This window comes from Lynx canadensis, chromosome D1 (genome assembly GCF_007474595.2).
Source record: "Lynx canadensis isolate LIC74 chromosome D1, mLynCan4.pri.v2, whole genome shotgun sequence".
NCBI lineage: Eukaryota > Metazoa > Chordata > Mammalia > Carnivora > Felidae > Lynx > Lynx canadensis.
The window spans coordinates 74,324,192-74,391,504 of record NC_044312.2 but is presented as its reverse complement, the minus strand read 5'-3'; the positions used below and the strand labels follow the sequence as shown (position 1 = coordinate 74,391,504).

Below are 67,313 nucleotides of genomic sequence, written 5' to 3'. Positions count from 1 at the left end.
GCCTCTTCAGCCCACCCCAGGATGTGGCCAGAGGCTTTTGGTCCTGTCACAAGAAAGAATTCAAAGAGAGACTAGACACAACAGTTGAGTGGTGTAAGAAGGAAAGTTTATTAAAGTGAGACCACACTCTCAAGATGTGAGAACAGGCATGCTCAAGGGAAAGCTATGCACCTGGGGTTTGGGTCTCTATCTTATATTGATAGTTGTTAATTAGGGGTGGGGAATATTTGTTAGTTGGGTAGGGGATTTTGGGAGGAGCAGGATTTTGCATCTTTTCTCCCTTACTTGGTGAGAGTCTCTGGCCATCTTTGTCTTGGGCCTGTCTGGTTTGATCCGGCTTCCTGTGTTGTTTTTTTTTTTAATTTTTTTTTTACATTTATTTATTATTGAGAGACAGAGAGAGACAGAGCATGAGCATGAGAGGTGCCAAGAGATGGGGAGACACAGAATCCAAAGCAGGCTCCAGGTTCTGAGCTGTCAGCAAAGAGCCCAAGGCGGGGCTCGAACTCACAAACCGAGAGATCATGACCTGAGCCGAAGTCGGACGCTCAACCGACTGAGCCACCCAGGCGCCCCTACTTCCTGTTTTTGTATTTGGAGTGCTGCCAGGACAGGTCTCTAACTCCCCCAACCCCACCCCCCAGCTAGTGGGCCATGACTTCCCTTTTGCTGGCTTCCAAGCATCCTGTTAAAACCTAACTGCTTACTCTAACAGGGGTATAGGGATGGCAGTGAGGGGCAAAGAGGATGTAGACCCCTCTTTCCCATTTTGTTGTTCAGGAATTACAGGAGGTCTACCCCATGGGAAAGGATGACAATCAAATGGAACCAACGTGGGAAAGGCGAGTTTCAGCTTTTTGTAACAGGGGAAGGAAATAAGCAAAGATAAAGGGGAATACTCACCACAGAGCCTTCTCACCCAGGGCTCATTGGAAGGCAGTGGTGAATAAGCAGATAGAGTATAGACAGGGTTGAGACTGACCCATAAAAAATTAGTTTATGTCAAGTGAAAGCAGGGACATAAGAACAGGGGTAAAGGAAACAGTGGTTTAGCACATGGGTTAGTGACAGCAGGTTGGGGTTATTTATTGCTTTGGGCTGAGTGTGGGGTGTGTACAGTGGAAGGCTGATGCTTTTGAGCCAGTAAAACTACCCCCCAAAGCCCAAATGGACTGTAAAGAGAAACAATGGGGATGCTATTCTGATCTCCTCCCAAAGGTGATGAGTCTACTATTGACACGAGTTCTAGAGAGAATGGAGGAACAAAGGAGAAGGGTGGGGGAAAGAGTGGTTAGTAGGATAGATAAGGGATACTCCCATTACATGTTCAATATGAAAATTTTATAAATAAAAAATTAGTTTTTTTTAAGCTGACACACAGATTTCAAACTTGGAGATGATAGGCATAATAGGACAGGTCTTTCTACTTTTTGAGATCTCTGATTACTGAAAAGAGGATCCAAGTTTTCTCCCTAGGCCAGGGTGCTTTGTTTATCTATAAATTCATCCTTTATGGAGTCATAGCCAATTTATTCTTTTAAACACACACACCACAGCTCCCAGGAGTGACTCTCTTTTGCTCATTAAGAAACAAACCACCTCCAAACCCCTTTCTGATGGAGAAGCTGTAGAGAATATAAATGGGTCACTCAAGGACCAGAACCACACAATGCCTTGGGCCAGTGCTCTCTCTACTCTAGCTCCTTGCCTCCATAACTTAGCAAATGTTGTTTTTCTGGGAAACTGTACAGCCCTTAAAAATTTTAAAGGTGGTTTATGGTAATTCTAGGTTGGATAATTTGATTTGGGAGAATGCCATCGGACACAGCAATCTCAGCTTCTGGTAGTACAAATCTGGACTTTGCCCCATTCCATTGCTCCATGCTTATCTTTAACAGAATTTCCCATTACAAAACACCAGAATACTTTTCCAGTACAAATTGTGACACTGAGTTCCCATTACAAATCCTAAATCCCAGCTTCCTGGACTTGGAGGCAGCATGGCATTGAAGTCAAGAGCCAAGCCCTGGATTCAGACATATCTAGTATGCTTTCTGGTCTGCCATATACTTATATTGTGGAAGAGCACTTGATGACCTGGAGAAGCATAGATATTGTCTTAAGAGAAAAAGAATGCAGGGGTGCCTGGGTGGCTCAGTCAGCTGGGCGTCTGACTTCGCCTCAAGTCATGATCTCACAGCTTGTGGGTTCGAGCCCTGGGTTGGGCTCTGTGCTGATGGCTCAGAGACTGCAGCCTGCTTCAGATTCTGTGTCTCCCTCTTTTTCTGCTCCTCCCCCACTCACACTCTGTCTCTCTCTCTCTCAAAAAATAAACATTAAAAAACGAGAGAGAGAAAGAGTGCAATAGAATACAATTCCATTTTTCAAATGTTCAAGGACATTTTCCCACAGTGATACACAGCCTAAGAAGTTGCACATCAGACAGTCTCCATGTTTCCAGGTAGTAGGTTTTGTTCGTGTTATTCTAGGTTTTTGAAATTCCCTATGATAACATGTTGTTCATATATTCATTTATCAACTATTCATTGAGTGCCTTCTATGCAACAATCACTAGATTAGTTATTGGGCACAAATTAGGGGTTAAGGGTGGGGGTGAGAAATAACCAGATCCAGGCTATGCCTTTGTGAAAATGAGTCATGTGACAAAGGAGAAAAATGATTGTATTATACATGCATAGAGAGAAGGTTCATACTTATCTAATGGTAAAATCAATAAGATTCCAATAAATAAATGGTAAAGGTTATGGGTACAGAAAATATAATGAAAGAAAAGAGAGGCAAGGTGTCACTAATCCTCATAAGATTTTTGTCTCCCTCAAAGAACAATAAACCCCAGACCCTATTTCCTGAGGATTCCCATCGTGTCTTCCTCAAAATTAATAAATCATAAATGGCTCAGCTGTCAAAAGATCACCTGACCCTTTACTGGTTATTCACCAGGCTATTGATTGCTGCAGTTGAGAGGGCAAGAGAAATGATTTCTCTTCCATCACTTCTACTTAACAAGCTAATCATCAGGAATGTAAAATAACTAACCCTTTTAATTAAAGACATGGACTCCTAATTCTGTTTGGTGTGTGTCCCTTCTTACAAAGCCCACGCATTCTCCTGAAGACAGATCCCTTTCCTCCTAGTTTGGAGTTCCCAATTTGCATTCTCGAGGCACCAGAAAACCCTGATTCAAAACTGTCTGTACTCAGGTCTGGGTCTTTTCCCCCAAGGACTGTTAAGTGGGGCTTATTGAGCCTCTGAAGCCTCCTGGCCTCTACCTGATGGAATGGATAAAGGAAAAGGACACGCAGTGGGACATGGTGGGATTCAGTCATGAGCCACTGTCAGCAACAGTGAGTCAGAGTTCGGAACTGATGTTGTTAACATACAAAAAACCCCCACTACCTCGTGTTTTAAAATATTTCATTCTCAGGGCCCCTGGGTGACTCAGTCAGTTAAGTGTCTGACTTCGGCTCATGTCATGATCTCACAGCTCATGAGTTCGAGCCCCGCGTCGGGCTCTGTGCTGACAGCTCGGAGCCTGGAGCCTGCTTCAGATTCTCTGTCTACCTCTCTCTTGCCCCTCCCCTGTTCACGCTATGTCTCTCTCTCTCTCTCTCTCTCTCTCCTTCAAAAATAAATAAACATTAAAAAGGTTTTTTAATAAAATAAAATATTTTATTCCCTTTCTTTTTAAACATTTGCAAAAGGGAGCAGTGAATTAGAGACAACTCAAAACCCCAAATCTCTTTTGGAACTGGACAGTGTTGGTGAAACTAAGAACTCTTCTGGGGAGGGGAAGTTTTTTAAGTCCTGGTAATCTTTCTTAAGTTTTGTTTAAATTTCAAGTGATGACCTTGGATTCTTTGTTTTGTTTCTTCAATTCCACGTATGATTGAAATCGTATAGTATTTACCTTTCTGTGACTGATGGAGATCAAGGAGTGCACTTGTCATGAGGAGCACCAGGTGTTGTATGGAAGTGTTGAATCACTATATTTACCTGAAACTAATCATTTTACACTGCATGTTAACTATACTGGAATTAGAATTAAAACTTAAAATAAATTATAAATAAATAAATAAATAAATAAATAAATTTCAAGTGTTAATAAGAAGGGCACCTCACACATCATCATTAAACCTTTGGTACCCATCAGGCTATTCAACCCTCTAGATCATGAAGCATGTTTTTCAGTCTTATAAAAGAGAAAAAGTTTTCATCCTAGAGGGACAATATAATGTTATGTCAAAAAGAGGCTCCTTTTCCTTTCTTTGGCAGGAACATCCAACTTGGGAAACTTACCGCTTATGATTGGGCAAAGTCAATTTTTTAGATTTACCGGACAGTCTGTCTCAATCTGATTAGTTAGGAAAATAAGGAGAGCATGTTTAGCTCTCTGTGTCCTAAACATTCTGGAACTCCCTGCTTTCTCTTACCTTCATAGAGATATGATTAATTCTGTTCAGAATTACAGAATATGATAATTCTGTTCAGAATAGCAGAATATGATAATTCTGTTCAATAAACAGAAAGTACTTTCAGGCCCAAGTGATTTGCCTTCCAGTTTTCCTTTAATGAAAGCTGATTCTCTGCCTACGTGGAGACTCCCATTTCTCTTGACACATTGTCTCTTTCCATAATTCCATTAGGATATAGTCTTGCCAGACATGCTTGGTGGGCATACTGCCCAGAGCAGGGCCCCCCACTTTTCGGAAGCCTTCAATCTGATTCAGGAGCTCCAGGCTCACCAGGATTGGGGAGCTCCCAGCAAGGAGAGCCGTCCCCACCAGATCTTGGAAGGGAAACTAGGGCAAGCCACTCAGGAAGAGTGGGGATGACGATGACTTCAGCTGCTGGCATCTGCCCTTCTTGGCATACACACATGTTCACCCCCAGGCCTGGCACGCACACACACACATGTTCACCCCCAGGCCTGGCACGCACACACACACATGTTCACCCCCAGGCCTGGCACGCACACACACACACACACGTTCACCTCCAGGCCTGGCACGCACACACACACATGTTCACCTCCAGTCCTGGCACACTGGGGGGAAAGTCTGGAATTGCTGGTATTTGGACCAGTGAGAAGGGTTTGAGGGTCAGTGAAGAAGTGAGTCTATGGCTCCCTATAGCCCAACTGCCTCTAGCACGTCCCAAATCTGCTTCCCGGCTTCCACCAGAACTGCCCATTTTTCCAACTCTGTGGGAACATTTTTCCAATCCTGTGGGATTGGACTTCCCAACAGGTGGGGAGTTATCAGGGAAGGAAATACCTTGTGTTTCCTCAGGACTTTGCCCCATCGCATCCCCGGCGAGATGTAAGAGCTCCAAATCCTGGCTTTCTTCAATGCATCAGGGTCAACACCCTGCCCTGCCTCTCAACTAGTACTCCTGCCTGGCTGACTCAAGATGCTTCCCCTCCCACGGATGATGTGAGGGGGGACTTTTGTGTTTGTTGTTTTGTTTTGTTTCTATTCTCAACAGTTTGTTTGGGCTCTCTTTTCTGCATGAAACACTTGTAACAGTAATATTTCTGTTTTTAAAATAAAGATTTTAGTATTATTCAGGTATGGCAAGACCAACAGATCAGAGAATGCTGCCATTAACAAAATAGGTTTTTACTCACAGATCCCAAAGAAATGGGGCACCCCATGCCACGGGGTGGGGTTGGCAGCACCCAGTGATGTGCCTAGGTCAGGAGGCAGAGGGAGTGAGGTTCTGAAATGTTGACAAGAGCCTTTATTGTGATTTCCAAGGGAAGGAGCAGCGAAGCAGAGAGAGCAGGCTTAGGGGTGGTAGGTTTTCTTCTTTTTCTAATTTATTAAATGATATGTATACATTTGATAAAAGGCATCAGCAAAACTGAAATCCATTTTGGGAATTTGAGGGGACAGTCTTCATGGTTTCAATTTATTTATATACATTATTCTACTTAATTTCTCTATTTCTTCTCAGATCCACTTTGGAATTCATATTTTCTTAGAAACGTTTATTTTTATTTATTTACTTTTAACATTTTCTCTTTCTTTCCTTCTTTTCTTTTTCTTTTTAGATAAAGAGAGAGAGTGTGTGAGCAGGGGAGAGGGGCAAAGGGAGAAAAAGAAACCAGGCTTCATGCTCAGTGGGGAGCTGGCTCGATCCCACAGCTGTGAGATCATGACCTGAGCCAAAATCAAGAGTAGGACACTCAAAGGACTGAGCCACCCAGGCGCCCCCAGAAATGTTTATTTCATCTATGTTACCAAAGTGATTATCACATATTCTTTTCTTTCTGAGGCATGAATTTTTCTACTACTTCTACATTTCTGTTCAGTTTTTTCTCTTCTCAGGGATTTATATTGACAATTCTATTCCTATTCTACATCTTCTTAAAATTCCTAATAATCTCCATCTCTTTTTCTGTAGCTTCTTGGGAAAGTGCCTGGACTCGTTCTGCCTGCCAAATACTTTACTATTTGGTTGCACTTATCCATTGTTTATCCTTTTAGTAAGGTGTTTATATTAAATATTGTATTTAGAGTCTTCCATTTGATTCTTCTTCAAAATTGTACTTCCTTAACTTCATATTGTCTTTTACCTCTTTTGATGATATTTATTAAATGTATTATAAGTTTTCTTCACATCTCTCCAACCCATTACTTCTGAGAGATCTAGTATTGTATTTTCAGTTGGTTTTCTTTCTTTTACAAAAGCAGCTGTAATGATTGGATGTCTGGTAACTTACCCCTGTGAGCTCATTCTCCCTGGGGCAAGTCAGTTATCCTGCCTAGAATGTATGGGACTGTGTGTGTAGCCCAAATTCTAACATATACAATGTCTAGTGGGTTTAATATGTTGGATGTGGTATCTGGGGAGGGGGATGGAAGTAGGTGGCCCCACGGACAGCAGGTCAACAACACCACCAGCAGAATGGAGCCAAACATTTGCTGCGTGCAAGCAATCTGGCCCTCATTTACCTCCTCCTTCCCAGGCCTGCCCTTCTTAGGGCTTATCCGGTAGTTGTTAATGCATAGACCTCAGGGTATGAAGATGGACTGGAAAGAAAGAAAACAGCCGGAGCTGACATGTGCACCAGCAACTGTTTCTATCCTGGCCTAACTCCATAGGCACTGGAGTGCTATCTCACTCCTTCACATTCCCACCAGCCTCTGCAGAGCTGGGCTGACTCTCCTAATGCTTCTGTCTCATTGTGACAGGGAGCAGAGAGTGACCACCCTCCCCACCCCGGGTAGAAGACACAAAGAGGTCTCCCCCAAGTTTCCCTTCACTGGAAGCCCAGCACTTCCACAGCTGGGCTGCAAATTCGTTGAACAATTCTCCCACTCCCAATAAGAGGTGACTCCAGGATTGAGTGAGGGGAGACTGAATCCCTCCAACTAGAAGCACCCAACCTGGGACCCGGCTGAGGTAATACACTTCCTCATGGGCTCAACCGGCTGAACGGGGCTTTTCAATGCCTCGGTGCTGAGAGCTTAGCATGGGCACACAGACCGGTGGAAGGATCTTCCCGAGACACTTGTTGGGAAAAGCCATCAGTTGGGAACTCAAGAGCTTACACATGAACTCAAAGGGTGTCACATCTGGCACATGGACCATCTGGCCCAGCAGGGACCATCCTGAGGAAATGATCAGTAAAGCAAGCCCTGCCTGGAGGAGCCGTCCCCAACCACACACCTGCCAGCAGCCCCCAGCGCCCAGCCCCCAGCCCGGTGCTCCAATCCTTCCTCTCCACAGCCCCTCCGACTCGGACAGCAGAGCCCTCCTCCTGAGCCCCAGCTTCCAGGCAGACCCGGCCAAGCTGGCTTCCTCACAGTTGCACAACTGGAAGTTGACCTGTGGATGAAGAAAACCACGGGTGTCCGGTAAGTTTTCCTTTGCAGGTCTCCCGGGGCCATGACCTGGAGGGACCTTTCCGGGCACCAGGTCTGGCTTTTCTTGCGTCCCCATGGGACGCCCAACGGGGACGGCACAGTATAAATCCCGGCCACCTCTCCCAGCAGGCAGGGACCGGCAGCTCTGCTCCACTGGGACTCAGGTGAGGGGCGACTCCAAGGACTGATTTGTGGAAAAGAACTGACTGTAAATTCCTTTCAAAATAATCATTCTGTTCTGTATTTGTCCTGTATGAGGTCTGAGCTGGCAGGATGACACACAGTAAATGCTTGTTGATTGATGACAGGCCGCTCCAGGCAGGGACAATCTGGTCCCAACTGCCCTCTTCCTCCATCAATGCCGCCTTGGGGACTCTCAGCCAGCCGGGCAGTCAGGGCGCACGGGGCCAGAATTAGGGCTGCGGCTCTGAGTGGGGACCTGCTTCAGGGTTCCCACGCGGGCTCCTAAGAGTCTCCTGAGAACCACTGGAATTTGCAGCAGTGGCTCCGTGACATGCAACTCCCAAAGGGGGGTGCGCGGGCCCTGTCCTTGCCCCCTGACCTCTCCTTCCTTTCAGCACCATGAAGCTTTTCACGGGCCTCATCTTCTGCTCCTTGGTCCTGGGTGTCAGCAGCGAATGGTATTCGTTCTTTAGCGAGGCTGCTCAAGGTAAGCACTGGAGGGGGGGTGGCATCCGTAGGGCACTGGGACTCACCCCGAGCACATCCAAGGGGGGGACCTACTGCCTTAGGTGTGTTGTCCTAAGTGCTAGAAGGTGCCCGTGTCTGGGGAGCTTTTGATCAAGCGGATTGAAAACCAGAGGATTTGTGTCCATCAGTTACTAGAGAAGGAGCAATCATCATTCCCAGCTGAAGCTTCAGTTTGGATAGTAGAAACAGAGTAAGTCTTGCAATGGCAGAGAATTTTCCGCAGACACATTGCACAAAGTATGATTAAAACTGTTCGTCCTTTCGTCTTTTTTGCCTCTCCCTTCGTTCATCGCTTCCTCCTTTTCTTCCTTCCTCCCTTCCATCCTTCCTTCCATTTCCTACCTGGATCGAACCAGAGACACCTTCAGCTCAGCTCTCACAGATGCTTCCTATCCTCAGTGACACTGCCCCTGTTCCCTACCCCTTCCTAGCATTTTACTTGACCAAAATAAAAAATAAATAAAAATGAGGAACTAATAACATCTACCAAGCTTGCACTAGGCAATTTAGGATGACCAACTATCCTGGTTTGTTTGGGCCTGAGGAGTTTTCTGTGACACTCTCAGGGCTCACTGGGATAGTTCTAGGTGAACGGGGACACTTCTGGTCAAGCTGAGACACGTGGTCACTTACTATGACTTCAGAACACCTCGGGGAGGCAGACATCGTCCTCCACTTGAAGGGGACAAAACAGGTTTAGAGCAGCCGAGTCCATTGTCCAGGGACTAACTGCCAGTCAGCAGGTGGCCAAGAGGAGGTTGGAACCCAGCTGCGCGTGAGGCCCGAGTCCTTGCCAGGCAGCTTCCTAAAGCTGGGTAGCTATCGATCTCAGCTACGGGTCAGAATCACTCAGAGAGCATGAAAACTAGTGATGCCTGAGATCCACCTCCAGAGTCTGAGGTACTTGGGCCGGGTGTGACCTGGTCCCCGGGACTTCAGAGGCTCCCAGGTCATTAGAAGGTGCAGCCAAGTAGGGCTGATGGGCCATGGCTCAACCCCTTGCTTCCTCAAGCTGCCGATATCATCGGTACAGCCTGTTTAGAAGGTTTTCAGGATGCCGTTTATGCCCCTAACACCCAGAGGGACTCGGGACCCAGTTATGTGCCCTCATTCTGCAAGTATCCATCTCCTGGGCCTCAGGGCAGAAGTGCTGTATGCCTGGGCCTTTCCCTGAAGGTGCCTTCTTGTCACCTCCTCACTTACCACGTCCCCTGGACCTTGTCACACGCGGCTTCATTTGACGGCAGTGCTGCCCGACCGAGGGCACTTTTGGGCCCTGGGGACAGTTGGCAATGTCTGGAAACACTTCTGCTTGTGACCCTCAGGGAATATGTTGCTTCCCTCTAGTGCGGAGAGGTCAGGGATGCTGCTATACATCCTACAATATCAGAACGGCCCTGAGCAACAAAGAATTGCCCCAAATTTCAGGGGCGCTCAAGTTGACAAGTCCTGTTCTGTGATACCTCCTTTCTCTCGTTTAAACAGCTCAGGCAGAGCCCTAAGTGAGAGGCAGACATAGACCCACAGGGACAACACAGCTGTGCCCCACCCACACGACTCCCACTAGAGAAAGCTGGAGAAACCACCTAGGATGCAGACTTGTTCTTCTCAGCCTGTGCTATCCAAGGGGACCAGGCAGAAATCTGGAGTCGGTGGCAGATTTGCCATCCCTGATTCTTCTCTGAGGTGTGCCAGAGGCTTTCTGTTCACGTGATATCCCTTTTGCTGTGACCTTTCTCTCAGGGGCTTGGGACATGTGGAGAGCGTACTCTGACATGAGAGAAGCCAATTACATAGATGCAGACAAATACTTCCACGCCCGGGGGAACTATGATGCCGCACAGAGGGGACCTGGGGGCGCTTGGGCGGCCAAAGTGATCAGGTAACACGGGCTCCCGGGGATGCAGGGCTGGGTGAGCTGAGCCTGGCTGCCTTGGACAGCCAGGAGGGGCCAAGCCCTGGAGAAGTCTCCTGTAGACACTGTGGCTCCTCCTTCTCTTGCCCACCCTCCCCTCTGCGCCCAGTGTTGGCCTGAGTGGCTGCTGGAGTCAGAGCAAGGCCAGGAGGAGTGGGTGATTCCCGACCCTCCCCCTATGGGTGCTGTTCACCCAGTAAGGGATCAGCCTGGGCTGAGATGCTCTGTTTCTGGGCCAGGGGGTCAGTGTTTTGGCCCCTCTTTCCTTGGCTCCTGTCAGCAACTCTCCCTTGCAAAGAAGAGAGATGGGGGTTATGGGCAATTGCTCCTCAGCCCCTTAATTAATCTCCTACCTGCCTTCCTGCATTCCAGCGACGCCAGAGAGAATTCTCAGAGAGTCACAGACTTTTTCAGGCACGGAAGCAGCGGCCACGGAGCAGAGGACTCGAAGGCTGACCAGGCCGCCAATGAATGGGGCCGGAGCGGCAAAGACCCCAACCACTTTCGACCTGCTGGCCTGCCTGACAAGTACTGAGCTTCCTCTTTGCTCTGCACTCAGGAGAGGGGTGGGAGCCCTCTGAGGGCAGGGACACTTGGTCATTGAGTTCTCTGTCCACAGAGGCTGATGGAGGGCACCTGACAGGTGTCTAATAAATGCTTAAGGGACTGTTGGAAAGTGTGTGTTATTCTTCGGTGTAAGGACTGTTCATTCGTTCTCAGGGGTGATGGACGGACACCCAGGTGCAGGCCGGGCCTGTGCCACGGTGGTTGGTGTGGGGAGGACCATGTCAGTGTCACACAGGGCAGACGCCCTGCACCTACCCTTCCCGGATCTGACCTGCTGCCCTGTCCAGGCCCTTCTGCTTACCCTGGTGCTCTCTCCAGGTCCCTCCGTGTCCACACCCCTCTCTCCTGCCAATCGTGTCCTGTCTCCTTCTCTGTCCTCAGCTTCCAGTTCCCTTTGATTTGTTCCTCAGTGGTACCTGTCCCTGGGGGCAGGAGACAGAGCCATGGGAGGATGCGACTATGGAATCCTTCTCTGGCCACGGCCACCTTGATCTTCTGTTGCTGCTGCTGTTGTTGTTTTTTACATTTCTGTAAGTTTATTTATTTTTGAGAGAGAGAGAGAGAGAGCAGGAGGAGAGGCAGAGAGAGAGAGAGAGAGAGAGAGAGAGACGAAATGAAGCAGGCTCTAGGCTCTGAGCTGTTGGCTCAGAGCCCTATGCAGGGCTCCCACTGACAAACCGAGAGATCAGAAGGTGAGCAAAGTCAGATGCTTAAGAGACTGAGCCACCCAGATGCCCTTCTCCTGACCATTTTATAATGCGTCCTTCCCATGTGACACTGTATCACATTTCTACACTGCAGTTCCTCGGTTGTAACCTGCCATTAGGAGCTTCCGTAGCAACTGATCAGGGTCGAGTCCAGCCACTGGGTGGTGGAAGCTCCATTTTCCTGGTTGTCCATCCTTCCACTCCAATTCCTGCTCCCTGAGAGGAGGAGGAGAGAGAGCAAGAGAGATGAAATCAAAGCGGGCTCTAGGCTCCAAGCTGTTGGCACAGAGCCCTAAGCAGCACTCCCACTCACACACCGTGAGATCGGGAGGTGAGCAAAAGTCAGACGCTTAACTGACTGAGCCACCCGGGTGCCCTTGTGTTGGTTTCTCAGCAGCGCCTTCAAATCTGATTAAAACCAGTTTCTGTCCATGCCATGTAAGACTTGTGTCCAAAGCGGTTTTTCTCTGCGTCACCTCACTGCCTCACTCAAGCCTAAATGAAGGCATCAATCCACCTCACTTGTGATTCTTCCCTCACAGCTCCTGCACCGTAACCAGTCAAATTGGGGAAATTCTAGTGAAGAGCCAGCAGAAGGAGAAGACCCCTCTTATCAGTTGAGCGGAATCAGGAGACAGAAACCAGTTAGTAACTGGAGTTGGGAAATTATAATGTAAGGAATTCTTAACTGGTACACGGTTCAGTTCTAAGTGGCACAGAACACACAAAGCGGAGATGTAGATTTGTTGGAAATCCTGCAGCCCGTTGGACGGCTGATAAAGACTGCTGGGTGTCCCAAGCCAAAGCTGACAAGCAAGGACTCTCCCACTGAGGTGCCAAGGGTACTTGGCAGGAAACCGCGTGGGCATGCAGCTGAACTGGGACACAGCGGGGGATGTCGCAAACTCACGGGAGGCAGCCCCCATGGGGGCAGGAGGGACAATGCTGCTGATGGCCCAAGGCCAGCCCTGAAGGGCCAGTGCCGTGGATTGAATTGCATCCCCCACGCATCAAATTCCTATGTTGAAGCCTTTACTCCCAATGTGGCTATAAGGAAGTAACTAAGGATAAATAAGTCAGAAGTGTGGAACCTGGTCAGATAGGATTAATGTATTTGTAATATCAGATACCAGAGATCTTGCTCCCTCTTTTCTGCCCTGTGAGGACGCAGCTACAAGGTGTCCGTCCATCTGCCATCCAAGAATAGAGCGCCCACCAAGCACCAAATTAGTTTGCACCTTGATCTTGGACTTCCCAGCTCCCACAAATATGAGAACTACATTTCTGTGGTTTAAGTCACTCAGTCTGTGGTATATGGTTAGGCAGCCCCAACACAGGCAAAGTGCTATAGAACACCCTGGACATCCAGGGAGGCATCCCGGAACTTGTCCAGAAACTTCAGTGGGATACCAACAAAACTGCCTGTGGTGAGTGTCACTGGGTACCCCGCACTTGAGAAGAACAGCCCAGGAGCTAGAAGGAGGCAAAGCTCAGGCCTGGGAGAGTCTTTCTTTCCCGTTCGTCCCTCCCGCGCCCTCTACTGACAACGATTGGCATCGTGCTTGGCTGGCACAGGAGAACTATAACAGGGACCAGCTCCAGTATCACAAACAGGGCAACGGAAGGCAGATATGAAGCTCGAATACATAAATTGATAACTGGAATGCGACTCGTCTCTGAAAAGGGAATTGATGAGAACTCCTAATGGATGAGGGTCAATGACAAATCTCATTCTTGTTAAATAAAAGTGTGGCTAGGAAGCGGTTAGTCCCAAGAGACTTCTGGTGCCCCTCAGAAAGCACTAGGGGCAGTGCAGGTGGAGGAGGTGTGGGAGGCTTGAGGCTTAGTGCGACACGAGTGAGTCTACGTCAAAATGAGGCAGGAGCAGGAGAAAGAGGTGAAGGCCACAGTATGGCCACTGGCTAGTGACAGCAGGCTCCACATGCTGGGGAGATGGGTGTGCAGTGTGTCCAGCCTGAAAGGACCTAATGAGAATATACGTGCTGTTATCACCCCTGTTTTACCTTTATTTACTCCTTCCTCAAGGCTGGTCCTTTCTTCCTGTGGATCTCAGTGTTTATTTTACTTCTCTCTAAAGAGCTTCTAACATTTTTTCAAGGCAGGTGTACGCCAACAACCCCCCTCACCTTTCTTTTTTACATTTTTAAATGTCTGTGTATTATTGAGAGGGAGAGAGCGAGAGAGAGAGAGAGAGAGAGCAAGGGAGAATGAATGGGGGAGGGGCAGAGGGAGAGAGGGACCCAGGATCCAAAGAGGGCTCCGTGCTGACAGCAAATCTCAGACCCGCAAGCCACAAGACCATGACCCGAGCCGAAGTCAGACACTTCACCAACTGAGCCACTCAAGCACCCTGTACCTCACCTTTTTTTTTTTGAGAAAGTCTTTATTTCTCATTCATTTTGTAGGATAATTACACAGCATACAGAATGTATGTTGGTGGTTTTTTTATTCCCTCCAAACACTTCAAATAGTTCACTCCACTCTCTTCTTGCTTGTACACACTAAAGATAAAGTGGAGGGGACAAAAGATGCATCAAAGTCAAGGGGAAGCAGGAGGGGGTGGGGTCAAGCCCACAGGGGTGGTAACCCCGAAGGGAGAAGAAACATCTTGCGCTCTGAGAAGGAAGAAAGCTGACAAGAGGCGGGCAGCACACTTGAGATGGAGGACAGGGACCTCAGGAACTCAGCTGTACCTGCTCCTGCTGTACCCCAACCCCAGGACTCATCATGCTCGACCGTGCTTGTCTGTGGATGTGTCTGTCTTTAGGGCAAGTAGGTAGGAATCCCAAGAGCAAAAACCATGGCTCTCCTCTTGTATGTCGGCCTTGTATCCACAGTACCTGTCATAGCACCTGGCAAATAGGAGTGGACTAATAAATTTCTGTTGAAATGAATGAATGATGTAGAAAAGTAGTGTTCAAAAGTAGCCAGAACCAGGAGGGAGGTTGGGATTGTACAAAGTACAGAGGTTTGCTACAGGGTTTGATGTGCAGAATGTGGCAATGAGGCACTCGGAGGTGACTACAGAAATCTACACCAAAATCTCTGCTAAGATACACAAAGAATGACCAAATTTTACTTTATCACAGAAAATATGTAACTTTCTCTAGGAGTGCTTTGTGCTCTCTCTCACTGAAATGCAAATTAGAAACCTCAAGTGTACATAAATTCTTAGTACGGTTTCTGAGGAGAAGCCTTGGGAGAAAGCAATACATACTTTAAACTTCCAGAGTAACTTGAGGGTCAGGTTAGCAAAGAGCACTCTGTGAGAACAGAGGAGATGAAAAGGCACACTGCATTTCTCTGACTGCAAGACACCATGGATTGAAAGAAGCATTATTTTTTATCAACCACCAAGAAAAAAGTGTTGTTAATTAAGTCACGAGGTAGCATTTTTTCTTATCATTCACCATTCTTATTTTATACCTATTGAAAGAGACCCTTTGGACCTCCATAGGCGCACATTTATATCTTCTCTCACTCTTGTGTATAAGCAAAAAAGGGGAAAAAATACACAAAACGGATTCCTAAAGCAATGACAACTATTTTATGAATGCTGCCTGGTCATCAGTGACTGTAAGACATGTCCTAATTTCAGGAAATTATACTCAAGAAATGCGTATCTTAGAAATAATGAAATATGCCAATACCATTTAAGCCTATACAGGTTTGCTCTCATTATATTGACTAGGAAGAAGTAATAGGCTTTACTTATTGTTAATCACAAAGCGTGCCGGCAGTGTCCCTGAGGTGAAGTTCAGCTCTACACCAGCACCCCCAGCCATGCAGGACCTCCCCCAAGAGGTGCTGGTGTATCCACCATTGGTCCTGACAGTGGCCCATGTTCCAAGCCCCTCTCTAGGAAAGGTGTTGCCTCAGTTGGCCCAGTCACTGCCTTTCCTCTAACCTCAGTGGTCTTCCCGGCAGACCCCCCAGAGCGACCGAGGGCCTCTTCTCCTCCTGCCCAGGCCTTTCCTATATGGTCCAGGGGTGGCCGAGGTGGTGGCGATTGCGCAGGCCTGCAGTGCTACCTATTCATCATGGTGGCTCATTAGATCTGGCCTGCCTCCTGGATGCTTTCCCTGGGATGTGGGGTACATGGAGCCTCTTGGGCCTCAAGGTGTGGGAGGCAGGGAAGAAGTGTCACTCAACAGCCTGCTTTTCAAACTCAGGTGCAAAGGGGGCTCTTTCACAATTCTCTAATTTCCCAGGTTTGCTTTTTGAAATCTGTAACTAGGGGAGGAAAATCCAAGTCTTTTCTGGAAAAAAAAAAAAAAAAAGTGTGCTTTACACACAATTCATGATTTATGGAGTCCTGTCAAACCATGCTGTTAAAAACATGTTTACAAAGCCTCCTGTTAATGACCCACTTGCCCCTTTGCTGAAAGAGCTAGGCAAAGTGACAAGAACTCCAGGCTGGCCAACGGGCCTTGCTCCTGAATGACATAACCTCAGAGGGAGCCGCTCAGCACTGCAGTCTTCCCTTCCTGCCATGCAGGCCTTGACCTAGGAAAGTCCAAACAGTTTAACTCAGAGCCTTCAAAAGCCTCCAACTGTTTGCACTGTCAGCAAAGATGCTTGCAAAACTCATTCATCCACCCATCCCCTTACCCACTACTTCTTGAATGAGCTCCCAGTATGTGGCAGGAACTGAGCTAGGCCCTGGGAACAGAGCAGGCAATGGCACAGAAGACCTCAGTGTTCCCTGGCAGGGATCACTCCCTTGGGAGAGCCATTCTGAAGCTCATGCATGTTTACTAGAATTGAATTAAAATAAAATAAAATAAATTGTATCGTACAATTATTGTATTCTGCCAAGTTCAGGTGGCAGCTGCATAGCAGATGGCTAAGATTCCAAATGCTCACTCTTAGCCGACCAGATTTGAACTTCAGCTTTGTCACTGACTTTGTGGTGGGTAAGCATAGTAACAAGGACCAATGGTCACAGTAAGTCGTTCAGGGTAAAAGCAGAATATAAAATGACGAGTATTATATCCCTGTCTTAGTTTATGTCTTCACATATGTACCTACACTTAGAAAGTAGCCTGGAGGCCAAACGTGGAGGATCTAACGAGGTTCTTCCCGCCCCCTCCCCCAATCCAGGCTGGTGAAATTACTACTGCCTTTTCTTTTTCTCTTTATACTTATTTAATACTTTCCAAGTTCTCTTCAGTAAACACGTTCGTTCAACTAAGTTTTGTTAGCCTGACTATATTCTAGGCATCTTCCTAGGCACTGAGCGTTAATGGTGAAAAAATCAACAGCCCGGTTCCTGTCCTGATTGGGATTCCAGTGTTGAGATCAGGAAGAGCAGCAAATGTCTATGCATCACATAATTTACATGTATGTGTCTGTGTCTCTCATCACATAAACACCCAGCCCCCCGACAACAGCACTAAATGTGCAAACACCTCCGTACACATCAATAGTTCGCCCAAATTAATGAAGATTTTAAGTTACAAATTGATAAATGAGTCAGGGTCCCATGCAAATATATAGAGATTTTTGACTCAATTTTTTCTCCTAAAAAATTTTTTTTAGTATTTATTTTTGAGAGAGAGAGAGAGAGAGAGAGAGAGAGAGAGAGAGAGAATGCAAGCAGGGGAGGGTCAGAGAGAGAAACTGAAGCAGGCTCCAGGCTACTATGAGCTGTCAGCACAGAGCCCGACGTGGGGCTTGAACTCAGGAACCGTGAGATCATGACCTGAGCTAAAGTCGGGTGCTTAACCGACTGAGCCACCCAGGCGCCCCTCCAACAAAGGAATCTTGAGAGACACCCATACTTGAAAGAATATTCCTGTGTCCTGAAAAATTAAACCCAGATCATTAAAACTGCAACTCTGATTGGTAATCTTACTTATTAATGTGTTAATAATGTGTGGACTTGGTAACACTATATTAATTAATCTTCCTGTCTCCAGCAAAGTATAAATGATTATGAATTTTCTGGGCGAAGCCAGAAGGGTTCAATGTATAAAGTGCTTTGTAAGTGTTCAGAATTAATCCAAGCCCTTTTCAGCCTTAAGCATTCCACCCTGACACAACCTGATGAGGTAGACTTTTAGGGCTCCCACGCCCAGTTCCAGTGTTTGGGGGCGTTCTCCACATGCATCAGCAAGCAGTTCTCAGACCCCAACAGGTTGTACAAGAATTCCTCTCAATGCTGACACTCTCTTCCCAAAGATGGCTCAGATCTTACATGTTAAAGACTCAGTCCTATAGGACTACACCCCAGGAAGGATTCAGCCGTATAGGACTACACCCCAGGCTGTTATGTGTGCTTCTCACTGACCCACTGGATCAGAGGTTCCAGTGACTCCTTCTTGGGTACGATTATTTGCTAGAGTGGCTCACAGAACTTGGGGAAAACACTTAGTCACATTTACCAGTTTATTAAAGGATACGAAAAAGGATGAAAATCAACACCCAGATGAGGAGATACATAGGGCAAGGACTGGGAAGATAGCACGGGCTTCCACGCCCCCTCCAGGCCCACCATTTTCCCAATGTTCACCAACCCCAGCAGCCCTGCAAGCCCAGCCCTTTTGGGTTTTTATGGAGGCTTCAATGCATAAGGATTAATGAAATCCTTGGCCATTGGTGACTGATTGAACCCTCCAGCCGTTGACCCCTGCCTGGAGGTCAGGAGGAGGGAATGAAAGATCCATTCCTCTGATCACATGGCTGGTCCTCCTGGTGATCAGCCCCCATCCTTACTGAGGTCCGAAGATCACCTCATTAACTAAAGGCACCACTGTCACTCTCAACACTCAGGAAATTCCAAGGGTTTGGGAGGCAGGCACTGTGAAAGACCAGATAAAAACCACACATATTTTCATCATCTGAATGACCAAATTTTTATTTCTCAAACACGACAGTATCTCAGGTAGGTATCACTGTCTTTCTCATTTTAAATTCATGAAACTGTTCCTCATTCCTTCCTCTGTCCCTGCATGTGTGGGACCTACGCTTCACATGCCATGCTTGGCCACGGTACCTGTGGGGCTTCTTTTTTAACTTTGGTTTTCTGACTCTTCATAGCCTTGGCGTTCTTCTCATCCACTTAAATTAATTGTAACAGAGAAGAGGGAGGTGTCTGAGGCCTCTCGACAGCCTGGTCACACGTGGCCAATAGAGGAGGGGTAGCATCTAATGTATTATGGAAACCAGGTCACTTTTGAGAGTGAAAGGGGTTGTCACTACGTATTAAGCCGGCACATCGGGCCCTAACGGAGACAGTCCCTGCAAGCTGGGACGCAGGGACTCATGGGAGACTTGGGGGTGTCTCTTTAAGGCCTGGAGAGTGTCATACCACCATGCCAGGACGGCTTTCTTTTGCAGGAGACACAAGGGGAAAGAGCCACCTGCCACTATTGTCTATTGTAAGCATGGCCTTGCAGGGAACGGAGTGTCCCTCCAAGAAGCTACAGTACACAAGTAACAAAGGAGGAGAACTTGCAGTGCTTCCCCAGGTCCCTGTGAGGGGCCCCGCTCCGCGTGTAGACGTTGTTGTCCTTGCTCTCTCTGCAATGTTTCTACCAAAGAAAACAATGACTTGAATGATGTCGGAAAGCGGGCAGTGGCTTTCCAGCACGGAATGGCCCCAAAGGGAGTGAAAGACTTGTCAGAGGGGGTGATCACTGGACCAGGATATCTGCCCTGGGGAATGTAGGAGGAGGGGTGTGGGCATCACATGGCCTCCTCTGTGAAGCGGCCCCCCAAGTTCCCTGTCACCAAGGGCTGTGGAAGGTTGATAACTGCCCCTCTCCCCACATGTCTACTCCTAGGACCCAGGGAGCCAAAGCTGCTGAGGGTCCTGGCCTGGGCAGAGCTCATGGACCCCACCTTTCCCAGGTAATGATTTGCATGCAGAATATCTAAATGTCGCTTAGCATTGCCTTGGATAAGAGAACCACAGGGACAGAGAGATCCTTTGACAGTTGTCTGTCTTACAACATTCATCTCATTGTATCTGCAAGAATTACCATAACGCCAGACCCAGAGAGGCATCACTCCCAGAGTGGCAGGCTCCAATCTAAGACAGTGATATCCTCACACCAGTGCAGTCCTTGCCTGATTTGCTTCGTCCTGGGTCAGCCTCCCCTCTGCCGCGTCCTGCTCAGAACTCCTCCTGGCCTGTAACAAATCCAAGGTCCGCATCCTGCTTCTCTGGGTGACTTCGGGAGCACGGGGCCCACCTCCTTCCTGGCTGTGATTCACCATCTTCCCAGCTCTGCGCTGTCCAGCCTCCAGGATTTGCTTGCATCAGCTTGGAGGCCCTAGCATCTCCAGTGTCTGCTCATATACTTCTTCTCCCAGACACAATCGGGGCAGGACCCCTGAGCTGGCGCTCCCTGGCAGGGGCCTTCCTTGCCCTACTACCGTCCTCAGGTGTCCAGCCCTGGAGCCCACTGTAAGAAGGACACTGGATGCAGGTCTGTCCTCTAGGTCCCCCATCATCGCTGCCGCATTACACATCCGTAACTCTCTCATCTCCGGGGAAATCCAATGACCTGAAACTTTCCCTTTCTCGTGAAGGCGCAGTGATGGGTAGGTTGGTGAGTGGACCGTGGCCTCCGCCAGGCTAATAGCGCCTGTGTGCAATTTCTTCCCAGCATAATCTTACTCAACTCCCACAGTGAAGCCCAGTCCTGCTTTTCCAGCTGAAACAGCTGTATCATCACAACCGCCCATCTTGGGCAGCATCCCAGCTTTCTCTGCACCCTTCCTGAATCTTCTCGTCTGGTAACTTAGCAGCTGGTGGGCTATTTCCTGATCATTTCCTTAAAAATGTTTATTATTTATTTTTGAGAGAGGGAGAATGGCAGAGAGAGAGACAAGGAGAGAAGGAATCCCAAGTAGGGTCCATAGTGTCAGTGCAGAGCCCAATGCAGGGCTCAACAAACTCATGAGCCAGGAGATATGACCTGAGCAAAAGTCAGGAGTCAGATGCTTAACAGACACAGTCATCCAGATGCCCTTTTCCTGACCATTTTATAATGCGTCCTTCCCATGTGACACTGTATCACATTTCTACACTGCAGTTCCTCAGTTGTAACGTGCCATTGGGAGCTTCCATAGCAACTGATCAGGGTCAAGTCCACCCACTGGGTGCTGGAAGCTCCATTTTCCTGGTTGTCTGTCCTTCCTCTCCAACTCCTGCTCCCTGGGGTCCCAGCTTTATCCTGAGCCACCCCTTTAATGGAGCCCCTGCTGCTCCTCCATTTGCCTTGTGTTCTCTCATTCTTCAGGCAATCGATTCTCCTTTCTAACTTTGATTACCCTGCCCAGCATTTCTCAGTACACTATTGTGTGGGGAAGAAAACCTTTCTTACCAGGAGTGACACTGGAAACGGGCAGAAATTTCCAAGTTTGCTACACGCCTCAGAGCTGCCAGATTGCACAACCTTGGAAAGTAGACGGGCGTGAAGAAGGAGCCTGATGTTCTGGATGCTGTGTGCTGGCCAAAAGGAATTTCCCAAATCTCAGTGTTTTTGCTTCACACCTGCTTTCCCACCCACTCCCCTAGCAGAGTGTCAGTATATATAATGCCGGCCCCCCTCGCAGGCAGGAGACACGGGCAGCTCAGCCTCACCAGGAGCCTCGGCACGAAGGGACAGCCAAAGGTGAGGTGCTAGACTTGCCTACACTTTCCTTCTTTGCAGATTCTCTTACCCTAGACTTGCCTACACTTTCCTTCTTTGCAGATTCTCTTACCCGAAGGCGTTCTTGGGCTGTGTCCTCACTCTCTGCTTCCTCCCTGAATCTACTCTCCTGCCAATTTGAATTCTCCAGATGTGAATACTTTCTGGGATTGGGATTTGGTCGTGTACTTTCTCTGTGGGAGTTCACGGATGGGTAGAGCAGGCGTTCTGCAAATATGTGTGCAATGTCCCACAATCCTCATTTTACAGATGGGTACACGGTCACGAAATCCCCAAAGGCCTCTTTGGAAACTTTCCGGACAGCGGGTTTCAGGGCTCCTAGGGGACGACTGAAATGGCAAGTGGTTTATATTAGAAGCGCAGCGCGATCTCTCTTGCTGGGATTCCTATGGGGCAAGTGGCAACGCAGAACTGGACCCTCTGTTCTATGTATCGTGTGTCACCTGCGTATATATGTGTGTACACATTGCCTATTTCTTTCTACCTACATTCATACACACATGTGTATATACACGGGTGTATACGTACACATATGTGTGTATTTATGCAGGTATGTGTATAGATAAATAGATATCGGTAACATCTAATAATAAGTAGATGTAGGTAATAGGTAAGATACAGGGGTGGGTCCACGCGCCTCCCCCCGAAAACCCCAAACCAAACCAAACCAAAAGTGTGTCGTCCTTGTGTGTTTCTGTGACTCTGCTGCAGGATGAAGCTTTTCGTGGGCATCCTGTTGTGCTCCCTGGTCCTGGGCGTCAGCAGCCAAAGATGGCTCAGCTTCCTCAAGGAAGCTGGTCAAGGTAAGGACCAAAGGATGGCGGTCCGGGGAAGGCAGCAACTGGCCCCCCACCAGAACTGACCACAGTGGAGGCCACATCCCCACAGGGCAAAGGCCACAAGTGGGAAGAAAAGCAGCACGGTTTGCAAGATAGCAGTTTCCCAGGCTTTTTTGAACAATTGAACCACATCTGGCATTATAACTTTGTGTATATTTAAGGTGAATGCATGTTAATGACACATTCGTTTACTTAATATGATTGGCATTGTGGCTCTAGAGAGCACCTCTATCACGTGACATAATTATCCTTTCCCTTTAGTAGTTGAGATAATTAAGTTCTAGACTGTAGCAAGTTTGCTAATTATGATACGGTATTGATTTGTCTTCATTTTACTGTGCGCTAGATGTCTAGGGCTTATTTTCTACTGGTGGTTTTTCCCCTTAAATGACATGTGTCCTATCCCTCCAGCCCTGGCCCTTCTGGCCAGCATTGCACTGTTCCATGGGGATCCCCAGGACGAAGGTCACATAAGCTTTGGGTTTTAACTTGCAGCAGAGCAGAAGACATCTGGGGTCCAGGGTGCCTGCTCCCCACTCACAAGTGGGACTCCAGTGCCACCTAGTGGGAATCCGGGGACAGCTCATTGCTGTGTCTCAGCCATGAAGTGGGTGCATCAAACCTGTGCTCTTAGTAACTACAACCAACAGTAGCTGAGCTCAGCCTGTCCCAGGCACTGTTCTAAGAGCTTTACATGTATGAATGAATCCTAAACAGTAGAAATAATAAACACATAAAATGAAGATAAGGCATTACATGGATACTACATAAACTATGATTACGCTCGACACTAGGTCTTTCTCTTTTGCCTACTACATTACTTTTTTTTTTTTAATGTTTATTTATTTTTGAGAGAGAGACAGAGTGTGAGCAGGGGAGAACAGAAACAGAGGAGACAGAGAATCCAAAGCAGGTTCCAGGCTCTGAGCTGTCAGCACAGAGCCCGATGCAGGGCTCAAACTCACGAACCGTGAGATCGTGACCTGAGCTGAAGTTGGACATTTAACTGACTGAGCCACCCAGGCACCCCATACATTACTTTTTCAGGGTCTGCATTTTATGTAGCCTGCTCAGATTCCTTCAGTCTGTAACTGTCTGATCTTCCTCTTAGCTTAATCGCTTTACTGTTTTTGTCCCAGCCTTCCGAAGGCCCAGAGAAGTGATAGCATATTGAACACCTACAATCTTCTAGAAGTTATATGTGCATTTTTCTCAGTACATCTGCATAACCACCCTGTGGATGGCAATATACTCCTGCATTTACTGGGAGGACACTGACTTTAGAGGTGGGGGACCAGTTGTACTTTTTCTGCGTCTGATGACCTGTTTTTGTAAATCTCTCTAGGGGAACTCCCCTTTACCACCTGCTGGTTGACTTCTGACAGTTGCCTGGGTGCCAAATATGCCCAGACTTTCAGAAATACTTAGGACCAAGTTGTCTTCAAGCTGCCCACAGGGATGAATTTCTCCCCTTGACCTGGTTGGGAGCCCTCTGGGTCAGCAGCCTCCCTCTGACTTGCCTTTGCTCTCACGCCCCAGTCAGAGGGTTCCCTGCGTCTGTCCAGGTAGAGGTCAGACAAAGCAGGACAAAGCATCCCTTAAAGACCATCCCACCTCTTGTTCACACACATCCCACAGCCAAGCATAAAGTAGCAACAGTACTCAGAATGGAATCAAGCAGAATAAAACTTGCATCAAGGGTGCTTCTCATAACATTCATCCAGGGAAGTGAAACGTAAAAGAACACTCATCCCAGCCAACATCCTCTCCATGGATTTTGTCAAAGACTGAAATCTTAGAATCGGTGGGAGGAAAATGTCTTATTCCTCTATTTTGCCAAGACACGATCACCTTCATCTCATCATTTGCTTTCCTTTCCAGGGGCTAAAGATATGTGGAGAGCCTACTCTGACATGAGAGAAGCCAATTACATAGGTGCAGACAAATACTTCCACGCCCGGGGGAACCATGATGCCGCACAGCGGGGACCTGGGGGCGCTTGGGCGGCCAAAGTGATCAGGTAACACGGGCTCCCGGGGATGCAGGGCTGGGTGAGCTGAGCCTGGCTGCCTTGGACAGCCAGGAGGGGCCAAGCCCTGGAGAAGTCTCCTGTAGACACTGTGGCTCCTCCTTCTCTTGCCCACCCTCCCCTCTGCGCCCAGTGTTGGCCTGAGTGGCTGATGGGGTCAGAGAGAGGCCAGGAGGAATGGGTGATTCCCGACCCTCCCCCTATGGGTGCTGTTCACCCAGTAAGGGATCAGCCTGGGCTGAGATGCTCTGTTTCTGGGCCAGGGGGTCAGTGTTTTGGCCCCTCTTTCCTTGGCTCCTGTTAGCAGCCCTCCCTTGCAAAGAAGAGAGATGGGAGTTATGGGCAATTGCTCCTCAGCCCCCTAATTAATCTCCTACCTGCCTTCCTCCATTCCAGCAATGCCAGAGAGAATACTCAGAGAGTCACAGACTTTTTCAGGCATGGAAGCAGCGGCCATGGAGCAGAGGACTCGAAGGCTGACCAGGCCGCCAATGAATGGGGCCGGAGCGGCAAAGACCCCAACCGCTTTCGACCTGCTGGCCTGCCTAGCAAGTACTGAGCTTCCTCTTTGGTCTGCACTGAGGAGAGGGGCTGAGAGCCCCCTGAGGGCGGGAATAGTTCCTAAGTATAATTACTGAATTCTATATTCCCTCCTACAACATACTTTATAAAAAGCACATAGAAGCATTAATAAATGGTTGTGAAATCCAATTTGTCATTGTCATGTGGAAACATCAAATGACAGCCTTTTGGGTCCCTTTAATGCCATGAAGATGATCAATTTACCTTATCACTTTTTTTCCAAGGAGATAAGGCACTAAAAAACCATAATACTAATTTCGAGTAAAATATATGCCCATAATAGGGAGCATACAATGCAGACTATATATTGACCCTACAGGTCAGGCCCTGGCCAGAGAAAGTTCTGAACCCTTGTTTTCAACAGGCCAGTGCTGCAGCCATCCCCACCCTAGCTTTTGGGTATATCTGCGGATTCTTTTGCTTGACGTGTGATTGGAGGTCATTGCCGGATGGGCCAGAAGTACACACAGCTTAGGATGTATAGAACAGTGCTGCCAACAGAGAATCATCCTGAGTCTTGCTTGACCTCTGCAGTGTCCTATCAGACATGTATTTAGACAGAGTCACATTTACTGTGAATCTGATGAAGCTTCAGCTTCAAAGTCTCTTCACTTCTACAGAACTATTCCAAAACCCATGGAGATGCCCTTGAAAGGATTCATATGGTCAATTACTTTGTAAAATCTGCAGAAGTGAAACATTTTAACTGAAGCAGTTAATGCCTCTGTGTTCACGCCAGCATTCTACCATCACTTTTCCTCTTGTGTTGAGTGGGACTGGAGTGGGCACAGGCATTTTGGGGATCTGACTAAGAAGAAGTTGAATTGGAAGTAGAAGTTGTTTGCATTTAGTGAGACATATTTCTGTGATATTTAAAAAAATGTTTATTTAGAGAGAGAGAAAGAAAGAGAGTGCATGTGTTTGCGTGACTGGGGGGAAGGGCAGAGATTGAGAGAGAGAGAGAATCCCAAGCAAACTTGGTGTTGTCAACATGATGTGGGACTAGGTCTCTCTAACCAGGAGATCATTACCTGAGCTAAAATCAAGAGTCAGATGCTTAACTGACTGAGCCACCCAGGCATCCCTACTTATGTGGTTTTCAGCTACTTCCAAGTATAATTAAAGGCAGAATTATCTTTTTATTTGTCATTATAAAAAATTATCCTACGAAGTCATTGTCATATAAAGAGAAGATCAAAGATAACTCAGAAAACACTATATTAAAAATGTTGTAAGGGTGCCTGGTGGCTCAGTTGGTTAAGTGTCTGACTCTTGGTCTTGGCTCAGATCATGATCTCGTGGTTCATGAGTTCAAGCCCCACATCAGGCTCTGTGCTGATGATGTGGAGCCTGCATGGGATTCTGTTCCTCCTTCTCCCTGCCCCTCCCCTGCTTGCGTATTCTTTCTCTCTCTCAAAAAAAAAAATAAACATACAAAATTTTAATAAAATTGTTGTAAACATGCAAAGCTCAGAGGGTTTTTAGAGCATGGTGCAATAAAGGTGGGTATACATGATTATAAATTTGCCCAAACCCATACAGTGTACAATACCAGGAATGAACCCTAAGGTACACTCTGGGTGATAATGATGTGCCAGTATAGATTCATCAATTGTATCAAATATTCCCGTCTGGTGGGAATGCCGATAATGAGGAAGCTATGCATGAGGTCAGTTTATATGGGAAATTTCTGTACCTTCTGCTCTTAATATTATTATGCACCTAGAACTGCCCTAAAAATAAATCTACTAAAAGAAAGAAAAAGGATTGTAGAAGTGTTTTGGGCTGTTTATTAATATAAAATATTTGGATATTTTTCTGGATTTTGTGATGTTTTATTTATTTAAAAAAAGTTTTTTAACGTTTATTCATGTTTGAGAGACAGAGAGTGAGTGGAGGGGAGGCAGAGAGAGAGGGAGACACAGAATCTGAAGCAGGTTCCAGGCTCTTTGCTGACAGCACAGAGCCCGACACAGGGCTCAAACTCGCAGACTGAGAGATCATGACCTCAGCTGAAGTCGATGCTGAGCCACTCAGGTGCCCCTTTTTTTGTGATGTTTTAAATATTATTTGGCTATTTAAAATTGATCACTTTTTTCCTATTCTAAATAAATATTTCCTATTGTAACTAATTTAATATTTGTAATTTTATATTGTTCTTCCTAAAGGAGGCTCCCCAAATTGCATAATTCAGGCCCCACAAAACCTGGGTCTGCCTTTACCTACACACACAGTGAAAAAAATGTTTGTAATTATTTGAACCTGGGATCCAACTGTATTTTACATGTTAATATAGAGGTTAAAAAAATTTTTTTTAAACGTTTATTTATTATTGAGAGACAGAAAGAGAACAGAGCATGAGCATGGGAGGGACAGAGAGAGGAGTAGACACAGAATCTGAAGGAGGCTCCAGGCTCTGAGCTGTTAGCACAGAGCCGGATGTGGGGCTCGAACTCACAAACCCAGCGAGATCATGACCTGAGCCAAAGTCAGACGCTTAACCGACTGAGCCACCCAGGCACCCCAGCATGGATTATTTTTTGTCCAGTTTTAATATACCTTAGAATTTTCTGGAAGTGCAATTGCTATGTAAGCTGGAACTTCGTTTTGGTAGAAATTCTATCATTCTTTGTGTATGATTTTGAGAAGCACAGTCTGGGGGCGCCTGGGTGGCTCAGTCGCTAAGCGTCCGACTTCGGCTCAGGTCATGATCTCCCAGTTTGTGAGTTCGAGCCCCGCGTCGGGCTCTGGGCTGACAGCTCGGAGCCTGGAGCCTGCTTCAGATTCTATGTCTCCCTCTCTCTCTGCTCCTCCCCTGCTCACGCTCGGTCTCTCTCTCCTTCAAAAATAAATAAAAACATTAAAAAGAAAAAGAGAGAGAAGCCCAGTCTCTGATGGAATAACACCTCTGTCATTCTGCATATCTAACTGGTGGGTTCACAGTGATTTGATGTAGCTGTGCTAACACTGGAGACTTCTATTATGTCTTCTAGTATTTAAAATATTAAAATACGTGTCGTTTTATTTTAAATTAATTCTGTTTCGTTTAGGGAATCATTAATTTAAAAATCTTAAAATACATAATTTTAAATTAATTTTATTTTTCCTTTATGTGAGGGAATGATATTAATATTTTTGAAATTACATGTTGAGGTAGATAATATCATCTATAAACGTCTTTCATCAAAGTAAAGTAGATATGGGAAAATATTTATTGCAGGGTGGGGGTAGTAGCGTTGGGTCTGAGGTTGAATACCATCGAACTAAATAGAAACACGAACTGAAAATACATGGAGTTGTAGTGTTGACGATCTTCCTGGTAACTTATATCTTTCCCAGGATTCCAACCACACCTGGGAGAAGAATGAGCGCCTGATGTCTTTAAGAATGTCAATGGTGCCCAGAGATCAGGGGGTCTACGACAGCTTCGAGATTCATGTCTGTACCAGAGACCGCTGTCCCCCATTGCCTGTCCCTTCCAATCTGGCTAAGAGCTCCTGGGGAGGTGGAATATCTGGTCCGCTGAAACTGGCAAATAACAGTTATGAATATGACCGCGGTTGGGTCCCAGAAAGGGTGGGGTCGTTGGAGATTAAGTCATCTGGGCTCCCAAACCTGTGGGCACAGAGCAGGTACTCAGGCCGGCAGGGCTCCGGGCAGCAGAGGGCGCTGTAGCGGGAGCCGCACCAGGCGTGCCGGGCCCTCTGGCGCCAGCAGGTCTATCGCCTCCTCCGGCGGCTTCCGGCGCGGCTCCTCAGAGCGAGAGGCGGGGAAGTCATGGACCGCAACCCTTCGCCGCCGCTGCCCAGTCGGGATGAGGAGGAGGAGGAGGGTGCTGGGGGAGACTGCATAGGGAGCACGGTCTACAGCAAGCACTGGCTCTTCGGTGTCCTCAGCGGACTCATTCAGGTGTGGAACGTCTCGCCTCGCGTGGGCTCCCTCCCTTTGCCCCAGCCCTTCGTCCACGCCTCTGGCAGCCCCCTCGGGCCCAGGGAGCCGCCATCCCCTCCCCTACCCCGACGACCCTTCTCGGGATCTCGCGCTTAGAGTCCTGGCCGCCTCTGCGGACCCCAAAACTTCGGGAGCCTTTCCCAGCACCTCTCAACACAACGGGAGATAAGTGACAGGGAGACTAGAATGCCTACGGTTAGAATATTTTACTTTTGGGGCGCCTGGGTGGCTCAGTCGGTTAAGCGCCCGACTTCGGCTCAGGTCACGATCTCGCGGTCCGTGAGTTCGAGCCCCGCGTCGGGCTCTGGGCTGATGGCTCGGAGCCTGGAGCCTGCTTCTGATTCTGTGTCTCCCTCTCTCTCTGATCCTCCCCCCTTCATGCTCTGTCTCTCTCTGTCTCAAAAATAAGTAAACTTAAAAAAATAAAATAAAAAATAAAATAAAATATTTTACTTTTACAAATTCTCCGAAAATGTCTGACCACGTACATACATTGCTCGTGTTTTTGCTCTCCATTCCCAGTGTCGTTTCTGAAGCCTAGGGCCCAGTTTATTTCGTGGACGTTTGTTGTAGAAGAATAAATGGTGATTTGGAAGTCCTTCAGCTCTGATACTAATAGCGTGGCTTCGGCACCTGTTTTGGGCAAGTCACCTAACCGTTCAGAGCCTCGGTTTCTTTCTCAATTTCTATAAAGTGGGATGAAAATACCTTTGTTATTGTATATAGCGTTATTGTGTAGGTTAAATAAGATTATCGTGGGCACAGAATGCTCACCGTAGTGTTTGGCTTGTAGAAGCTGTCAGTACATGTGAACTTTCTTCTCCCACGTTTCACTGACTTCTTCCAGTCTCTGTCCTCTCCAGTGCATCTTCTGTCTAGATGCCAGAATAATCGTCCTTAAACAAACCAACTAAAGAAAAAAAAAAACCCAAAATGTTTTTGGGAACTCCTTTTAGTTTCCTTTGCCTGCAGGAGAAAAATGCATATTTCTTAGCTTGCAATACAGCTTTGCAACCTTCCCAGACACATCTGCCCATAACACACTCAACTACTCACCATTCCCCAAACATTGCCAGGCCGTTTTCTTAAATCTGAACTCTTGCACTTTCTTAGGTATGTTCTTTTCCCCCTCTTCACAAACTCCTGTTCTCCCTCAGAGGTTTAGCTTAAAGATTACTTCCTAGGAGAAGTTTGTCCAAACTCTCCAGGCATAGGTCATTGGTCCATTGTTTTGCTTTCACAGCTCTGCCCACAATTTACTTGACTCCCATAGTCTTTTGCTGTGATTATTAGTTTACATGTGTTTTCCTCTCTAGGGCCTAAACTGCTTGAAAGCAAGGGCTTAAATTTATTCATTTGTGTATTTCTTCCCCAGTGCCTCGTAACAGTATTTACTCCACGAATGTTAGATGAACGTTGGTCTACCCAAGGTAGTAATTTTTAAAAATTTTTTTAAAAATGTTTATTTATTTTTGAGACAGAGGGAGACAGAGCACAAGTGGGGGAGGGGCAGAGAGAGAGGGAGACACAGAATCTGAAACAGGCTCCAGGCTCTGAGCTGTCAGCACAGATCCTGATGCGAGGCTGGAACCCATGAACCGTGCGATCGTGACCTGAGCCAAAGTCAGACGCTTAGCTGACTGAGCCACCCAGGTGCCCCAGGTAGTAATTTTTTTTAAACAAGGTTTCTGCAAGAGAAGATACTTTGAGGACAGTGCCTTCGTGACTTGTGAGTGATTATAGGATAATATTACTTGATGAGTACTACGGGCAGCTTTTATCCATGTCTTTTCTTCCTTTGTGTTGAAGATGGTTAGCCCTGAAAACACCAAATCCAGCTCAGACGAGGAGGAGCAGCAGATGGAGCTCGATGAAGAAATGGAGAATGAAATTTGCAGAGTCTGGGATATGTCCATGGATGAGGTATGGGGTTGGAAATGAAACCGAAAAGACTGTTGGGGAAGGAGATGGTGAATGGATTTTTTTTTTTTTTTTTAATTTTTTTTTTTTTTTCAACGTTTATTTATTTTTGGGACAGAGAGAGACAGAGCATGAACGGGGGAGGGGCAGAGAGAGAGGGAGACACAGAATCGGAAACAGGCTCCAGGCTCCGAGCCATCAGCCCAGAGCCTGACGCGGGGCTCGAACTCACGGACCGCGAGATCGTGACCTGGCTGAAGTCGGACGCTTAACCGACTGCGCCACCCAGGCGCCCCATGGATTTTTTTTTTTTTTTAAGTTTCAGTCCTTAAGTCTCTGGGGAAACACTTTAGTGTCTGTAGTCATATGGTACAGGGAATGAGCTGTAAATGCTAAACTTTTGTCTTGGAGGGTAGAAGATCTGAGTTGTCACTAGATTGGGGCTAAATATATAGTTCTCATGAATGCAGGAATGCTTGTAGTCCAGGAAAGTTCTGATATTTATCTATGTAAAGAGAATGCTGACCTTGTGTAGGAGACCACTGATGTACCATAATTAAATTAGAAGGGGACAAGAGGGAACCATGTGTGTATAAATTGCAAAATAACATTTTAACATTTGCATTGTACTCTGTAGCTCAGTGGCATTTTCATATGTATTATTCCATTTGTTTTTCACAATAACCCTGTGATACAGGTAGTACCCTTATCTTACAGGTAAGAAAAGAGGTGAGGGTTGCCTGGGTGACTCAGTTGGTTTAGTGTCTGACACTTCATTTTGGCTCAGGTCATGATCTTGCAGTTTGTGGGATCCGTCCCTAAGCTGGGCTCTGTGCTGACAGCGCAGAGCCTACTTGGGATTCTTTGTCTCCCTCTCTCTCTGCCCGTGTACACATGCTCTAAAAATAAACAAACAGTAAAAAAAAAAAAGAGGCGAAAAGAGATGGACATACATAATCTCTCACTTAATTACTTGGACTTTTCCACTAGCTTCCTGATTAAAATCCTTGTTCTGGTCTTTTTACTTCCCTCTGTCTTCCACATTGCCATGAAAGCTCTCTTTTTCCTAAACACAGATTTAATTGTGTTCTGTCTTAAAAATTATCCATGGCTGTTCGTTATCTTCAGCTGTTTTTTTGATACATTTTTATTGAGGTATAATTGACACCAAAAAAGTGTGTATTCTTGAGGTGTAATTGATTACAGAAATTGTTCATATTTAAAGTGCATAATTTGAAAAATTTTGATGTGTATACATGCATGAAGCCATCACTGTAATTAAGAAAGAGACATATCTAGGGGCGCCTGGGTGGCTCACTTGGTTGAGCGTCCGACCTTGGCTCAGGTCATGATCTCACAGTCTGTGAGTTTGAGCCCCGCTTCGGGCTCTGTGCTGACAGCTCAGAGCCTAGAGTGTGCTTCAGATTCTGTGTCTCCCTCTCTCTGACCATCCGCCGTTCATGCTGTGTCTCTCTCTGTCTCAAAAATAAATAAACATTAAAAAAATTTTTTTTAAATAAAAAAAAAGAGAGAACATATCTCTCACCCCCAAAAGTTTCTTTGTCTGTTTGTAATCCCTTCTTCTTGCCCTTCCCAGCCTCCACCCTCTCCGGGCAACCACTGATAGTCATTCTCACTTCAGAGCAATTTGCATTTTCTGGTGTTACATAAATGGGACCCCTTTTTTTGGAGGGGCTGGCTTTCACTCAGCATCATTGTTTTAAGATTCATGCATTTTGTGTCTTTCAGTAGTTTATTATTTTTTTTATTGCTGAGTGTTATTTCATTTTATGTGATACCATGATTTATTCATTTATTTCTCGGTTGATGGATATTTGAGTTGTTTGTAGTTTACTATAGTTAAAGCTGAATTTTTGTGTATAAGTATGTTATGGACATGTGTTTTCCTTCCTCTCGGCTAAATATCTAGAGTAATATGAGTCGTATGGTAGGTGTATGTTTAACTTTTTAAGAAAGAGTCTGAATTGTGTTTTTTACAGATTGTGTAAAAAAATGTGTATTTTACAAAGTGGTTTTTATATTTTACATTATCGTGGTTTTTATATTTTACATTATCATAAGCAGTGTATGAGATACAGTTCCACTTTCTCCTCTTCCTCACCAACACTTGATGTCAGTCTTGATTTTAGCTATTCTAGTAAGTGTGTAGTGATTCTCATTGTGATTGTGATTTGGATTTCGCTAATTACTAATAATGTTGACAATATTTTCATGTGTTTATCTGCAGTCTGTGTATCTTGGTGCCTGTTTGAATCTTTTGCCCACTCTTTGTGTTGTTTTCTTAGTTGTTTTTATTTTTTTCTAAAAGTTTTATAACTTTAGGTTTTACTGGTAGGTCTGTGATCCATTTTGAGTTAATTTTTGCATGTGATGCAAAGTATGGATTGAAGTTTACTTTCTTTGCATATGGATGACCAGTTGTTCAAGCTCATTTTTTAAAAAGACCGTCCTTTCCCCACTGAATTGCCTTTGTACCTTTGTCAAAAATCAGTTATCTATGTACATGTGATCCTAGTTTTGGATGCATTCTTCTGTTTCATTGATCTGTTTGTCTGTCTTAATTCTGTTTTGATTGTTTTGATTTTTGTTGATTTATAATAAATCTTGAAATCAGGTAGTGTTAATCTTCCAACTTTGTTCTTTCTCAGAGTTGTTGTGGTTGTCCTGGGTCCTTTGTATTTCCATACTAATTTTACTATTTAAAAAAAATTTTTTTTTATGCTCTGGTTTCTCTTCAAATTGCATAAATCTTTCGCCTTTTACTAAAAAAAATTTTTTTTAATGTTTATTTATTTTGAGAGAGAAAGAGAGAGAGAGGGAGAGCACCTGAGTGCACACGCAAGTGTGAGGGAGAGGCAGAGAGAGAGAGAGAGACAGACAGACAGACAGACAGAGACAGAATCTAAAGCAGGCTCCAGGCTCTGAGCTGTCAGCACAGAACCTGACGTGGGGCTTGAACTCAAGAACCATGAGATCATGACCTGAGCCGAATTTGGAGGAGAACTGAGCCATCTAGGCGCCCACCATACTAATTTTAGAATCAGTTTGTCAGTTTCTACAAAATGCCTGCTAGGATTTTGGCTGAGATTGTGTTGAATTTATAGATCATTTGGGGGAAGGATTGATAAATTGAACAGGTATATCTTTCCATTTATTTAGGTTCTCTCTAATTTCAGCAAAGTTTTATAGTTTTTCGTGTATAGGTATGTCACATCTTTTCTCAAATTTATTCCCAAGTATTTCATATTTTTGGATACTGTTGTAAATGGTATTTTTAAAAATTTCAGTATCTGTTCATTGCTGGTATTTAGAAATATGGTTGATTTTGTGTGTCATATCCTGCAGCCGTTTTTCATTTATGAAGAGAAGTTTTACTACTTTTTCAATTTGAATTGCTTTTATTTCTTTTTCTTACATTTACTCTGGCCAGAACCTCCAGTATGAAGTTGACTAGAAGTGGTAAGGGGGGGGGGCATCTTCTTGTTCCTAATATGGTGGCAGAATACCTGGTCTTCCACCACTAAGTATGGTGTAGTTACAGATTAAGAAAGTCCCCTTCTTTCCCTAGTATGCCTAGAGTCTTTACCAGGAATGGATTATGTATTGTGTTACACTTTTGATGAGTCAGTTGAGATGATCACGTAGTTTTTCTTTTTAGTTTGTTAATATGGTGTACTGAGTTGATTGATTTTCAAGGTGCTAAAATCTTGCTTAGAAAGTTTATCTATCTTCATGAGAGATACTCGTTTTCTTGTTATTGTCTGGTTTTGGTACCAAGGTAATGCTGTCCTCATGGAGTGGGAACTTTTCCCTCTTCGTTTTCCAGAAAGAGTTTGTGCAGAATTAATAGTATTTCTTCCTTAAATATTTGGTGGAATTCACCAGTGAAGTCATCTGAGCTTGGAGTTTTCGTTTTTTGTTGTTTGTTTACTTTTAGTTTTGTATATTTACTACTTTTAAAAAAACAAGTTTTTTTTTTTTAAACAACAGTTTCATTAAGATATAACTCACTACCATAAAATTCACCATTTAGTGGTTTTTAGTATATTGTAGGAAAGATTTTAAATTCAATTCCTTTAAATAGGTATAAGGCTATTCAGGTTACTTTGGTAGTTTATGTTCTTCAGGGAATTTATCCATTTTATCTAAGTTGTCAAGTTTATTGGTGTAAAGTTGTTCAAAGTATTATGTTATTGTTATTTAATTATCTGTAGCATCTGTAGTGATGGCACCTCTCTTCATTCCTGATCTTAGTAATTTGTGTCTTCTGTCTTTTTCCCCTCATCATTCTGGCTGGAAGTTTAATTTATTGATTTCCCTAAAGGCTTTGTTTTGTTGATTTTCTCTGTTGCTTTCCTGTCTTCTATTTCATTGATTTCTAATTTGCCCTTTTTTATTTTCCTCTATTTACTCTGGTTTAATTTGTTGTTCTTTTTTAATTTCTCAAGGTGGAAGCTGAGGTCATTTGATTTGAGACCATTCTTCTTTTTTAATAGAGGTGTATAACACTATAAATTTTCCTCTAACTATTGCTTTGGCAGTATCCAACAGATTCTGATATGTTGGGGTTTCCTCTTCATTTAGTTTAGTTCTAACTTTCCTTTAATTCTTCTTCAGCTGCTGAGTTATTTAGCAGTACATTGTCTAGATTTCAAATATTTGGGGGTTTTCAGTTATTTATCTGTTACTGGAGTCAGTGAACACTCTGCGTCTTTTTTTTTTTTTTTTTTAATTTTTTTTTTTTCAACGTTTATTTATTTTTGGGACAGAGAGAGACAGAGCACGAATGGGGGAGGGGCAGAGAGAGAGGGAGACACAGAACCGGAAACAGGCTCCAGGCTCCGAGCCATCAGCCCAGAGCCTGACGCGGGGCTCGAACTCACGGACCGCGAGATCGTGACCTGGCTGAAGTCGGACGCTTAACCGACTGCGCCACCCAGGCGCCCCCCCTGCGTCTTTTTAAAAATGTATTTAGACTTGTTTTATAGCTCAAAATGTGATCTACCTTGGTAAATGTTCCATGTTCACTTAAAACGAATGTGTATTTTTCTGTTGCAGGGTAGAGTGTACTATAAATGTCAGTTGGATCAAGTTGGTTGAGAGTATTGGTCAAGTCTTTTTTTTTCTACTTGCTCTACAATTACTGAGAAGCTATGATTTTTAAAAAATATTTTTTTAAGAGCTAGAACCCATTTTTTAAAATGAAATCTTAATGCGAAATCCTCAAATACATAATAGGTAAAACAGAGCTGCTCTTTGGAAAAGATTGTTGGTGGAAGGGAGGGTCATGTTCTTGGCCTCCTTTTCACCTTCTTAGGATAGCTCTTGAAGCACTGCTAGAGAACTGAGCTGTCCACCAATAACTGGTATAAAGTCCTTCCAGTGTCACAGCCTTATCCCCTACCATTAGTATTTGAGCAGGACCAGAGACTTGCAGATGCTTTCTGCGTTTTCATGTGTTCATGCTCTGTTCATGCCACTGTCTGCCTGGAATGGCCTCCAGCCAGCAAAATCTTTCTCATCTTACATGACCCAGCCTAAATGTCACCTCTCTTTGACACCTCCACAGACACTCCAAACAGAATTCGTCTCTTCTGGGCTCTCATGAAACCTGTTCACTCTGTTTCATAACACTTACCTTGTTATTTGGCCTTTGTGTCCTCTGATAGATTAAGTTCCTTTTCTTAAAAGCTTAATGTCACCTCTTTAGAGGTACTTTTCTCTGATACATCTGAAGTAGTCCCCTCCCATCTTGGCTTCTAGCACATACTATCTTGTTAATCTTATTTGTAGCACTTAGAAATTATGTAGTTCAGTTGTTTATGTGTTTATTGTTTATTTATCTTTCTAGAATAAAAACTCCATGAGACTGGGAACTTATCTAGCTTGTTCACTGTTGTGTCCCCCAGAGCCTCAAATAGTGCCTGTTACTTGTGTTTTTCAGTAAATACTTGGTGAAGAGTGAATGAATGAATTCATGAGTGAGTGAATGAATGAATAGCTGAGAGGTAGCATTGGTGTGCTGGTTAAGAGTATGGCAGTCACACTCATCTGGATTCTGTTCTTCTGGATCTGTTCTACTGATTGTATAATCTTGGGCAGGTTGCTTAACCTTATAAAACCTGTTTATTAGTGGAATGGGGCCAATAATAATGACTACTTTATAGGGTTTTGAGAATTAAATGAGATAGTGTGCAAACCACTTCACTGTACTTGGTGTTTACAACTTGCTCAATAAATGTAAATTGCCATTATTATTATTATTATTATTATTATTGTTGATATTGTTAGGTCACCTAACTCTTTGCTACCCTAGGAATTATTAACTGTCATTAATCAGTCCCTGCATGCCCTAAGAGTTGGCCATGTGACAAACAGCACTTTAAACACTTAGAGTGATGGGGCGCCTGGGTGGCACAGTCGGTTAAGCTTCCGACTTCAGCCAGGTCACGATCTCGCGGTCCGTGAGTTCGAGCCCCGCGTCAGGCTCTGGGCTGATGGCTCGGAGCCTGGAGCCTGTTTCCGATTCTGTGTCTCCCTCTCTCTCTGCCCCTCCCCCGTTCATGCTCTGTCTCTCTCTGTCCCAAAAATAAATAAACGTTGAAAAAAAAAATTAAAAAAAAAAAAAAACACTTAGAGTGGGGAGCATCTGTTGCTGTGACTTTCAGTTTGGAGTGTATCTTTGAAAATACTGTTTTCTCTGACTGTGCTCTCTTAATAATTATAAGATGTCGCTTCCAGTCAACAGTCATGCAGGTTACCTTGGTTTCAGCTGCTATGAAGGATTACTGCCTCTCTCTTTGAGGTGCCTCCAAGTCCCTTTGAAGAGCTTTTTCACCATAGCCTGGGTTTTAAGTTAAGCTATCGCAAATACACACTTCAAGTTTGGTGAAAATCTAAGGCAATAGACCACCAGATACTTAATTTTATTTAAATATTGTGCAACACAGACATCCACAGCAAGCTGATTCAGTCTTGGAACATGCAAGATTGGGTCACATGTCCACTCCAGGTTCATTCACCGGTATGGTGTGTCCCTCTCGGCAGTGTGGCCTGGGCAGACTCTAGGAAGGAGGTATGAAGCTGTAGTAGTTACGTCGTGATCAGAATTATTTTCTGTTGAGAATTTTGAAAACACAAATTCTCATTTGGGGCATGACCCAGTAGGAGTTTTTACCTGTTTCCCCCATTGTGTTTTAAGCTCTTAGAAGACACTAGTTAATGAGTTTTACTCTTTTTCCTTACCTCACCGTCTATCAAGATACCTGGCAATCAGCAAATGTGTTTGAATGAGTTAATGAACATTGCTGGTAGATAGAAAGATCATTAAGGTAAATACATTTAGGGCAGAAAAAGAAGACAATCCCCTGGAATATCACAGTTTAGATTTGTTTATGGATTTTTTCCATTGCCTTGGGACCAGATAGCACAAAGACTCTTGAACGCTACTTTTGCATAATGATATAGTTCCTAACCTATGGCTTTTTTCCTTGAGCCTGAAAGGAGTTACACATAGAATTATTATTTTTTTTTATGTTTGTCTGTACTATGGGATTTAAAAAGGACTATTCAGCATCCAAGTTAATACTCACTTTTTAATTTTCAGGATGTGGCTTTATTTCTCCAAGAATTTAATGCCCCTGACATATTTATGGGAGTATTGGCCAAATCCAGATGTCCTCGATTAAGAGTAAGTATGTACATTTTGAAAGCTTCCTCTTTAGAGCAGTAACAGTAGAAGTGCTAGAAAGTCTTTAGGGACGCCTGGGTGGCTTAGTCAGTTAAGTGTCCAACTTCAGCTCAGGTCATGATTTCACCGTTCGTGGGTTCGAGCCCCGCGTGGGGCTCTGCTGTGCTGACAGCTCAGAGCCTGGAACCTGCTTTGGATTCTGTGTCTCCCTCTCTGTCTGCCCCTCCTATGCATGTGCTCTCTCTCTCTCTCTCAAAAATAAATAAACATTAAAAAAAAAAAATCAGTAAATCAGGAATCAGGTTTAAGAACCAAAAAATTAACTTTGTAAAAAAAAAAAAAAAAAGATAGTCTTTAATTTTCTTACTGGCCTCAAATCAGTCTACAGATTTTTATTGAACATTGCCTGGCACTAGGTAATATGCTGTTTGAAATTATTAGAGTCAAGTCTTTAGATTTCGGTTGGATCAGGGAGATCAGTACTTTCATTTAACAGCTGTGGAAATCAGGCATAACCGAAGTTATGTTGCTAATATGTGGCAGAACAAGGAACATTGCCTGGACCTCCCATTTCTGTTGATTGCTCTTTTTTATAAATAAAATCCTCCATTCTTAAAAACCTTCATTCTTGGGGCGCCTGGGTGGCGCAGTCGGTTAAGCGTCCGACTTCAGCCAGGTCACGATCTCGTGGTCCGTGAGTTCGAGCCCCGCGTCGGGCTCTGGGCTGATGGCTCAGAGCCTGGAGCCTGTTTCCGATTCTGTGTCTCCCTCTCTCTCTGCCCCTCGCCCGTTCATGCTCTGTCTCTCTCTGTCCCAAAAATAAATAAACGTTGAAAAAAAAAAAAAAAAAACCTTCATTCTGAACTCAGCCTCACACTGAGGACTTTTCCATAATCTGAATCTAATTCATCTTTCCAACATAAAATCTACCCTACAGATGGTCCTTCTAATTTAGCAAGGCCTGTCTACTCCTTGTCTCAGCTTACTGTGGTCATCACCATCTCCATGCCTTCCTTTATACGCCGTCCATCCCCTCTCAGTATTCACATCTGTTATCCCAGGGGTTCTTTTCATCTAAGCCTTCCTAAATAAGTAAGCTCTCAGTGGCCATTGCTGCTGGTCAACTCCTCAAAAGAATTATCTGTGCTTCTCCTTTCGTCTTTATGTTGTGTTCTTGTGTCATTTAGGTTGCCATATGCTATGCATATCATGGGTGATTAGGAAGTATTAAGTAATTATACTTATGAATAACTGCTGTTCACTGGGTATTTGGTTTTACTACTCTATGAGATAGGAACTTATCTTCACTTTATAAATAAAAGAACTAAGTCTCTGGTTAATTTTTCCAGGGCCATACAGCTGGGAAAGCTGGGGTGTGAGCCTAGGCCGCTTGACTTCAGTATAACCACTCTATTTCTTTGCCTCTCTTTTTTTGAAAGTATGGAGAATTCTGTAGTATATTTTTACAAATTGAATGCTGAATTCAGATTTTATTTAGGGCAGTGTTTACCTGAATTGGGGCCTAATGAACTGATGAACTATCTTTTTCTTGGGTCATTAATATAATGACCCAAGAATTAATTAATAAAGATTTGACAGTTACATGATTTTCTCCTGGATCATTCTAATTTAAATACATTGACTCATGATTAGTACTTAAAGAAAATAAGCTGATGTCAGTAATGGCACCTTTCAGGAATTAGTCATATCATTATATATGTCTGTGAGTCACACCCTATCTACTGCAGTGGTCCTCTGACTTGGCCATATGTTAGAATCATCTAGAACACAGGCTCCCAAAGTTTGGCATGTCCCAGAACCACTGATTATTAGGCCCACCTTCAGAGTTTCGGATCCATCAAGTTTGTGGTAGAATCGAGGGTTTCTAGTAAGTTCTCAGATGATACTATTGCTCTGGACCAGGGCCCACATTTGAGAAGCTTTGCCCTTGGGACCTTTTAAAAAATCCTGAGTTAGGCCCTACTCAGATCAGTTAAAACAGAATCTCCAAGTGTGAGACTCCACACAGCTTTTAAATTTCCCTCAAGCTGATTCCAGTTAGCAGCCAAAACTGAGAAACTTGGTCTTTGATTGGAAGTTCAGTTATTCTCTCTTTAGTTTGTAAGGGAAATTTATGTTTCTTTGCTGACCCTATTCTCTTTTAATCTTTTCCCAACATTTGACAGCTGTCGTTTTATTGAAACTTTCCCTTCCTGGAGCATTGGTGCCACCTCATTCTTCTAGTCTCTGACCTCTTCAGTCACTTCTCTGTCACTTTTACTGGCTTTTTTCTTTCTTCCTACATAGTGTGGACTTCTTCTAAGGTGTAGACCCAGAACCCTCGTCCTCTTTGAATTCATTTCCTTAGTGAGCTTATCCACACTTTACAATCTTTAAGTTGTGAATCTGTGCCTGTGGGATCAAAGCTGTGACATTCCTTCTGACTTCTGGTGCCACATCTTCAACTTTCTTCAGGCGTTCTCTGCTCGCATGCTGCATTTTCCTGTCCAGAGTCCTGCATGTTGTAACTCAGTGATTAACACACTTACCTGGTCATAAAATTTACGTGTTGTGTTTTGTAAACAGTAGCCTCCTAGACCCTACCCTGGAGATTCTGATTCTGTAGCTCTGAGATGGGACTCAGAAATCTGTATTTTTAACACGCTGCCTGCCCAAATGATTCTTATGTTCCAGTAAGTTTGGAAACACTATCCTAACTAAACTCGTGTCTTTTCCAACACTTCTTTTCCAGTTTTCCTGTCAGGGGGATCAGTATCTCCCACTGGGGAAATGAGAAACTTGAAACCTAAGAGTCATGTTCAACTGCCTTCTCCCTTTGTCTCCCATCAGATTATTTTGCTTTCTACCTTGAGTCTTCTCAGCTTCATCCCTTTCCATGCCTTCCAGCATCACCCTCATGTTGCATCTTGATTACTGAGATGCAGTATGGCATAGTTGATAAACGCTCAGCCTCTGGAACTCTGCTGTTGCCTAGTTGGGGATCCTGACAAGTTGCTTAATTTCTCTGTGCTTTAGTTCCCTTGTCTGAAAAATAGGGATAATAGTACCTGTCTCATAAATTATTATATGAAATTGTATATGGAAAGTGCTTGGAGTAGTACCTGGGCATAGTAAATGCTAAGTAAACATTGGCAGTTATTACTGAGATTATTAACTTCCTTTAACATATTTTCACTATCATGCATTATGCATTTTGCTGCCAAAATAATCTTCCTAAAATAACATTACAGAATGCTGCTCCCCTCCTTGAAGGTTTATGGATCCAGATAGCTTCCTAGATTAAATCTAACCTCTTCCAACATGGCATTCAGGTCCCTTAATCCTGATCCTTTTTACCTGCTGTATTTATTTATCTTGTGCTATTCTTCAATTTTGTGCAACAGCCAGGCTGCTCCCTTGGTATTCAGTGTATGAGCCATGTGCATTACTCCCTCCCTGCCTTTGCTGATCCTTTCCCCCTTGTCTGAATGTCTTTCTTCTTCTTTGCATGTCTGAATCTTACTAATCATTGAACACTCAGTTCATCCATAAGATTTCTTCTTCCATAACTTGTGCCTGCCTTTGATCTTTCTTTTTCTTGTCAAATACTGTAAACTTGTCAAGATTAGGGTACAGGCAGTATATATATTTCTATATGCTACCTCTTCTCCCCCCAAACTTGACTCAGTGAAAGTTTTTTTCAAGTTATTATTTTTGTATGTGTCTTTCATCTTAGAGCCATTGTGACCTGTGACGTTTAATTTGGCAGGAAATCTGTGTGGGAATTTTAGGTAATATGGCCTGTTTCCAAGAGATATGTGTGTCCATCAGCAGTGATAAAAATCTTGGGTAAGTTTTATTATATAAGAATTATGTTTTTACAAAATAAATTAACATTTCATATCTCTTAAGAAATCCTAATACATAGGAGATATAGGAAAATTGTATGAAATGTAGTGCTTCCTTTCTCCTGATGAATAGTATCTAGGAACCTCATATATTGATGGTAGCTAGGAGCTTCCATCAATAAACAGTGTTTATTGGCTGATTGAGGAATTAGGTCTGTTTATTGGTAGTAAAAGGATCTAAACAATCAGCAGACTGGATAAGACCCAGCAGGGCAAAGCTTGGTGATGGGGCACCTGACCAGAGTCTCAAACAAGTTAGGCTTAGGGAATCCAAGGGCCCAGAGAGCCAGTCTGGAAAAACTAGATTTACTGACCATGGTGACCCTGAGAACTCTTAAGATTGGGGAACGGGATTTACCAGTAGACTAGAGAATACAGGGCAGCCTCTGTGATTCAAAGGCTTTCTTACTTTTGCTTGGAGGCTAGTTCTCTTTCCTGTGCAGGAAAGTTTTAGGCAGAGGGTTTTTTAGTGGTGGAAACCCTAGTGGTTACTTTAAGAGGTCTGAGAATACTCTAGAATTATATGCTAAATGTTGTGAGTGTATACATTTTCTAGGCAGAGGGTTCGTGGCTGTTAAATCAGAATTTTAAAGAAATTCATAATAGATAAGTGTTCTGGATGGTTATTGTCAGCTAGGGCTGTGAGGCTTTATCACAGGATTTAAGTACCTGGGTCTCTAAAATAGAGCTGACTACCTCTTCTAGGTGTGGAATGACTTTAAGATCCTTGTTTAAGAGGCTCCTGGGTGGCTCAGTTGGTTAAGCATCTGACCTCGGCTCAGGTCACAATCTCATAATTCGTGAGTTCGAACCCTGCATTGGGCTATGTGCTGACAGCTCAGAGCCTGGATCCTGCTTTGGATTCTGTGTCTCCCTCTCTCAGCCCCTCCCCCGCTTGCTTGCGCTCTCTCTCTCTCTCTCTCTCTCTCAAAAATAAGTAAACATTAAAAAAAAAAAGATCCTAGGTTAAGGTATTTATTCCTCCCTCAGTAATTTAACAATCATTCATGGAGTGAATGACCTTGGATTATATTTGGTTTCTAGTGGTTCCTATCAAAAATCTGAGGACATGTAGGGCACCTTGGTGGCTCAGGCTCAGGTCATGATCTCGTGGTCCATGAATTCAAGCCCTGCATTGGACTCTGTGCTGACGGCTCAGAGCCTGGAGTCTGCTTCGGATCCTGTGTCTCCCTCTCTCTCTGCCCCTCCCCCACTCACACTCTGTCTCTCTCTCAAAAAAAAAAAAAAACTAAGAATGAGTCATGTTAAAAATAATATGAAACAATTTACTTTGGTGATAGGATATAAATTTGTTCAGCCACTTTAGAACAGTTGGGCATTATTTAGTCAAGTTGGAAGATAAGCAACGCAGATGTTGTGACCAAGCAATCCCACTCGTGTATATGGTAGGATAAACCGTGCACATGTACATCAGAGGAGAAGTGTTATAGGAGCATTGCTTGAAGTGGCCCTAAGTGGAATTAATCCATATATCCATCAGTAGTAGGCTAGAAACATAAATTGTTTTATATTCATATGATGGAATGTTCTGCAGCAGTGAATCAAAGAACGATCGCTGTAGGAAAACATGGGTAGATCTTAAAGACATGGTGTTGAACAAAAGAACTAGACTCAAAAGAATATATATAGTATAATTTTTTTCACAAAAAACTTAAAGCCAAAATATATGGAATAATACTATAGAGTAAAGCAAAGAAATAATTGCTGAAAAAGTCCAGAAAGTAGTCATTTCTAAGTGAGAAAGAGAATTGGGATTTGGAAGGGACACACAGGAGCCATGGAGATGAGACACTGTTCTGTTTTCTGTAAACATAAGTGTTTGCTTTGTAATTATTCATTAAGTATAAATTTGTATTTATAGGCCTTCTTTTACATGTACTACACAATGAAAATGTTGAAAAAAATTAAATGAAAACCCTACCTTGATATTTGAAATGAGAGAAATGATGCATATTGGGTTAACTTTTTTGTTTTTATAGACAGGTGTTACTGCACTGTTTGTATGATTCAGACCCTCCTACTCTGCTGGAAACAAGCCGGTATGCTTTCTTCTTTCTATGTATTCTATATGCTCATTCATACAGGAATCTTGGACAATAGAGTTAATTCTTCATTCTTGAATTTCCTTTAATGTTTTTCAAAATAGATACTAAGTTCACATTTATTTTGTAGGTTGTTGCTTACTTGTCTTTCCCAGACAGAAGTGGCCAGTGTCTGGGTTGAAAGAATCCGGGAATATCCAGCTATTTATGATAGTATTTGTTTCATTATGTCAAGTTCAACAAATGGTAAGTCACCATGTAATCTTGGAAAAATTTTTGGTTCTATTTAATTGTTAGGAAGCCATGTGACTATTTCTGGAGGTTGCTTAAAAAAATACATCTAGTGTCAGGTGAAAAAGTATTTCGATTCAAGATATAAAATTTCTTCTTAAGCTGCCAAGATACTGATCAGTCCCACATTTAAAAATGAAGGAAGAGGTCACCTGGGTGGCTCCATCATTAAGCTGAGCTGACTTTGGCTCAGGTCATGATCTCACAGTTTGTGAGTTCGAGCCCCACATCAGGTGAGCTTGAGCCCCACTTAGGATGAGCTCAAGCCCCGCTTTGGGTGAACCCTGCTTCTCTCTCTCTTTCTCTCTCTCTCTCTCTCTCTCCCCCCCCCTTCTCTCTCTCTCTGCTTCTCTCTCTCTCTCTCTCTGTGGCCCTTGTGTGATTCTCTGTCTCCTGCTCACTTGAGCCTTCTCTGTCTCACTCAAAAAACAAAAAAAGGAAGACAAATTTAAACAAAGGAGGTGAATAAATCTCCCTTAATAAGTAATACTTTGGTAAGATTTGGTTTTCTTGGAATAGCTTTAGGAATGTTGGTTAACCTTACTGCTTTTTAATTTTTTTTTTTTTTTAATGTTTATTTGCTTTTGAGAGAAAAAGAGAGAGTGTGAGCAGGGGAGGTGCAGAGAGACAGAGACACAGAATCTGAAGCAGGCTCCAGGCTCTGAACTGTCAGCACAGATCCCATTGGGGGTTTCAAACCCACGAGCTATGAGATCATGACCTGAGCCGAAGTCGGACACTTGACCAACTGAGCCACCCAGGCACCCCTAACCTTACTGCTTTTAAAATTTTGCTTCTCATTTCAATAACTATTTTATCGTCTGCAGTTGACTTGCTGGTGAAAATAGGGGAAGTTGTGGACAAACTTTTTGATTTGGACGAGAAGCTAATGTTGGAATGGATTAGAAATGGGGCTGTTCAGCCTCTGGACCAACCCCAGGAAGATGCTGCAGAGCAGCCAGTGTTTAAAATTGTGCCCTGTGTACTTGAAGCTGCCAAACAAGTACGGTAAGCGAGCTTTTTGTACAAAATGTTTTGGGAAAATCCAATTGCTGGAAATATCCATAGATGTAAGTTTTAGTTTCTTTTTGACAGGATGAATAGCACCCCATCAGTCTTTGTCAGGTTGGATTCACTACTAATATTTGTGGTAACCCTGTGTTTGCTCTTTTTAAGAATCATAATGGTTACGAAGTACCTATTCTAATATTAGTTAGCTATAGGTTATTTTCCAGCATTAATTATGGTTATGGTCTTAAAATCTTCTGCAATTTTGTGTAATTTAAGTCAAATAGGAAAGATTTTCTGGTGTTTTATTTTCCATTAAACATTTAGCGACTTTTTCAGTTAACGTCAGACGTCATTTGTTTTCTTGCTTCTTACGTTTATATGTCAGTCTTAGATAAGTGACTGAATTTTGGGCTCTGATGTCTTGCCAGGAGTGATTACTAGGTGTTGTAGGTCATTGAAACTGTTTCTTGCTAGTCACTAGAAAATTAACTTGTGAATTGATCTGCTTAATGTTCAGTCATATAACGTTGGTGGTTAATAACCCACCTAAAGTCTTTTATGTCCTTTATCCATGTGGATTAAACTTAACATCTTTTCTCCAAACCTGCTTCCTCACTATTCTCAATGTCAAATATCAAAGTAGAGTTTTCATTTAATTTTTTCAACACTTTCATTGTGAAGTATGGTATATATACAAGAAAGCCTATAAAAACAAATTTATACTTAATGAATAATTACGAAGCAAACACTTACGTTTACAGAAAACAGGGCCTCATCTCCGTGGCCCCTGTGTGTCCCTTCCAAATCCCAATTCTCTTTCTCACTTAGAAATGACTACTTTCTGGACTTTTTCAGCAATTATTTCTTTGCTTTACTCTATAGTTTTATTATTCCATATATTTTGGCTCTGAGTTTCTTGTGAAAAAAACTATACTGTATGTATTCTTTTGAGTCTTAGTTCTTTTGTTCAACACCATGTCTTTATGATCTACCCGTGTTTTCTTACAGTCATCGTTCAGGCCACTGTCTCTCAGCTAGACACCTATGGCATTCTCTCACCTGAGTTCCCTACCTCAAGGCTGCTCCTTCCAAGCCTAGACTCTAGAACCATCTTTCCAATACACATACTCATCATCTCACTCGCGTGCTTCAAACTCTTCCATTGTCTTCCTTAGGATGAGGTCCAATTTTTTTTTTTTTTTATAGAGAGAGCATGCAAATGCTTGAGCAAGTTGGGGAGGAGTGGGGGAGAGGCAGGGAGAGGGGTAGAGAGAGAGAAAATCGTAAGCAGGGACCACATTTAGCATGGAGCCTGATGAGGGGCTTGATCAACACCCCTGGGATCATGACCTGAGCTGAAATCAAAAGTCAGATGTTCAACTGACTGAGCCACCCAGGTGGTCCAAGGTCCAGGTTTTTAACAAGCGTGGCTTACAAGGCTCTGCAGTGCCTCCCCATCCTTATTACTTGTTCTGTGTGTTTCAACCATGTGAAGTTTCTTTCATCAAGGGAACCAACCTCTCTTGGCCTTCAAGCCTTTGTGTACCATGTCTCTTTTACCTCAAACATTTCTCCTTCATGTCTGTGCTTAAATATCATTTCTCTCTCTCTTTTTTTTAATGTTTATTTTTTGTTTTTGAGAGAGAGAGAGAGAGAGAGCATGAGCAGGGGAGGGGCAGAGAGAGAGGGATACACAGAATCCGAAGCAGGCTCCAGGCTCTGAGCTGTCAGCACAGAGCCCAACGCAGAGCTCGAACTCCCGAACTGTGAGATCATGACCTGAGTCGAAGTCAGATGCTCAACCAACTGAGCCACCCAGGCGGCCCATAAATATCATTTCTCTTAAGATGCCTTTCTCAACTCTCTAAACTTAGTTAATATTGCTTGCCATGTGGTTCTCTGGTACCTTAGACTTCCTTTAGTGTTACAGTCCTATCATTTTATCATGATCGCTCCTTTAATTATCTTCTTTTCTTTAGACTGTAAACTTTGTGAAGATACAATGTTTTACACGTCTCTGTTTTCCCATCTGCTAACATAGTGCCTGAAAGTAGTAGGTACTTAAATATGAGCCTTCTTTTTTATTGTTCACTATATTTTCACTTAATCATTTGAAGAACTAAGATTGTGAGCTTCCAGGAATCCAAACTGTTGATCACAAAAATTATACTTACGTGCTTTTAGTATTCTCAGCTAAGGGAGCTAGGGGAGTCCTCTGAAGTTTGGAGGACATTGTTACTGTTGATGCTTGCTTGCTGCAGTGGGCCTATCGTTCATTCTATAAAAGTTTCAGTCATTTTTCATCCTGATTATCTAAGTAAACCAGAATGATAAAGTATCACCTCAAAGGTTTCTGCATTGTTGCTTTTGTGGGACAGGGCCAAAAGGAATTTTTACTTCTCATTCTCGAGTGTTGATTATATTCCATAGTATCTCTTTGTTTTTTGACTGTTTTTGCCATTAACATGTAAGCTCTGGTGAGCACCAAGACTTCGCCCTTTTCTTGTTTTATCCTTAGCACCTGGGACAATGACTAGTACAGAGTGATAAGTATTTGTTGAATGAATGAATAATTGCAGTCCCACAGAGTTGTTGATTCAGTGTTTTTGTTTTTTGAATTTAGTTCTGAAAATCCAGAAGGGCTCGATGTTTACATGCATATCTTACAGCTGCTTACCACAGTGGATGATGGAATTCAAGCTATTGGTAAGGTGTTTTATAGGGAAGCACAGGAATTACTCATTGAATTGTTTTGTTTTTATATAACTACTTTTTTTTTTTTATCATTTCTATTAAGTACAGTGTCCTGCTACTGGAAAAGACACTTGGAATTTACTTTTTGACCTGGTCTGCCATGAATTTTGCCAATCTGATGATCCACCCATCATACTTCAAGAACAGAAAACTGTGCTAGCCTCTGTTTATTCAGTGTTGTCTGCCATCTTTGCTTCACAGGCTGAACAGGAGTATCTAAAGATAGAAGAAGGTAAGTATCATTTTCATTCACTAGAGTAAATTCTAGTCTGTTAGATTTTAGAGCCCCGGCTTGGGATTATTGTTCATTTGGTTTGTTTGTTTGTGTTGGTACTTTTATTCCCCTGATTATAAAAATATTACATGCTCACCACAAAAAAAATTGCAAAATTTATAAAAGGAAGCATAGTGCTTATAATCCCACCATCCAGAGATAATTACTATATACTCACATACATATATATTTTTAAGTCCTGCTTTTTAGGCAACTTTTTAAATTTAGAAGTATAATATGAATATTTTCTATGTAAACGAATGGTTTTTCACAGAGTGATTTTTTTTTTTTTTATGACTACAATTAAATTCATGATCCATTTAGAATCTAATCACTTGTTACATGTGAGGTATGGCTTCAGCTTTTTTCCAGATTGCTATTCCGTTATCTCAACATCATTTAGTGAATAATCTGGTTTATCCACACTGATTTGAAATTTTGTCATTTACTGTGTTCTGAGTTTCCCTATATGTTTTATTCCCTTCTATTGCTCTATTCATGTATCAGTAGCTATAGTTTTTAAATTATTAAAACTTTACGTTTTAATGCCAAGTAGGGCTAGTCTCCTTTCATCCTAATTTTTCAGAATGTTTTTGACTATTATTCTTGTTTAACACTGAATTTGACAAGTTACAAAAACAAATCTTTTTTTTAAATTTTTAGTTTTTATTTATTTTTTATTTGATGTTTTTTATTTATTTTTGAGAGAGAGAATGCTCTCTCTCTAAGCCTAAGCACCCAGGCACCCCTAGTTTTATTTTTTATATTCATTAAAAAAATTTTTTTTTCAAAGTTTATTCATTTTTGAGAGAGAGAGAAAGAGTGTGAGCAGTGGAGGGGCAGAGAGAGAGAGAGACACATAATCTGAAGGCTCTAGGCTGTGAGTTGTCAGCACAGAGTCCAACGCGGGGCTTGAACTCATGAACTGTAAGATCATGACCTGAGCCAAAGACAGATGCTTAACTGACCGAGCCACCCAGGTGCCCCTGTATTCAGTTTTTACTGTAGGCTAATTTAAATGATTATTCAGTTTTTGAAGAAATCACAATCTTTTTGAAATTTAACTTAAACATACAATTTAAAAGCTTTGTTTAGGATTTTATTGATAAAGTTGAAAATTCAAATTCTTTTTCTCTATGGCCTCCAAAGGCACTGCATGATAGGACTGTTGCCCAACTGTTGAAATTTGTTTTGTGCCCTCCTTCCCCCTTGCTCACTTGGCTTGAGCCATAATGGCCTTTTAGTTCCTCAGACCGTTTCCTCTTTGGGGCTTTTGCACTTATTGTTTCCTCTACCTGAAATGTTTTCCTGGACTCTTTACCTTGATGCTTCTCTATTAGTTCTCCCCTCAAAGAGCCTCCTCTGCTGGCCGCTTTATTATATTCTCTTTTAATTTTCTTCCTAGAACTCACCCAAAGTTGAAATGATCTGTTTTATTCATTAGTTTATTTGAGAGCCTCTTGAAGGCTATGGCCTGAAAGATCTTGTTTGCCACCATATCTGTAGTACCTGAAATAAAATACCTAGTAACTAGTAAGTTGTACTTAACTTACAGTACTTATAGTACTTACTTACAGTACAGTACTGTCAGTACTTTTTTTTCCTTTTACTTATTTCTTTTTAATTTTGGTAAAATTTTTTATTTTTTAAAATTTACATCCAAATTAGCATATAGTGAAACAATGATTTCAGGAGTAGATTCCTTAATGCCCCTTACCCGTTTAGCTCATCTCCCTCCCACAACCCCTCCAGCATCCCTCAGTTTGTTCTCCATGTTTATGAGTCTCTTCTGTTTTGTCCCCCTCCCTGTTTTTATATTATTTTTGTTTCCCTTTCCTTATGTTCACCTGTTTTGTCTCTTAAAGTCCTCATATGAGTGAAGTCATATGACTTTTGTCTTTCTCTGACTGACTAATTTCACTTACCATAATACTCTCCAGTTCCATCCACGTAGCTGCAAACGGCAAGATTTCATTCTTTTTGATTGCCGAGTAATACTCCATTGTGTATATATACCACATCTTCTTTATCCATTCATCCATCGATGGACATTTGGACTCTTTCCATACTTTGGCTATTGTTGACAGTGCTGCTATAAACATTGGGGTGCATGTGTCCCTTCGAAACAGCACACCTGTATCCTGTGGATAAATGCCTAGTAGTGCAATTGCTGAGTCGCAGGGTAGTTCTATTTTTAGTTTTTTGAGAAACCTCCATACTGTTTTCCAGAGTGGTTGCACTAGCTTACATTCCCACCAACAATGCAAAAGAGATCCTCTTTCTGTGCATCCTCGCCAACATCTGTTGTTGCCTGAGTTTTTAATGTTAGCCATTCTGACAGGTGTAAGGTGGTATTTCATTGTGGTTTTGATTTGTATTTCCCTGATGATGAATGATGTTGAGCATTTTTTCATGTGTCGGTTGGCCATCTGGATGTCTTTGCAGAAGTGTCTATCATGTCGTTAGCCCATTTCTTTACTGGATTATTTGCTTTTTGGGTGTTGAGTTTGATAAGTTCTTTATAGATTTTGGATACCAACCCTTTATCTGATATGTCATTTGCAAATATCTTCTCCCATTCCGTGGGTTGCCTTTTAGTTTTGCTGATTGTTTCCTTCACTGTGCAGAAGCTTTTTATTTTGATGAGTACTCTCAGTACTTTTGAATGAATGAATGAATCAATCAATCAACACAAGGAGGAGAGACCAGATTTAACTGGCTAATTCCATGCCTCTTTTGTACACTAGATCTTCCTCTAATTGACAGCTTGATTCGTGTCTTACAAAACATGGAACATTGTCAGAAGAAGCCAGAGAACTCAGTAGACTCTAACACAGAAGAAACGAAAAAATCTGATTTAACCCAAGATGATTTCCACTTGAAAATCTTAAAGGATATTTCATGTGAATTTCTTTCTAATATTTTTCAGGTTTTAACAAAGGTAGGAAAGAAATATTGATGGTTTCATCAGCAAAAGAAAGTGTGGGTTGCTTAATGCTTCAAACATTATTATTACTGTATTATTTTTTTAATATAAAATTATAATTATGTTATATAAATTTGGGAAAATAGAGAAAAAACATCAGTGTAAGCTTATAATTATAACCCAGGAACTGATGTAGTTTGGTATATTTATATATGTGTTTTTCACATGCTTTTAACCCAGTATATAGAATTTTTATAGACTGCTATTTACACCAAACATTATATTATGAGCTCTTTTCCAATTTTAGTATATATGCTGCTGAAGCAAGCACTGTGAACCCTTTTCCAGACTCTAAATTTACTGACAGACATTTCACCAAAAGCCAGTTTATTTAATACCCAGTTTGCCAAAAAGCCAGTTTTCAAAATTTACTGCAAACTTGTTTTAAGGAGTATTCTTCCTGAATATGCTCAGGATTGTTAGCATATTATTCCTTTGGGCATACTTTCTTTCCAGGTATTTTAGAAAAAATATAAATATAACCATTTAGAATATATTCATATTCATTGAATTTTTTTAAGAAGAATATTTCTTAAAAGAAGTTTCGGTTATTCTGGTAATTTTCTTTTTTTGGAGGGGGGTGTGCGGGGTGTCAACTATCCTGCTTTCTTTTCCAGATTTGGGTTATTAGTTTGGCATAGATTTTCAGAAGTCAGATTACTGGGCTTAGCATTTTTAAAGTGAAGATGACTGAGGCTTAATGACTACATACTACCAAATGCTTTCATATGAAAATGCTGGGTTTACATGATTATTACTATTGGGTATTACAATTTTTATATTAAAGTTCAGTGGGTGAGAAATTATGCCTTATTTTGACTTGCATTTTTTTTATTAGTGAAGGTGAACATGCTTCCATGTATTTGTGTATTATTTGTGTTTCCTACTTTATAGATTTATCTATTTTGATTATTTACATAAACTCCTTGGGCAATAATATGTCTTTTGCATATTCATTGCAAGTATTTTTCCCATTGTTTACTGTCACTTTTATGTGATTTTGTTTTTAGAGGGATTTTTTTTTTAAGTGGCAGGAATGTAGAAGGAAGGTGGACTGAGAATAAACCAGGGATATGTCATGAAAATTCTTATGTATTGTACTTCATGGAATATGGATTTAATCTTGAGGAAACTAAGGAGCTACTGGAGAGTTCGGTTTTAAGGATCAAGTGATATGATCTGTTTTTTAGAAAGATTACTCCAAAAGCAAGAGAGAGGATTAGAACTGGAGACCTACAGACCAACAGGCTCTTATGGGTGGTAACCTTTAAGAGTAATCTGAAAAATATTGAGAGCCTAAACAGTGAAAGTGTGGATGAAGAAGGAAGGATGGGATGAGAGATTTGGTAGAGTAGAATTAAACTCTTAGGAGGATGGGTCAGCAACAAAGAAGGAGGAAAAATCTTGGCTGTATCCCAGGTTACTGCTTTGTGCAGCAGGGTGGATGGGTGGTGGTCTCCTTCCCTAAAATAGGATTACAGTGAAATAGTGTTTGGGTTTACATAAGGGGGGGGATGATGCTGGGTTCAGTTTGGGACATCTGAAATGCCCATAGGATCAGTAGGGAATTATATATACTGATTTATATTTATTAATCAGATAAAGCTTTAGAAATTTTCCTCTTCTGGGGCACTGGGTGGCTTAGTCAGTTTAAGCCTCTGACTTTGGTTCAGGTCACGCTCTCATAGTTCGTGAGTTCGAGCTCGACATCGTGACAGCTCAGAGCCTGGAGTTCTGTGTCTGTCTCTCTCTCTCTCTCTCTCTCTCTCTCTCTCTCTCTGCCCTACCCGCCCCCCCCCACCCCCATCTCTCAAAAAGAAACATTAAAAAAAAATTTAAAGAGGTTTTCCTTTTTTACCAAATCTTTTTTTGTTTGTTTTAGGAGACTGTGGCTCAGGGAGTAAAGGAGGGCCAGTTAAGCAAACAGAAGTGCTCCTGTGCATTTAAAAACCTTCTTCCTTTTTATAGTCCTGTGGTGAGTATGAATAAGCGTATAGGTGGCTGAGTTTTAGAGGATGACTAAATGTTTCTATGTAAGTGCTTGATCTCTGAGACCATTGTCAAAAAAGATCGTGCCTGCAATTCACATGACTTAGTGCCCTTGTCAGATAAATGACTGCTGGGTAATTCACGAGACTAGCCTGAATAGCTATTCTAATTTTAAGAGAATGGAGTCAGCACTGAATTTATTGGACCCCTCACTGTTATGAAGTAAGCATATATATTAAAGATAAGATTCTTAGGTGAGAATGGTCAGTAGGTTTTTATCATTCTTCAAATTATATCACATTTGCTACCATTAGAGGCAATTTCAAAATAGTAACTTTTTTAGGAAAATGAAGTATGGAATGTGGGAGGGAGAGGCCATGTCAGCAAGGAAGAGGATAAAACTCCAGTAGTGGACCCTAAAGGGGAAGCATTGGGGGTATAAATACTAATTTCAAGAATAAAACAAAGTGGTATGAGCTAGTCCCTTCTTTGATGTTTCAGAGAACTGAGAATGACTGTAATAGTCTTTATTGTCATCTGGGGATTTGTCAACATTTGTTTTCCTTTGGACTGTTTAGAAACCACGGGTAGAACATTTTTATAGTCACCAATCAGTATCGTAAACCACCTTTTCTTCTACTTCCATTTATTTGGTTCTTTTGTTTGACTCACAGATAGAAGACTTTCTCAAAATTCTACATGAAGTTGATAAAACTCTTGCTGATGACCTGGAGGAAAGCTTCCCAAGTTTGAAAGTTCAGACTTAATAACTGAATTAAGTTTCCTTTGCCCAATAAATGAACTTTATTTTCTTCACTGACAGTTGGTATTGACATATAGGAGATGTTAGGTAAAGCCTTTTGGACCCTTATTGTCTGGTGCTACACTCATGCTCTTCTCCCTGCCCCAGTCTTATCTCACTTTCATTTGGCATTGGAATCAGGAGTTTCCTCTGCCATCAAATCCCCACCTCCCTTTTATGTATGGTTTTGTGTTTATTTGCCCTCTTCAGGTAAAGAAAACAAAAATACAAGCTTATCACTGAGGTTCTTTTTAGATTGAGGAGTTGGTGAAGATTTTCTTCATACCTCTTAATTTGATTTTTATGTGAGAAATTTGTATTTGTATCCACTAACGTACATTCAGCTGCACTATAGAAAACCCTATTGTAACAACTTAATCTGATAGCTTTTATGTTTCTAATGCAATAAGAAATCCAGAGGTGGGCAGTCTAGACCTGATTTATTTGACTCAGGGATCCTGATTCTTTTTCCTCTCCACGTGGTCTGCTGTGTATGCCTTTGTGTTTGTATTTATTGTCTTGTGGTTAAGGGGGTTATAAGACTAAAGGACAGCCCTCCATGGCCAGAACTGTGTTGCAAGGCCATTCCTAACTGCATGTATTTGAAATCAAGTACATACTTTTTTTTTTTCTAAGATCTGTACGAGAGAGAAAGGCAAGAAGAGAAGGGAGATGTGAAAGGCTTTTTGATAGTCTGTGGTGTTTGCTACAGTATGAAAACACCTCTTAGCCATTCTGTGACTCTTAATTGTGTCATTTACATGCCAGATTGTCACTAGCAATTCAAAGGCAATTTTTAGTTTAGCTTTGTTACAGTTCAGTTTTTCTTCAAAGTTGTAAGTATGAAGATAAAAATGTAACATTTTGATGAAAGTACATTAGCAAAATTCTCTATTTTCAGCATAATTCCAGTGGTTGAATTTCAGAAAATGATTTGCTTGAGTGAATTCACATTTTTAAAATTAAGATAGAGGGAGCTTAAGAACTTCTGATTGGATACAGACTGCTATACATGATTTCCCTCACATACTTTTATCATTCTTTATAGTGCTCCTGAATTAAATATATTCAGAGAATCAGCCAGGTACATTTAGGGAAGCATTCAGTTTGCATTATTTTAGTTACTGAAAATAGAATTTCTAATAAGTTTTCAGAAAATATCAGGAATAACAAAGCCAACTTTTTACCAATCTTCAGGTTTTTTTCTGGGTTATTTATGCTAATGTGACTATTAATCTAGTGTTATTTGTGGGGTGAAGTGAGGTTAGGATCCTCTTACTCTGCCATCTTCCCAGCCTCCTCTGCAAAGCCAGCTCTTTAAACCTCTCTTCTGGTATAGCCCCTTCCCAATTTACTGCAGAATCTTCTTGGCTCTAAAGCATTGGCCTTGTCTCACATTTTGTATTTTTTCCTTAAGTGACTTTTACTGATAAAACACAGGATGTAGTGTTATTGAGAAGAGTTACACCCTTTCCAGTTTGGTGCTCGTTTTATTATTGAAAGTGTCCCTGTTGGAAAGAATTGAACTATAAAATTAAAATCTTACTATTGAAACTGTAACTGGTAGGTTTACTCTGTATGTTCTCATGTCTTCCGTGCTGACCTTATGCTAGGCTGAACGTCACTATATTTAACATGAGATCTCAAAGGCACTGATGAAATCACTCCTGCCTGTGTAAGCAAACTAACGTGAATTTGCTCCTTGGTAAGTTGTGGGTAGAGACTACACCAGGTGGAGCTGTCTCACAAAGTAATCTTTATTTGCAGCAGATAAAGAGATCACAGAATAATTTCCAAAGCTGTGATCCCCAAGAAGGGGTGAGCGGGTTCTTTTTATTTAAGGTTTAGGATGAATATTCATAAGGGGACCTTTATCATTGCAAATAGAGGTGGGTATAAGGTCACACATGTGTACTTAGAAAATATGCCTATATGTGCATTGTGTGTTATGTTATGAAGCTTGGGATCCTTTTTGAGCAAAGATCTTAATGTTATAATGAGGCAGAGGTAACAGCTTATGACCCATCTGCACAGGTGTTGGCTTGGTAGTTGAGCCCAAACTGGTCAAGGCTAGCTGGAACTCATTTCTTTTCCTTTTGTTAGTTTCTAAAAGGTAAAATGAACAGTTCCTGAAGGGTGAGCTCAACGGATCTGGCAGTGGCATCTGCTAGCAGTGCTAGGAATTCCAGGTTATTTCTTAAAGTTTAAGGCTAAAGATACAAATAACCCCACAAGAATAATAGTTCCAAGTTATTAGTCATGTTTTACTCCAGTGCATATGAATTTCACATTTGTTTTAGAGCACATTTTAAAAGGGGAACACAAGGCCCCTGGGTATCTGAGGGAAAGAGTGCCATGCAGAGTGGGTAAGAGAGTGGGTAAGAGTGGCTCCTCTAGGAGCCTAACTGAAATTTGGAATTATATGTATAAATCAGATTGAAACTTTTCCCTATACTTTATTGCAGAGGAGGGGAGAAAGTACAAAATGAACTTGAGTTAGCATGTTAGATGTATTATTCTATTTCTAATTAAATTTGAGTTTGATTTTTGAAGTACTAAACCACTTAAAGACAGAACACATAAGATATCTTCCCCTTCTAACTCTCCCCCCTTTTAAAGATATTTTATCTTCTACAGTTAATGGAGTGTAGCTAAATTGTTTTCTCAGCTGATCCAACTTTCTAGATCAAAGACTTTTTCCACTCTGTCTTTAGCATTTCTCATTGCTTTGGCATTGAATTAGTTACCCTGAATAACTGGAGTAAGTGTAAAAAAGTTTAAAAGGCACCTGTAAGCATATATATATTTGGTTATGAGGCACGTGCAGAAACAAACATATTAAGACATTAGAAAACAACCTCTGTTTGGGATTCAGAAAATCTTAAATGCATTAAATGTTGAACACATTTTCTATTCTTTAGGACTGGGCTGTAGTGGTACTGTGTCTGAGTTATTTGAATAAATTGAAGAAAAGGAATATTGAGGTTATAGATTAATTTGCCCATTTTAATTAGTATTTAAAATCAGTAGCTTTTTTTTTAAGACATAGGTCCATATTAATTTAGGAGTGAACTGTGTATTGTACTTGAGCTTATATTCTTTTGCCACCTTACAACTCCATTCTTTCTGCTCGTGATAGAAGTTTTAAGAAAGAAATAGGTAACGACACATCATGTGTTAGACCAGACTAATAGTTTTCTTTTTATTGCTGGTATGAGATCTAATTTAAGAACTGTTATTAAAAGTCATACTTATAGTGAAATGATATGATGTCTTGGATCTGCTTCAAAATAGTCTGGGGCTAGGGGAATGAAATGGGTTATAAGAGTAGATGAAACAAGATTGACCATGATTTGGAATTGCTGAAGCTGGATGATGATTATACTATTCTATTTCTGTATATAGTTGAGGATTTTCTATTAATTTTTTAAGTATTAACTTAAAAACTAAAACAGTCATTTTACCAGGAAGAAAGGGTTTATTTGGGTAAATAGCAGAGACTTGAAGTTTGGGACATGCAAGCTATAGTGAAGTCATAGGCAAGTCCAACAAACAGAGGAGAGGAAGAGAAGGCTGTTTTATAGAAGAGGAGGAAGTTGGGAGGGGTTTTGAATGAAAGTCCACTGGAGAAAAGTAAAATTCAGGTGATGATAGTTTCTCATTGGCTGACTTGTAGTTGATTTCTTGTAGAAGATTCTATGTGCATTTTTTCCTGTTGGGACCTGTAATTGAGCGTTCTTTCCTGTTGATTCTTCTATTGGGGTCTGTAATTGATGCACAATGGTGGGGCTCCTCCTCCTAGCCTCCTATTCCACTTTAGTGAGGTTTCCCTTTATTAATTTTCACAAAAGCAACTCAATCATACACACAGTTTTAAGCCTGAATTTAATTATGAATGGTGCTTGCTCCTTTTTGTCTAAATAATACTCGAAATATTGTATTAGCATTAAATACTTTTGAATTCAACACAGTTGAAACCAACACAAATACTTGCTTGCATTATCATCATTATGTAACCAATTATGTAAAAATTATTATCTTCATTGTTTTAGCTGACTCAGCAAGGCAACTTTTGTCATGCAGTTAGTGACTACTAACCAGATAGGAACTGATGTCATATATGTTTTACCACCATAGTGGGGTGTGTTTACTAACAAGTTCTTATTGGTGATCTTCAGTGGTGTATTTTGTAGGTAGAGGTGACTACAGGAGAGAGACAGACTCATAGAATTTTAGAGATGGAGAGATTGTTAGAGATTAGTATCCAGTGCTAATTCATTGGACTGGTCAAGCCTACAATAGTCCGGACCAATAAAGTGCCAGGCCAGATCTAAAGCAGCAACCAAAGGAAACTAGGTAAGACTGGAAGTAGGAGGACACCTTGTGGTGGATGCTTCTAGCTTTTCACTCACCTTATGGTATTTGCTCATCAGCTTGACTATTCTGTATCTCTGTATAGAATGCAAAGTTTCCATTGCTAAAATATTATGATGTACCTTAAGTTAATATACATAAAGTCAGATTTGCTTAAATCCAGTTTTGTGAAACTTAGGGAACATTTGTGATATAAAGGCTAAAGAGCCTCCATAGGTTGCTAGTTAGTTTTCAAAGCCAGAGAGTTTGGAATATTAGGCTACTCTTTATTTTTTTTTTTTTTTTAAATTTTTTTTTCAACGTTTTTTATTTATTTTTGGGACAGAGAGAGACAGAGCATGAACGGGGGAGGGGCAGAGAGAGAGGGAGACACAGAATCGGAAACAGGCTCCAGGCTCCGAGCAATCAGCCCAGAGCCCGACGCGGGGCTCGAACTCACGGACCGCGAGATCGTGACCTGGCTGAAGTCGGACGCCCAACCGACTGCGCCACCCAGGCGCCCCATTAGGCTACTCTTTATACCATGATTATCATACCCATGTGACTGCTCTTTTTTAACAGCTGTATATTCCCTGGAGGTCCATGCCTCCAAGACTTAAATAATTTAGTGGCATCATGGACTATACCATTCTCATTTTACTCTAATTTTCCATGTCACAGGGCCCTGGCAAGGAACAAAAATCTGGGGAAAGGTCATGCCACACTGAAACCAGACTTGGAAGAGAGGATCTGTACTTCAGGCAGTGTGGGTCACTGACTAGCCTGTGGATTGGCTACTATAGGCTAAGTGTACACATCTAATGCAGTCAATTGAAGTTGAAATTAAAATGAATGTGATACAAAATTTGCCTAAGGACACAAAACGGATACCTGGGATACCAGCTTATCTGTGTCCCCCTCTCTGAGAATTGTCCCTAAAACTACCTGCATTCTTTCTCTGGTTACAGTATATGGCTAAACAAAGGATGGATTCCTGATCCAAACTGGGCAAATCTCGTTGGTTCAGGAGTACTAGACTGTAAAGATCATGTAGCCTATGGGGCGCCTGGGTGGCTCAGTTGGTTAAGCGGCCCGACTCTTTGTTTTGGCTCAGGTCATGATCTTACAGTTTGTGACTTTGAGCCTCGCATCGGGCTCTGCGCTGATGTGTAGCCTGCTTGGGGTTCTATCTCTCTCCCTTTTTCTCTGCTCCTCCTGCTGTCTCTCTCAGAATAAATTAAAAAAAAAAAAAAACCATACAATTTGCAAGGATGAGCACACTGAAGGTAGCCAGTCATGTATTATCTACTGTGTACCAGGCATTGTTCTAAACATTAGGAAGATAGCAATGAACAAAACACTGGAAATACTGTAGTGGACAGAGACAAGTCTTGCCAAATAGAGCTTGCATTCTAGAGAGTCACGTGTGAGGGGTACAGAGGAAGAAGCTGGTCTGCACAGAGGGACAGATAGAAATCATGCAACCTGCAGCAGATTTGATCTCAATTCTTCACCTCTGTGTACCCATTCTCATGCCATGGCTTCTTAGTGGATAGTAGATTCTTCCCTGTTCCTTGACTTTGAGCTTGGCCAAGTCATTTTGCTTTGGCCAACAGAATGTTAATGAAGCTGGTGTAAGTAGAGTACATGTACCGTTCTTTTTCTAAGGCTTAATAATATTCCTTTGTATGCATATACCTCATTTTTTTTTATCTTTTTGTTTGTCAGTGGACATTTAGGTTTAACCTGTGCCTTGGCTTTGTGAACATGGGAGTGCAAATATCTCTTTGAGATCCTGATTTCAATTCTTTTGGATATATACTCAGAAGTAAGATTGCTGGATCAATGGTAGTTTTATTTTTTATTTTGTTGAGGAACCTCCATAATATTTCCATAGTGGCTACACCAGATTACATTCACAGTAACACTCTACAAGTGTTCCCTTTTCTACACATCTTCACCAATACTTGTTATCTTTGTTTATTTGTTTGTTTTAGTAATAGCCATCCTATAACTGGTGTAAGGTGATATCTCATTTTGGTTTTGGCTTGGATTTCTCTAATGATTAGTGACAATGACCTTTTCATATACCTGTTGGCCATTTGTATATCTTTGGAGAAATGTCTGTTCCTTGTCGAATTTTTTACTCAGGTTATTTGGGTTTTTTGCTGTTGAGTTGAAGGAGTTCCCTATATATTTGGATATTAACTCTTTATCAGATACAAGGTTTGGTAGTAGTTTCTCCTATTCCAGAGGTTGCCTTCTCATTTTTTTGTTTCCTTTGTTGTGCAGAAGCTTGTAGTTTGCTGTAGTCCTGCTTACCTAGTTTTGCTTCTGTTGCCTGTGCTCTTGGTGTCTTTTTAAAAAATGATGGCTGATGTCAAGAAGCTTCTCCCCTCTTTTCTTCTTGAGTTTTACCATTTGGGGTCTTACATTTATGTTTTTATCCATTTTGAGTTAATTTTTATGTATGGTATAAGATAAAGGTTCAATTTCCCTCCTTTTTGTGGGTATCCAGTTTTCCCAACACCGCTTGTTGAAGAGACTATCCTTTTCCCATGGTGTATTCTTGGCATCATTGTTGAAGATCAGTTGACTGTGTATGTGTGGGTTTATTTCTGGGTTCTCTATTTGGTTCCATTGGTATATGTGTTTTAAAACAATCCCATTTGTAATAGCATCAAAAAAACAAAACACTTAGGAACAAGCTTACTCAAGGAGATGAAAGACTTAAACATTGAAAACTATAAAACTCTGACCAAAAAAATTAGGCAGACACAAATAAGTGGAAAGACATCCCATGACCATGAATTGGAAGAATTAATATTACTAAAAATACTCCTACTTCCCAAGTAATCTATAGATTCAGTGCAATCCCTATCAAAATCCTAATGGCATATTTTACAGAGATAGAAAAAAAAAAATCCCTCAAATTCAAATGGAACTATAAAAGACTCCAAATAGCCAAAGCAATTTTGAGGTAAAGGAACAAAACTGGAGGTATCACACTTCATGATTTCAAAATATATTACGATATTACCAAGCTTTCTGGGTTTCATGAGTAAGATTCAGAAAGTCTCAAGCATCTGAAAATTCTACAACTACATTTATTTTTCACTAGAGATAAATTAAGTGAAGGCATACCATACTTGATACTTCACTGCAGATACGATTTGTACTAGAACATGAAGAGCTCTTTGGCTGCTGCCTGCTATATATACCTTTTGCTGCCTCTGAATACCTTTCTTTGTGAAATGATTTTAAATTTACCTTGGAAATACCAGTTTCCTGTGTTCTGCTAAAGGTACGGTATATATTTATAAAAACTTTTCTGTTCACTAGCACACCTCGTTCATTACATATTGAGCTTGTATCAATATTGGGCTTGTTTGCCTGCAGGCTGTTGAGAAGTTGAAGTCCTAACCAGACCATCTGCCAAACCCTGCCCATTGGAAATGTTTTTCCCTATTACTGTAATGAAATCACTAAAATCATTTCCTGTTCTTGGTCCTTGTTTAGATCTTCTATCTATTGTCAATAAGAGGATATTAAAGTACTTAGGAAAGTCCACATATCCTTTTCATCCTGGTCAACGGTGTAGCACATGGCTTTGTGTTTTAGTGCTGGAAATAATAAATAATGAAGTCAAGCCTATTGTAATAAAAAAGGGCTGCTTATTAAACTCTTTCTCCAGCTGGTTTTCCTTTGACATCATGGGATCTGTTTATAATGACTTTTATGGGTTTTCCCCCTTACTGTTCAGGGTTTACGTGATTACATGAGAAATTGAAATGTTTTGGGAACACTCCCTTTATACAACTGAGTTTCCTGCTCAATCAGTCCTATTGTGCATGCAGATTACAACAATGGGATCGTGGGAAGAGAGGATGAAGAGAATTTTTATATTCTCCTGGAGAGTTTGGTTTCCTGAAGTGTGGGCTTGCTTCTAGGAAGGAGTATACATTGAAATCATGGTGGGTGGGTGCATGGGGATTATGTATTTATTATAGTCCACAATTCAAGAAAATGCATGTACATGGATGGCATTATTATAAGTCACTCAGTCAATGTACGATCACATAGTTTTGAGTGGTGTCTATTGACCCCATGCCATTTGAGGAATTCGGCATCTCTGGAAATTCACTCTTCCTTTGGGACTATATTTGGAAGGCTAGTGGCATTTGTAAATCCATGAGTATGCTTTCTTGAAAGTGCAACTGGCATTGGACTTTTCCTTCCTGTACCCTAGAGGAAGCATTCATTTGGCCAACACTAAGTACTTCTTGGAGAAACCGAAATCCTTTAATTCCTCCATCACAGAGAAGTCTGTACTCTGTTATCATTGGGAGAAAAAAAATCTGATATTGTGGACTCTGGACAAGGTCCCTAAATTGAATTCCCTAATTTTTTTAAATGTTATTTTTAGGTTTGCACGAACCAGGTAATGTCCCGTTCGTTCCAAATCAGTTCTAGAAGTTACTTCGTTTTTTATGATTTTAGTATTCAATATTTAAAGTGATTTGGAGACTTATTGGTCCAGATCAACCTTTTGCTTGTTGCCCACTGCAAGTGATATATGAGTGGTCTTCAAAGACCCAGATTGCACATTTTCAGATGAGCCTTGAGTAATCTGAAAATCTTAGAATTTTCTTCATTCATTCTGTTTGGATATATGTTTTTAATATAATTTATTGTCAAATTGGCTTACATACACCACCTAGTGCTCATCCCAACAAGTGCCCTCCTCAATGCCCATCACCCACTTTCCCTCTCCCCAACCCTCCCTATCCACCCTGTTTGTTCCCTGTATTTTAAGAGTCTCTTGTGGTTTGCCTCCCTCCCTTTCTGTTTGTAACTCTGTCCCTTTCCCTTCCCCCATGGTCTTCTGTTAAGTTTCTCAAGATCCACATATGAGTGAAAACATATATCTGTCCTTCTCTGACTGACTTACTTCACTCAGCATAATCCCTTCCAGTATGTCTTAATGTGGGTTGCTATTTCTTTAGAACAACTGTATGAAAACACACAATTTTTCTTAACAATTCACGAAGCATTTTCAAGGATTATTTTATGTTTGAGGAAGTGGTCACAGGTTGTACCCTGAACTCTCATGGCCCCTAAGGGAAACCAGGAGGATCATGCTGCAGAAGCCCTTTGGAGGAACGTGCCGATTGCTCCGTAACCAAGAGTTGACTCTCCTTTGATGGAGAAATTAATAGTTTCCATAATCATATCATCCTGGTTGCTCTGTGCCCAGAGTTTACTCAGACCTGAAAGAAATGGAAATTAATTGAAAAAGAAAAAAAATCGTTCCTCCAAAGCCTCTCATCTGGAGAAGGGATGAGAAAGAGATTCAAGAGTGTGTTGCCAGTGGGAACCAACATGTTTGTTCTCTTTTGCAACTCTGGATGTAAAGGTCCAGAAGAAAGCATTTGGACGGGGGAGGAGATAGGCATGGGAATTGGGGCACAGCTTTGCATAAATAATTCCAAACAGAGGAGAAACATTTGGTAGTGGACCCAACATATACATGGAGAGTTGTCCTATAAAGCTGTGAGCATCTGCTGCTGGAAGTAAGTGCAGAAGGAGCAGAAAAGGGGTTTTGTAGCTCACGTGATTGTCATCAGACAAATTGAATTGGTCCACTTCTGTTCCAGAGGGGCTTATTTGCCATATCCTGGAGTTTGAAAAATACTCTTTGGTTAACATCTATTTTTTTCTGGCTCTGAAGTTTGAGCTCAATTCTTTTTTAGCTCCGTTTGTCACTCTAACCAGTTCTCTCACCCTGTATACCAGTGCTGATTTCTATAATGTTGCTGTTAAGCCTTGGAGTTATTTCAGTGGCAGAGAATTTGGTTCTCCATGGGAGCATTGGGACATTAATAGAACACAGGTCTCTTGTCATGTCTTCAATCTGAAGTGAACTTCCAATAGGTGCTCAGTAAGTGCTTTGTTTAAGTTTATTTAGCCAGTAAGAGAGAAACTGAATTGTAGATGAACACTTCTCATTTATTCATTCATGCTGCAGTATGTTACGATTTGTTGAACTTGACATGTGTTAAGCTCTGTTTGGTTTGTGGGACTAAGAAGATGACAATTCAAAATAGGAAGAAAATGGGAGCTAGTTAATAGGTATTCATTCCATCAGCTTCTGAAAGTCAAGGTCCATGTCACTTCCCCTGAAGTGATGTACTTTTGTTACTAGACAGAGAACCAGTTCCAAACTCAAGTTCAGCTGCTTGCATTGCATTTTGGGAGGAATCCATAGGGACCACCTAATATATATGCCATGAAGCATCTTTATCTTGGAGTAAACACAGAGTGTCTTTGAAAGCTGACACATTTAAAGGAAAAGAAATTGGAGAATTCCAAATCTAGTTTATAACCAGTCTCCAATGTAAAACAGGAGAAACTACCTAACTAGTGTTCATTTATATATTCAGCAAGTAGATATTCCCAGATACACGTCAGACACAGTGCCAAGTGCTGGGGATACAGTGCTTGGAATATGGCAATTGTTTCACAAATGTTAGTTATCTAAATGAATGAAAGCTATACTCCCTATCCAGAGACAGAAATACCTGAAGCCAATAAAGCTTAGCCTTTAAGCAGTGGTTCCCAAAGTTTGATGCACATAGGAATCACCTAAGATCTTTAAAACATACTGATAACTGGCTCTCATCCCCAGATATTCTGATTTAATTGATGTGGGATACAAACTGGGCATCAGGATTTTAAAGCTTCCCAAGAGGTTCTAATGTACAACAAAGTTTGGGAACTACTATGTTAAAGGCCTCAGACTTGCTAAAGCCCCTGGGAGGTGCTTACAATTTCAAATGTGAAATTTTGTATTATTTTTTCTTATCTTTAATATTTTTATATTTTAAAAATTATTTTGTTAAGGTTTATTCATTTTTCAGAAACAGAGACAGAGCATGAGTAGTGGCAGAGAGAGAGGGAGACACAGAATCTGAAGCAGGCTCTAGGCTCTGAGCTGTCAGTACAGAGCCTGACACGGGGCTTGAACTCACAGACCGTGAGATCATGACCTGAGCTGAAGTTGGATACTTAACCGGCTGAGTCACCCAGGCCCCCCTACTTTAAAAACAATTTTTTTAAGTTTATTTATTTTGAGGAGAGAGAGAGAGCGCGCACATGAATGGGGAGAGTCAGAGAGGGAGAATGAGATTCCCAAGCAGGCTCTGCACTGTCAACACGGAGCCTGACATGGGGCTCAAACTCACAAACCGTGAGATCATGACTTGAGCTGAAACAGTAAGAGTTGGCCGCTTACCCAACTGAGCCACCAGGTACCCTGAAATTTTGTATTCTTTTTCTTGAGCAGGTTTTCCGAACTGAATAAGTTTCAGGTGGCACAAAACCTGGATCTGACCCTCTCTATCCTTGAGGTGGTCTTAGTCCAGTCAATGGGTTACTTAGCCAGCATGAACTTTTCAGAGATAGAAGTTGCCTGAAAGATGCAGATTAACAGTCTTCTTATGGCTATCACCACGTGAAAGCTAAACTATTGTAAGCAATACATTCCACTTTTTGTGGGCTTGTTCCTCTTGGGTTTTTTGGTCCATGACCTTGGCGGTGATTTGCAGCGTTTTCAGAAGGAACTCCATTTCGGAGCAGAAGAACTGACTGCTACAAGTGGCAGGGCTCCATAGGTTTTTGGATTTTGCATTATGATTGGATTTCATGGTTAGCGCAAGGTTTATAGCATTTCTGGCACCAGTCCTTTGCAAGAGACTCACTGGTCCTTTTCTGTGTCCCTGGAGCTCTGTACCTCACCATCCCCCCTATCTTTCCTGGGGGAGTTGCCTGGTGATTCTTATGAGGCTGATTTAAAGCTCTACAAAATTTAGTCAGTGATTTTATTACAGAGACAATAACCATTTCTGCTGTATATGTGGGCCAGTTGGCAAACAGAATGGCCACATGTGGAATTTCCGCTTCTTTGCCTTTGGCCAGGTGAATACCCACGAGTGTTGTTTCCTGGACTTTTCAATGGGATGAGTATGAACACAGCCTGAAGAGGAAAGAATGGAGCAGCTCACTATGCAGGAGTGTTTTGAAGTGGCTCTGAACTTGCTAAGTGGGCGTGTGAGGTGATTTATCCATATCTACAAAGTACAAAGGCTACTCCTGGGTTCTTTGAGGCTTCTGTTACCTGGCCATGTTTTGTTGTGAGTCCTGTTGGCCCCTTAAGTGTATCGAACACGTACTTAGCAGGTCATTTCCAGGTTATTTACACATCTAATTGTGAGTGGCTTTGTTACCCTCCAAGGAAAATATTACATAATACATACGCCAGAGTCCCCAGTGATGATTAAAGGCAGATTAATTGCCTGGTTGCTTCTCTTTGT

At 42.3% G+C, this 67,313-nt stretch overlaps 3 protein-coding genes across 4 annotated transcripts; all 3 read left to right on the top strand.

Annotated features, from left to right (window-relative positions):
- The first annotated feature begins 7,998 nt into the window (after nucleotides 1–7,998).
- LOC115524862 (serum amyloid A protein) lies at nucleotides 7,999–11,189 on the top strand. 2 transcript variants are annotated; one of them, XM_030331593.1, is made up of 4 exons: nucleotides 7,999–8,056; nucleotides 8,471–8,562; nucleotides 10,347–10,485; nucleotides 10,891–11,189. In XM_030331593.1, the coding sequence occupies exons 2-4, from the start codon at nucleotides 8,475–8,477 to the stop codon at nucleotides 11,051–11,053; spliced, it is 390 nt and encodes a 129-aa protein (XP_030187453.1). In that variant the 5' UTR covers nucleotides 7,999–8,056; nucleotides 8,471–8,474; the 3' UTR covers nucleotides 11,054–11,189. The 2 variants fall into 2 exon arrangements, with proteins under 2 accessions (XP_030187453.1, XP_030187455.1); XM_030331595.2 differs by having other exon boundaries at nucleotides 8,050–8,100.
- Nucleotides 11,190–21,385: 10,196 nt separating this feature from the next.
- On the top strand, nucleotides 21,386–25,057 carry LOC115524859 (serum amyloid A protein-like). The gene is made up of 4 exons (XM_030331589.1): nucleotides 21,386–21,439; nucleotides 22,190–22,281; nucleotides 24,199–24,337; nucleotides 24,743–25,057. The coding sequence occupies exons 2-4, from the start codon at nucleotides 22,191–22,193 to the stop codon at nucleotides 24,903–24,905; spliced, it is 393 nt and encodes a 130-aa protein (XP_030187449.1). The 5' UTR covers nucleotides 21,386–21,439; nucleotide 22,190; the 3' UTR covers nucleotides 24,906–25,057.
- A 3,613-nt stretch (nucleotides 25,058–28,670) lies between these two features.
- Nucleotides 28,671–54,606, top strand: SAAL1 (serum amyloid A like 1). Its single transcript, XM_030331588.2, has 12 exons — nucleotides 28,671–28,837; nucleotides 30,689–30,802; nucleotides 38,427–38,510; nucleotides 42,280–42,359; nucleotides 44,419–44,478; nucleotides 44,612–44,727; nucleotides 45,600–45,780; nucleotides 48,407–48,489; nucleotides 48,581–48,769; nucleotides 51,559–51,752; nucleotides 53,680–53,772; nucleotides 54,461–54,606. Exons 1-12 carry the CDS (start codon nucleotides 28,706–28,708, stop codon nucleotides 54,551–54,553), a joined length of 1,419 nt encoding a protein of 472 aa, XP_030187448.1. The 5' UTR covers nucleotides 28,671–28,705; the 3' UTR covers nucleotides 54,554–54,606.
- The last annotated feature ends 12,707 nt before the right edge of the window (nucleotides 54,607–67,313 follow it).

Bases quoted from the DNA above. Each gene is read 5' to 3' on its own strand.
- LOC115524862 (XM_030331593.1), top strand. From the start codon at position 8,475: ATGAAGCTTTTCACGGGCCTCATCTTCTGCTCCTTGGTCCTGGGTGTC. The intron at 8,563-10,346 runs GTAAGCACTGGA...CCTTTCTCTCAG, and splicing joins CTTTAGCGAGGCTGCTCAAG to GGGCTTGGGACATGTGGAGA. The intron at 10,486-10,890 runs GTAACACGGGCT...CCTGCATTCCAG, and splicing joins TGGGCGGCCAAAGTGATCAG to CGACGCCAGAGAGAATTCTC.
- LOC115524859 (XM_030331589.1), top strand. From the start codon at position 22,191: ATGAAGCTTTTCGTGGGCATCCTGTTGTGCTCCCTGGTCCTGGGCGTC. The intron at 22,282-24,198 runs GTAAGGACCAAA...TTTCCTTTCCAG, and splicing joins CCTCAAGGAAGCTGGTCAAG to GGGCTAAAGATATGTGGAGA. The intron at 24,338-24,742 runs GTAACACGGGCT...CCTCCATTCCAG, and splicing joins TGGGCGGCCAAAGTGATCAG to CAATGCCAGAGAGAATACTC.
- SAAL1 (XM_030331588.2), top strand. From the start codon at position 28,706: ATGGACCGCAACCCTTCGCCGCCGCTGCCCAGTCGGGATGAGGAGGAG. The intron at 42,360-44,418 runs GTAAGTTTTATT...TTGTTTTTATAG, and splicing joins AGCAGTGATAAAAATCTTGG to ACAGGTGTTACTGCACTGTT. The intron at 48,490-48,580 runs GTAAGGTGTTTT...ATTTCTATTAAG, and splicing joins TGATGGAATTCAAGCTATTG to TACAGTGTCCTGCTACTGGA.